General features: G+C 35.8%; 2 protein-coding genes across 7 annotated transcripts; one reads left to right on the forward strand and one right to left on the reverse strand.

The window, feature by feature from the left end:
* The first annotated feature begins 7,424 nt into the window (after positions 1-7,424).
* On the forward strand, positions 7,425-33,400 carry LOC136969404 (phagosome assembly factor 1-like). Its single transcript, XM_067263554.1, has 13 exons — positions 7,425-7,611; positions 7,868-7,950; positions 12,722-12,805; positions 12,908-12,951; positions 13,037-13,116; positions 13,959-14,038; positions 15,294-15,397; positions 15,467-15,579; positions 15,646-15,722; positions 15,791-15,931; positions 24,207-24,377; positions 24,444-24,572; positions 33,048-33,400. The coding sequence occupies exons 1-13, from the start codon at positions 7,548-7,550 to the stop codon at positions 33,117-33,119; spliced, it is 1,242 nt and encodes a 413-aa protein (XP_067119655.1). The 5' UTR covers positions 7,425-7,547; the 3' UTR covers positions 33,120-33,400.
* Positions 33,401-35,576: 2,176 nt separating this feature from the next.
* Positions 35,577-54,837, reverse strand: LOC136969403 (zinc finger protein 721-like). 6 transcript variants are annotated; one of them, XM_067263547.1, is made up of 3 exons: positions 53,600-54,837; positions 45,764-45,827; positions 35,577-40,232 (listed from the first exon to the last, which is right to left on the reverse strand). In XM_067263547.1, exon 3 carries the CDS (start codon positions 40,150-40,152, stop codon positions 35,578-35,580), a length of 4,575 nt encoding a protein of 1,524 aa, XP_067119648.1. In that variant the 5' UTR covers positions 40,153-40,232; positions 45,764-45,827; positions 53,600-54,837; the 3' UTR covers position 35,577. The 6 variants fall into 6 exon arrangements, with proteins under 6 accessions (XP_067119648.1, XP_067119649.1, XP_067119654.1 ...); XM_067263548.1 differs by having other exon boundaries at positions 53,596-54,837; XM_067263553.1 differs by having other exon boundaries at positions 35,577-39,916; positions 53,596-54,836.
* Between the last annotated feature and the right edge of the window lie 17,252 nt (positions 54,838-72,089).

Below are 72,089 nucleotides of genomic sequence, written 5' to 3' on the forward strand. Positions count from 1 at the left end.
TGAGCCCTGCCCTCAGAGGGTCCTCATTTGAAAGTCCACAATGGACTTGTTAGGATTAATTTCTACGGGCGATCGTAAGGTTTTGCGAGGAAGAAGACCTTACAATCCTTATTATGACAGCTTCGTCTGTAGGATTGGCTGTCCTTTATCACTACCAGAGACTATCGATCCGTTTGGGTACCCCTGCGATAAGGACAAAGGCAAGGTAGCAGAATTTAGGGTATTTAAGTGACGTAACACTTATTCTGCCGGTAGATAGGGCATTAATCAGCCCGATCAGCTAAGATTCGCGTGTAATTCGTAAACTAAAGAGGACCAGCGGCTGATAAGCCGAAAATTGAGTGCAAAAAGGGACGTTCACGCCCACTGTTTCTGCAAATCCAAACGAATGACAGAAGGATCAGATAAAGGAACTCACGTTCGGGCGATGACACACGCGACAAATGACGTTTGGATCCTTGCGAATTTTTTTTTCCACCTTTCCCTTTCGGGGGGGCGAGGATTTTCATTCTTTTTGACGTCCGTTTCCATTGTTATCAATTTGTTTTTGATACGCAGTCTAGCATTGTAACAGGGGACGAATCGGGGGACGTAATTACCGCGTTGGACGTCTTTGCAGGTCGCGCGACATGGGAAGACACGTGACCTCCCCGATGGCCAGAATAGAGACGTTAGCGGGAATCCTGTTAAGCCGTGACTTCCAGTCAAATTTGTCTGCCTCTGATTAGACGCGCCCTGTAGAGAAGATGGTGAATTAATCAGGCTATCTTGCCTTTTTTCATATACTCTGTATGAAATCTGTCATCTGCAACCTGCTCGTTAACTCCTGTCCTCTCTCCACGGGTCGCATCAGCTTTAAACTTTCAACCTGTGGTTCCCGGTACCGAGCTTTCTCCATGCTTCATTTGTCTGTTTAACGTCCTTGGACCGTGATACACTGTAACCTGTCTAAACGGGACTCGCATGATACCTGGTTTGGCAGGTTTTCCTTTTGGAGAGGTTTTACTGTACACCACACCTAAAATACCGGCTCATGCAGGTTATTTGACTTCATTTCACCTCTCAGACCCTGGCTGTACGGTGTAAATATTATAAATAAGTGAAAATGACGTGTATAAAACAAGACACAGAGGCCCTTCTTATGTAAACTTACTAAAGCATAAGCGAGTATGCATGAGTAACGTAATGAAGGGCCTCGTACTAGTTCAGTTACACTCTGAGCCCTATCTATGACCATTACATTTTAACAAAACATGGTCGTCATACGGAGGGGGCCCATTATCTCAAGGGGTCCTCGTCGTGAAATCTGAGAGCACAGAGTTTCTAGGGGAATATAATGAAAACTCGATTGAAAAATCAAAGTTTGTTAGGGGGCACTAATTCTCATGAAAAGCCCGAAGTTTAAAAATAGGGCCTAAATCTATAAAATTAAAATTTAGCTTTCGAATTTATAGTTAGAGTATGCACGCCGGATTTGGGCATAAGCTAAACAAGCTGCAGCTCAAGACCTTTCATTATAAGTCTATAGTTTGGGGCCTCATATTTTTACGTATATCATTATTATTTCGGGAAGAAAAGGGCCTGTTATTTAGTAGCACGAGCTCTGACAGTAGTAGCCTAAGTCAGATACTGTTGTCACAGTAAGATGGGTATTTGGTCATAAGCAGCAGTTTAGGGCCTCACGTTTCCACGTGTGTCACTGTTTGAGTAAGAAAGGGCCTGTTATACGTTATAGCTTAGGGCTACAAGCCTGACAGTAGTAACAAAAAGTTACAATTGTCGAATTTTGGCATAAACTAAACAATATTTTTCATTATGAGTCTATAGCTTAAGGCCTCACATTTTCACGTGTATCATTATTTGTAAAAGGAAAGGGCCCAGTTATATGTTATAGTTTGAGGTCCTGATCTAACAGTAAGTTACATATTATCTTAGAAGACCTTATTGTTCAATCACACTAGAAAATCGAGTCACGAACACTTATGTGTTTTAAGGCCCTTTATACACCAGAATAACAACTCTTCACCCCATTTTTTTTTCTTCGATATCTTTGTCTATTTTCATCACCCTTATGCCACAGATAATTGCAGGAGAATCACTGGACTATTTCCTCCCCTTTTCCAACACGGAATTAAAAATTAATCAAACCAAATTATTCTGTCACACCTTGTTAAAACAACAATAAAGGGCCCTTCGCTAGTCAAAAATACATTCTTTCATTTTCATCGCCAAACTGATTATTTTAATAGTTCTCATCCGCTTTGCATTTCCGCCCACCATAACCGTATAAAGGGGGGTGGAAAGGACAGTCTCTGACACTACTTTCTGGTGTTACACTTTGCTTTAATAATACTTTCTGGCAGAAGAAGAAAACACATCATAACTGTGTAGGGGAAGAGGACATCTTCTGGTGTTACTTAATATTTCTGCCTAACAGAAGGAAACACATCATAACTGTGTAAGGGGGAGAGGACATCTTCTGGTGTTACTTAATAATTCTGTCTAACAGAAGGAGAAAACCCGCCATAACCGTGTAGTGGGGGGTGTGAGAGGACATTCTGTGACACTTCTTTCTGGTGTTACTTATTCTGCTTTAATAATACTTTCTAACAGGAGCAGAAAACGGATATTGGATGACAAAGATAATGATTCAGGAGCTTAGATAAATGATCCCATCTGTCGTATAGTAAAAAATCACCCCCCGACTCGCAGCTGGCCCCTCCCTCCCCCCTTACACAGGACAGAAATAAAGAAAACCGCAACCCTTAGAGTGTCGCAAGCGCTCAGATATGCGACACGCCCCCTGTGACGTCAAATGCGACAGTGGGAGGAGCCTGGTACCCGTCTCATCATGGCAGATTGTCAACACGGGTCTACACTCGATCCCACTGCTTTCCATCTGTTTTCCAACTGAAGGTATTGTAAAAATCAACCTGTGTCAGCTGGCATGCGACCTCGTGTTATTCTCTCTGTCCAGATTTCGCCCGAAAAATCACGCACCCGCGGGATAATTATCGAGTGTTTTCGATTGTTTAGATGCAAAAAGTTACGTCTATACGGGGGGGATGGAGGGCCACGCCAAATTTCGGCTTCCTCCGCACACTACAACCGAAAATTACACAGTAGTATCACTTCATTGTCATCGAATTTTAGCTCAATGGGGGATTGTTTGACGTGTCAACTCGGGTGCTTTTTTGTCGACTAGCGACAAAGGAGTTTACTAAACTTTTTGACTACTTGTTTATCCAAAAGATCAACTTTCGAGTGCGTTTATGTGACGTAAAGATTAAAGGCCTTCCATTTATTAGTACAGGTGGTCTCTATAGAGCGTTGCACCTAATTATATGCTTCTGTATATCAAGCGTTTCACACACACAAATGATTAAAATGGTTGACAGTTTATGTACATTTTCCTCCCTTGAGCTCGTGCAGTACATTATCACTTACTTTAGGGCCCGTTTCGAAAAATCTATTACCTGTACTGTCTATTATACAGGCTGTAAACGGTAGATTATGTATAGTGTACAGACTGTATAGTATGATACACAGGCCATAATCTACCGTTTACAGTATAGTAAAGTCTGTCTAATAGTGTACTGTACACTGTATTTACGGTACAGTCTAAACTATAGTTGACTGTATACAGAATCTGTCCAATAGACTCTGTATAATAAAGTATATTATCGCTTTGTATAAGATCTATCTGTGTAAGGTGTACAGACGTCGTATACACGTAGTACATTACGTGATTAGTTTTACGTGTCAGCAGTGTCTTCAACAAATGTAGAAGAATAAATACCCACCTTATCACAACACAGTGTACAACTTATTGTGTTTTAAACATTTAATTAAGGTTAATTACAGTTTTTCTGACTGGAATGCAAGTACAGTACAATCACAGCCGAACCTCTGAACAACGGCCACTGAGGGGTACATAAAAACTGGTCGTTGTTTGAAGGTTATTTTCCATGCTTTATGACGAGAAACATTACTGGAAACTGGCCGTTGTTTGCAGGTTATTTTCCATGCCTTTTGCATGCTTTATAAGGAGAAACATTACTGCAAACTGGCCGTAGTTTGGAGGTTGTTTTGTATGCTTTATAAAGAGAAACGTTATTGCAAACTGGCCGTTGTTTGCAGGTTGTTTTGCATGCTTTATAAGGAGAAACGTTACTGCAAACTGGCCGTTGTTTGCAGGTTATTTTCCATGCTTTATAAAGAGAAACGTGACTGCAAACTGGCCGTAGTTTGGAGGTTATTATGCGTGCATTTAAGTTCCTTAAAATCTGGTCTTTTATAGGTGGCCGTCATTAGAGGTTCGACTGAAATTACAATTAGTTAAGTGCAAGAAAATACACACAATATTAATTCCCTCCTAACTTTTAGCCTCAATTTTCAACTATAACAAAATAAAAATTGAATTTTTCGATTGTTTACTGTTTTAGGAAACAAATTAACAAAGGCAGAAACTGGATAAGTGGGTCAAAATTTGCCAAAATTGAGTTGAGAGTCACATGACTTATTGCAGGTATCATTTAAGTCAGGAATTTAGGTCTTTCGTGTTGATGTTCTACGATAATCTAATTCGATTTTTCGAAAATACAATATTAAAGTAGCTTACTTTTTACCGAATTTTTGGCCCTCTAAAGGTGATTTCTTCGAAGTAAATTAACCTTCTTGGTCCTTAAGGCCTACAAAACTGTTTTGGGAGATTAAATCCCCAGAAAAACCGGATTAAAACTATTAAACACGTGCACTTTCTATCAAGGAGGTCAACAATTCGAAGGCTGCCACAGAGCCTTACAAACAATTGATAGTATTATTACATCTTAATGATTAATGCTGTAGACAGGCCTTAAACGCAGCTATTATTATAAATAAGCTTTGAATAAGCCTTAAGGCTCTACTAAGGCCTTTCAAGCTTCATAAATATTGTTCAACTGACTATTTATATTATACATAACATTATACAAAGCCTTACAAACGATCCATTTAAAGGCTTATATCAAAGAGCCTTGGATAATATATTTAACAGCCTTTCAAATCGTCTATATTATGAAGAGGCTTACAAATAAATAATGTTAAAAAGTCATAACATTACTATAAAGGGATAATATTATAGAAAGCCTTATATATGTATAATAATTAACATGCCTCAATAAGCCTTACAAATAACTTAGAAACCTTATAGATGGATATTATTACAAACCTAAATATAAGCTAATATAAAAAGCCTTACAAATAAATATATAGAAAGCCTTTATATAGGCCTTAAAAGTGGATATTACTGTTACAAATCCTGTAAATAAGCGTGATAAAGTGACCTTTTCAAGTGAATAATACGATAGACAGGCTTACAAATAAGCCTTGCAGTATTAAAAATATTTAGAAATTTACGTTTTCTTTTTAATTTGCAGGCTCAAAAGCGAGATAAAAGGCTAAACAGGTAAATTTTGTTTAATGTAAGTAAGCAAAATCCCCATTAATTTTGTTTTATTTTATGCGCCTAATTTACTGAAACTTTTTAAGTTCCTGTAAACAGACAGACAGACACATTCCCTTTTTACATTCCAATTGTCTATAGTAATGGCTTTATATTGTAAACAAACTTAAATAGTTCTACTTAATGAAACCTGTTCAAGACTGGTTTCTCTGATTGTTAAGTGTTGAATGATTCAAATATTATATAATTGAGTAGACAGATGCATTTAAACTACTTCCTGTGTCTTAATTTCGCACGTTTGCAAGCTAATTTCGCACAAATAAACACTATATTTAACACTGCAAGCTTCTGTTTATTAACACTGCAAATTAACATTACAAATTGTTGTTAGTAAACACAGATAATACGGTAAATTAACACTACGATAACACTGTGTAATGTTGCGATTAACACTACGATAAGACTGCAAATTAACACTGAGAGAACACTGCAATAACACTACGATACCACTGCAAATTTATGTCAATTAGCACAGTTAATACTCCGCTAGTACTGTGATAATACCACAGTTAACACTACGATAACACTGCAAAACCTATGTCAGTTAACAGATAATACTGCGTCAGTTCCAAATCTGTATCAAAGTCTGTTTTAAGGCCTTTCTTTTAGGTGTATGCCTTAAAGTTTGCATCCAAATTAAGGCTAAAATCGCTATTTTATATACAGTAACTGCACCTTTTGTTACGTGCCTGTTACCTGTAAGAGTGTGAACTGTGTTCCCGAATTCTATAAATTGGCTCCACATGTATAAAGTCACGGGTAGAGGGTGAATAAGAAAACGTTTATACAGTCGAACCTGTAACAAAGGACACTTCTAAACGTTTTCTTAAATGCATAAATAACGTCCAAACAACGGCCATTACTTAAATTGTGTTGTGTTGTATAAACGTTTATTATTTATTATTACTTTTGAATAGAAACTGTAAAAGAAAACGTTAATTTTAACGTTTTCAATCGATTTTGTACTGAAATCTGAGGATTTTACAAACAATTTTCAACGTTTTTTAAATAAAATCTACGCGAATATTTAAATTATTTCTGTACAAATTATATTTAAAAGCGTCGAAATTTATATAGAGATTGTACTATAAACGTTGAATTAAACGTTTTCTGTAGAGATTCTGCTTAAAAATAAGACAAAACAAGTGCAAAACGTACTTAAAATGCTTAAATTTTTACGTATATTTTTATTTAAAAACAAAAAAACGTTGAAGTGAAACGTTTACACAAACGTTTCTGAAATAGAATTTGCGTATAAAAACGTTAATTTTACTCTTTAAAGTGAAATCTACAACAATTTTACAACCGTTTTTCAGAGGAAACGTTCGTTTCAACGTTTTTCAAGCAAAATTTGCACAGAAAACGTGTATTTAATCGTTTTTAGACATGATTTTTTTAAGTAAAAAACGTTAAAATAAACGTTTTTTAGGTAGAATATTGATAGAAAACGCCTATTCCGACATTATTTTTGTACATAAAACGGTTATTCAACAGAATTTCTACAGGAAAAACGTTAATTTCAACGTTTCTAGCATTTAAAATTCGATCTATTATTAATTAGTTTCGACGTCACACCGGATTACACAACGACTCTAAACACGTCACACAGCGCTCTTCAACCATTTCGTTTCGAGTCTCGTGGCGCCATCTATTGTTCAGAAAAGTAACCAAAGAAACAATACTCAATTTCTGTCAGAATAAAAATACAAAAGAAATCTAATTAATTGTGACGTAAAACACAAAAACGTTTAAAATTTAAATACAATTTTTTCAAGCGAAAAAAATGAAACAAAGTGAAATTGACAATTTTACGAAAACCACGTGTTTATGCGTACCGTGTAAATACGTGTGAAATCGACAATTTTCGCAGCTGTTTCGAAGTGAAGTCGACTGCGACTTCTTTCATCATCATCCCCATCATCATCATCATCATCATCGGCGGCCGTCTGGCGGCGATTAACAGAAGCTTATGGCTGAGTACGGTCGACATATGATCCGATCTTGCAACTCTTTTTATCATTTAAATTATTATTGATCGTGAAATATGTTGGAATTAGAAGTGGTGCCAGAAAGATCGTTGAGTAACGAGTACTGGGAAGTGGTTTTAGGTTAGTACACAACACTAATTACTAACAGCAAACACAAAGATCGAACCCCCTTACGTCGTTCGATACATTAATCTCTTAAGAAAAAAAAATTAGGCATTAAATTAAACATTTGGCCGTAAACACGTGGTTTATTTAGTGTAATTGTGTTGTAAACAATGAAACTGAACAGTTTGCTGCTGATAAAAGTAGTGTGTGAAACGTCCTAACCCTCCCCCCCCCAAACAATAGCTTCTTAATGACTTAATGTTTATTATAGGGATGACGTTCAGCCATGTGGTGCAGAGCATACAACAACAGATCAATAGAATAAAAAATGTTCAAGTATTGTATAACGAGAAGGTGAGTACACGTGCTTTGTTTGTTTTTAGCCGGCTTGTCGGTCGGAATATACCGTTAGAACCTCCTTATTTTTCTCGAGAGACGGGATTTTCGGATACGGCGCGAGTGCCACTTCGAACGATGCGGTCGGGATCTTGTCTTAGCCGTAGACCGACCCTCCGAAGGAGTAAAAAGTGAAAGGAACGACGGTCTGCGAGTGAACCCTTACAAGATACGGCCACTCGAAATTGGTCTATCAAAAATTTTGGACCCTCAGAAGAGGGATGAAATGTAAAAGTGAAAACATCTGAAAGTGTTTCTCAAAATAATGGTAAAAATTGGCCATTTTCTGCTTTACTAGAGACGTACGAGTGAGGATTATATCTCGCATAGCGGTTTTACTCCCATGGGCACGATCTACGGCTCTAATAAGGTCTTAACTGGCTCGTTCCAAGCTGCATTTGTGCTGTGAAAATATTGTTAAGATGAGGATACGTAGCTTGCAATGAATAAATAGTAAGTGATAAGAAAATACATACTAAACTGCTGTTTGTTTTTAAGTAATATATGCAAATTTTAGCATATGAATTAATTAATTGATAAATTTTGACAAAAATTAAGCTAGTAACTATCAAATCTTGCTTGTTATCCACAGCAAGATTGTCTGGTCTAAGCGATGATGGGAAACAAAACTCCCAATTTGAGCTACTCTTAATAAATTAGGCTCAGTGGTGGCCGAATAGATAAAAACCGTCGAATACAGTAGTTGTTGCAGTTTTGCACCCCACTGTTTGTCTAGCCACAAGGAGTTTCCGGGTTTTTTCGTGTATGTAATGCTTAAATGGAGGTCAGTTTCCATAAAAAGACCTCCTGGGAGACATTCCTCCTTGAAACATTGCCAAAATATTTTGTTGTATTCCACAGACTAAATCGTGGGCAGATGGGACTCGTTTGAGCAGTGCGGGATGTATATAGACTGGCACGGGCACTCGTAAAGGGACCGGTCCTACCTCTGGAAATTTCTTGATGACTCTGTCTGCCCCGAAGTAAACCCATAACAAATTTAAGAGTCATATCGGGATGTTCTCACAAGGGTGAAGGATGTGGAACAAATCTAATTCTAGATTATCCTTGATAAATATGGAGACAGATCGCCAATAAGGACTTGAATGCAAATGCTATCGGTGACAATTACCTTATCGTACAGCCGTCCGAATAACGTGTCATTTCATTAGACCTGTAGAACGTGAACTTTGATGTAAAATATCTATTTCTGGAAGTATCTAGTATGGATGAGCATGGAGAATGTTATCTCATTCTTAATCATTGTCACAATTTACCAACAGTAAATTGTTACGGTGGATCAGATTTGGAGATGTCCTTTGCAATGATAAATACTGTCGTATCATACAATCATCTAGAATTTCAATAACAGCAATGGAACTGTGTGTTATGTACTTCCAATTTATGTTTCTCTAGTACTCTCCTCCATATGCCGACACTTCTCTCGTCATTTGGCAACAATACTTTACGTCTGGGTAGAAGTCATTCTGCCAACGTTGAAATGTGACTCTGTGAATGCCAAAGGTAGTCAATGGACTCATGGAATTCTGGATTACTCGGCCTACGGTCTGGATTTGTCCGAGGTCGACAGCATGAACGTAGGATATAGAGTGATATCATAAAGATTTATTTCATCTTGCAATATTGCTATGATTGTAATTTGCTTTCAGTTTTGTAATGTCTATTGTAAATGATTTTGGCCACATTCCTTTTGCTCATTTCATACCCTATCTCATACAGAATGTAATAAATATTAAGTTTATGCAGAAAAGTACAGTAAGGTCTCGTTTAAGGTGGGATTAATATACTGTATGTAGATTTGTGTTTTCGCAAATGGCAGTTGGTTAGGTTAACTCTCATATGCGCAAGGATTATTCTTAACATTAATGGACACATTGACTATTGATATGAAATTCGCTGCGGTGCAAAGGTAACGATATAAAAGTTAGAAGCTATTCTATACGGCAGAAAAAATTACCATGGTAATACGAAAGTAGAAGCTTCTGACACAAACACAGCATCATGACCTGTGTGTATTTTTCCTTAGTTTTATTATCATCTCCTCCTCCTCTAACATTAATTCCATGTAACATGGGTTTACTACTTTTTTCTGATTTGGCTTTGTTTTACTAGTAGATGCCCTTTTTGTTTTTTGACTCTCCTTTCTTTGGTCCAAACTTAGAACAGACTGAAACTGTCGGATGAGATGGAGGTTAGACGTGGAATCCAGAAACTGCATTGTTCTTGCTATCAAGGTCTTTCCTTGCTTAAGCTGTGTGTGCGTGTTTAACAAAGGAAGCTATTGTTTTCTCTCACTTTATCACCTATACCCATTATATCTAAATACTCTAATCAAACTACTATTACAGGAGCATTATCATTTAAACTATATGCATGTTAATCCATTTTTTCTTTACTCTTCTACATTGTGATATGTATATTCCATTTATTCTAGATTAAATACATTCCATGAAATGCCCCTTTTAATTGAAAGCTCTGTACAGTTTAACACATAAAATCGTTGGTAAAAATTTATAATATATATTTAATGCCACATAAGAATAGCTACATTGTCGCCATGATCTGTATCGAGGAAAACTGCGTTGATGTGGTTTTCCTTGATGAATGATAAACAAGTGAAATTATACAGTCTGTTAATGACTTAAAAACTTGAATGTTTCTTCCTGTAAGATTTAATTTTCCTTCCTTTCTCCTACTGTAAAAACTAGAAATCAAATAATAAATATGTGAAGAAGCAGAACATTATAGGCTAGGGGTGAACTTGACTTTGCCTGTTATAGACACACCCCACTGGTACCCACTGGTACCAGACTGGGTAAAGGATGATCAATAATAAGATATAATTCTTCGTCTTTAATCCGATCCATTTAGGGTGAGGTGAGAGCGTGACCAGCCCAAGAGTTTTTGGTCAGTTAAAGGGCATCTGTTAACTGATGCTGGCTATGGTGCCATAAATTTTTGCACCTAGGTGATTGCCTAGTGTGCTTATAGTTCAGGTTGGCCCTGTTTAACTCACCACATAATGTATATTGTGCTCTGCCAGTCGTAGAAAGTCACGTAGATCTCATCACAATTCAATTTTAATTACCTCTCTGGCCTCATTGTGTAAAATGCTTGTAGCTTCTACAAGTTACAAATTGCAAGCAAAATGTGTGGAGTAAAATGTTCTGTAGCAAGATATCAGCTAGTAATTTTTATGTAATGGAGCCCTGTCAGTGGGATACCTTACTCATTGACTTGTACCCATTTAAATTAATTAACCCCTCATCGCATTGTCTTTTACCGTCGATCCTATTCAATTTTACGACGCACGACTTTTCTTATTTCAAGTATTTATACCGCAAAATGCGACGAGAAGCCGATGGTAGGTAACTCATCTATGCAAGGATTACTGGTTTATTTATCACTTTTGTTTGATTAAAACAGTGCGAAACGCTAAAATTTATAATTGTAAATTGACCTCTTCTCAAATACACAATCGCTCATAAATTAGATTTTAAGTTTCTTCTCACAGTTTTGTTATTATCATACAATAACACGACACTTTTACATTAAACAATTGAGGTCAAACTGTAATTTACTACTCTGTAAAACGAGGTCGTCAAATTTAGGTTGGAAAGAACTCCGTTATTTTTAACAAGTCGGAATAGTTTGCGTGTATTAAATCTCGACGGCTCGGATAATTGACGATTTGTTTCTTTTAAAACTCGAAGGAGGGCCAAAATGATCAAATTTAATATATATTTAATGAAAAATGCCTTAAAATTTCTTTGTAGCGAAACATTTTATTTGCAGCTAATATTCTTGGCTACGTTAAAAGGCGTTCGTAGGGTTACGTTAAAAGAATGTGGAAAAACATTAGTTGCACGTGGAACGGAGAACTGAATGTTACGTTACTCTCGTAAAAAGAATCGTGTATATCGCTATCTGTCGGCATTACGGAAAATGATTTATTTTGCAAGTATTTTCGACAGTTTAAAACTGATCTCTTCACGCAGAATCTAGTGTCAAAATATAGCCAAATTTCTCGAAGACTCGACAAATATATAATGAAACAGAACCCGGACCCGGGTAGGGGAGAACCCGTGGGTACTCCCTGCTTTTGCGAGTAAATATTACCGTTGAAATAGAAATAGTTGTTCTCGGTAATTAGTAAAAGCACCTCTGTCAACTCCAGTATATTGTGGTTTTTCAGACCTGAAGATATAGAAACATGGCTATTAAAGCACTGATATGCAGGTCATTCGTATATCCATCTTCCCAATTTCTTGTAGATGAGATTTCCTTTCTTAAATTGGCTGTTTGCAGTGCTGGGTATTCTTTAGCCAAGTTCAAACATTTAGTTAATGCATCGTAACAATTGCCTGTGTACCCAAGTACTGTATGTGCGTTATGTAATTTATGGATGGCCCCGTGTGCACTCGGAGGGCTGTTTCGTCCCTGTTATTGATTCGTTCGAATTTGTAGCGAGGGATGACGTCGAATATGGATCAAGACCAGACCACTCATAGGAATTTTTAAAGAATTGACCCAGTCTGAAACTTGTGTTTTTCAGAACGGCAGGCTTTAGCTACCTAAATGTTGTCCGTCCAGGAATACTGGTTATAATCTCCCTTAACTACTCTGTACTGAGTTTTATATAGAAATATTAACTATAAATGCACTGTAGGGACGAGCTTACGACAAATACAAATATTTGTCCTTTCAGAATCCCCTGAAAGCCGATCTCGTAATTAAAATGTGTGAAGACGGCATTCAACTCCGATTCGATCCCGTATCTCAGCGGTTAAAGGTACGTACCTTGGCATTCTTATTAATTAATGTTGACTCGCAATTATGGGCCTAGAGTCTTAAAACACTAGTTTTTTGTAACAGAATGCTTGTTTCTCTGCAGATAATTGAAGTGAATAATCTGAACAAGGTTAAATTAAAATACTGGTAAGAATTAAACATATTTAAATTAATTCAACTCTTTTTTTGTCATTAGAGAATTATTAAATAATATGAATTTATTATTCTACAGTAGTATTGTGTTCTGTTCTCCAGAAATTCCACCGACAATTGAACAAATAGATCACACGTTTGGAGCTACCCATCCCGGCGGTAAATATTCCGTTTGCTGTTATTATTGATACGACAAATTCCGCGAGAACAATTAAACTTCGGCGTATTTAATCTTCCGTAGTTTCCATAATCTAGTTGCATCTCTTGTCAGAACGGACAAAAAATAAACACGAGAAAGTGCTATATTTAAAATCTACTTTACATTCATTACTTTACATGATCACGATAAATTACGAGGGGAGGAAAGCGGGGCAAATGCTACATAATTTCACTTGCCAATTGCGATCAACAGACGGGTTCGTTGCATGACAATGTTAGCAGAAAGAGTAAACACTAACCCGCGACTACATCATAGTAAATTATGGAACAAGTATTATTTTTTTGCAGTAAGTTACTTTTAGTTAGCGTAGGTTCTTGGGTGCCACATCAGCTAACTTGTCATATGACTTGTTTCGTGATGTCAAAATTGGTCGAGAGACTGTGCGGACTGCAAATTTGTGTAGCATTTGCCCCCCACTTTAGTTCTGCCAAAAGAACCGTTTATTAAGACCGCTCCCAAAGATTTTAAAAGTCCGCAGTCCTTTAAGAATAATATTTAGCATCCGTCGATTCAATTACTAATTTCATAAACACCGAACTAGTGGCTCCCTACCGGTGGTACATAGCTAGGGATATGCAAGAAGGATCAGTTGGTGCACAGCCTCCAACTTTTAGACTAAATTTTGACAATAATTAAGTAAAATGGTCTTGTATATAGCACTGAAATAATTAGGGAAATATTATTTTACAAATATATCAAATTTAAAGAGTAAGGAGAACTTTAAAATATGATTTTATATAGTTTTAATGATTTAAAATATTCTTTTTCGTGTTCTCTTTAGAATACGACGCTTCACATCAACTCTTCATCTTAAGCTTTCGCGGATTATCATTTTCTTTTCCGGTGGATCCCCGATTTCAGGTACGTTTAAATACATTCTTTGCTTTTTATTTATGATTAAGAGTTTTTTATAAAGCCAGTTCTTAGTTTAATCTACTATTAGTTATTAATAAGTTACTAAAGGACAATTACAATTAAATTTCACAGTAGTAAGGAAGGTCACTACGCGGTGTCTGGAAATTTATTGCGCTATGAGAAATTTGTAATGGTATTAAAGTTATATGCACTCCATTGCATACAAGATTCATCTGTAAGTCACGTGTCTTGCATTTCCACTTTGCGATAGATTGTGTTACTACTGATCGCATAACCTCCCATGGCATCCAGCCTGCTAAGTCTCTGGACTTCACTCCTCCAGACTTTGGTGTCTCTGGGGATATTTTCTATAGGAGAAACTGAATTTTTATGTAAACTTTACTTAAAACTTTTTTGCTGCACAGTAACTTTTCACACATCCCGTACTCTCACTTTACTCATTTTCAATATAACACAGTTCTAAGGCAGGTTATGAATACAAATGGTAAAGTTAAGACAGCATATCAGTGACTGGTTCACCAATTGTCTCTTTTGACCTATACAGTTCTATTTTTCTGCCTTATGTGCACGAAGAGGGCCTTTTTTACAGGTTTGTCGTGGGTTTGACCAGATCAACCCTTATTTGGGACAAACTGCCCATGAAAAATTCTTGATTATCCCCACAGGGATTTGATTCTGTGGCAGGCCAATACTTTTAGCACTTTGATTATCTGGCTGGGTAGAAAGGTAGCTATCAATATAGGGACTACATTGCATTATTTGATGGCTGGCTGGCACTCAGAGCCGTTCTAGTTTATAAATATAAGGGTGTGACTATACAGACGCGAGCGAGCGGGAATACGTGGCGAGAAGAGGCGAGATGCGATAAATATCAAACCCTGTCGGATATGTGGCATCCTGGGATTAAATCCATGTGAGAAACATCCCACACCTCCCAGTGTCCCATTATGGGCCTGGCCAAACTCACAATGGGTATGGAAAAAGGCTCTGTTAGTTCCACAAAAGAGGGAGAAAGCTGTTTGTCTCTTACAATATTTCACATGAAGTTTATTTTATGGTTGAATATGAAAGCAGGCATTATTGGATGGTGGCATCCCCCATTACGTTATTAAATTGAGGGTTGACAGTATATACAGAGCACAAATAAATTTATAATATCCAGTAATAGAAACTTAAATTAAGATGGAAACTAATGTACATACTAATTCATTATCTCTTCCTTTGAATATTTGAAAATTAGCCAAATTACACTCAGGGAATGGAGAGTTTCCATTTTCCACTTGGTACTTCACCCACCGTTGCAAAAATGTGTATTTACAGTGGGAACAACTTAGCTGAAACGAAGTAAGTTAGTTCGATTACGTAAATATCTCCAAGCTCGCTTGTTCTAAATAATTACAAATGTATTTTCAGGCCTCCGTCATTACCGTTATCAAACTTTTATAACCATTGCTACTTGGATAAATTGGAAGTGCTACGAGAAAAAAATAAAACGGTGGGCGTGAAACTTCATTTAATTTCAGAAGGTAAGAGACATTTAACTAACATAAAATTAACTTTTCTATATATTAATTATAGTGTTTTGTCTCTAGCGCTAGGCTCCAACAAATTACGCGAATTAAGGAAGCAGACCGTAACAAAGGTTTTAAGTCTAGGAGATACCGTTCAGGTGAGTATCGCGGATTACGACGTTAATAATACCGCAATTACTTTTACAAATAATTAGTTACTTAACAGGACGTCTGCTCAGCGATCGGATCGCCGAATAAAGTCTTTTATAAAGCAGACGATAAAATGAAGATCCACCTGCCGAATTCTCACAAATTAATAACTTACAGTTCGTCAGATTACTTCTACAATTTCTTTACGCTAGGAATGGTATGTTAATATTATAAAATTATATAGGATAGGCCGGTGCTTATCAACACCACGCATACTCGTGGCGTATGCAGTGTTGCTAAGCATCTTTATGTGTGTTTGTTGATTAAACTGAAAGATGATGGTACCATTCATTGTTTTACCAAGGTTAAATTGCAAGTAATGATGGGATTTTTGCACAATGCAGTTTCGTAAAACCTGAAAATTGTCATTACTTTAATCTAGTTTTATTTAGATACTATAAATTATAGCTCAGTCCAGTGTGAAATGGGATACAAACAAATAGGGATTTCTTTGTGTTAAGAAACATTGACTTAAACGATATTAAATTTACATCACAAGTTGTAAACTCAAGCCTATAAACGTAGGTGCTGATTTTGGGGTAACAATATACAGTTAAATATACAGGATGTATAGTAAAGTCCTTACAGACTGACATGTAAGTGAGGCACAACATACAACACACAGTAACAAATGAAGCATGAAGAGATAGGAAAACGAAAAATACCCAAGTTATTAATAAACACACGAACGAACATACAAGAAATACACATTTTACCATCCATGCTTGACACGCACATTGGCGTTCTACACTTTCTATTCCTACTATTCACGTATGCAGGACGTCTTTTCGTACTAAATCAGTCGCACTCTACTACTTTGTAGTCGAGTTTTTTCTGTATTTTGCATCATCTTTGAGACGGGTGAGCTAACTTCCGGATTTTACCACTGGTCCCGTCTCATAGCATATATAGTTATTGTAAAGTGACTGTTACATTTATATCTGTAGCTATCTGCATTCACGAGTCACATGGATGTATAAGGATTTTACTACTATGCACCCTGTTTACAAAATACAGTGGGTGATCGGTTAACAAACATAATCCGTTCCAAGACTTTGTTCATTAACCAGTTATCGATTTACCATAAGTTTTTATGGGAATTTGATTAGTTCATTCTTGAGACCCCAAAAAATAAAAAGTATATACTTCGTAGCCATACTTTTTACCCAAGCCTATTAACCTCAACCTGGTTTGGATGCCATTCTATTTTTCAGAAGAAAACATATCTTGCCGAGTTTCTTGGTGTTCTGTTATCAGATCTGTTTCAGGTTCCATTATGAGCTCTTCAATGTTCTTTATTTCTCAGATGTGACTTTTGTTACTTTTTTAACTGCTTGTGTCTTCTTGATTATACTGTATCTTCCTTAGATAAGATTGAACTGCAGTCTACTGTAGACCTGTTCAATACTGCCCAGCAATGTCAGACATCTGCCCACTCTCTCTACCTTTGCTATTTTACTCTCACCTTTCGAAAATAACCGATGCAAAACTTAACGAGTGCCCACCCGACAGTGTTGTGAATACTACAAAAGAATTGTTTCTGTCAGAAAAATAAAAGGTTGGAATTACCTGGGAGAATTTCAAATTTCGGAGGAACAATATCCGGTCAGTATATACTGGGTTGAGTGTCAACGTCGACGTCTCCCGCGCTCCGAAAAGTTTCAAATTGTTGCCTGAAGATAAGGGAAGACCAATTGGTATTCATTATTTTACGTTGCTTCTTCTTATGTTTGTTATCCGATTTCTTTGTTAACCGAACTGTTTGTTAATGGATCACCCACTGTATTCCATTTTATCTTAGCCAAATGGCCATTGACAGTATTGCGCATAATTACAATTTTGCTCATTTCCTCCATTGCATCACATACTGCCACAGTCATAGCTTTCTTCATCTACTTTAGTGATTCATCTTTGTATCATAAATTTCAAAAGCTAGACAGTGTGCATAACTGACAATACACAAAATAATTATTAAAAGACCATTTTCATAATTTTTTTTTCTTCCGCACACTTAAGATACGCTACAAAGTCACAGAGTCAACCTTTATCTTGAGGCTCTTCTTTACCTTGGTATGTAAAATTGTCTCTCAGGTATTGATATTGGATAAAAATCGGAGCCAAATCTATCGAGAGCTTCAAAATAAAGGCATACTCCCGTAGCATTCCCGAGCTGTGAAAAGTGACAAATTACAAAGATGCTCCTATAATTCTTTTTGAGTATTTCTTGTATTATGTGGAACTTTCTATCCTCAGATTTATTGTCAGTTATGTGTACTGCATGAGTTTAAACACTGATATATTTAATTGTGTTTGTATCACATATACCCACAGTAGCTAAATGCAGCTTGCCAGCCACACGTGGCTCTTCTAGATTCGTACTATGGCTTCCACATAAGGTATATATAAGCATATCACACAAAAATGAGAGTAGTTACACAGAGGGTGCTGTGAGAGAACCGTTGGGATATAAATAACATAGACGTAGTCTACGAGGTCATTTTTGTCTCGTGAAGTGTGACAATTCAATGCGAGTGTTGAATTGAGTCCACAGTACGGGGCTTATATGACAGACATTACTGAGTGGCAAAACGAGCTATCATTTTGAGTATGCCTGCAGACGCAAAGTGAATGAAGTCACTTAATTTGTTCATGTGTCGAAGTGTACTTAATATATTGAGGAATACAGGAAACAAGGAAATAGAAAGTGATTCTTTCAGTCATAAAATTATTAACTAGGACATCTTGCAACTTTGTCATATCGTGATAGAATTGAGGCTAGGGATTGCAATTGCTGGATCCCTCATCCAGCAATCCAGCTGGATCCAGCGCATTCTTCGGCCTGCTGGATCCGCAAATACTCAATTAACTTTCTAAATAATTGCGCAAAAGTCTACGTCGTCGCATTGCCGCTTTGCTAACTACTAGACTGCTACTAATTACTTACTCACTACTTTACTAACACTAATAATTAAATTACTTATAAATAAACTATACCTTAATCAATCCAGCAAAATTTAATAAAATAATAACATATTCGCTTTTAACGATCTTCCTCAGTTACAAAAAAATACAACATTAACTATAGAACATAAAATGTGTTTGGAATAAATATAAAAATAATAGTGCTTAATTACATCCCATTTTTTTAAAACAAGATACATAGATGTACTGCCAGGTCTGATAATTTTCGTATTGTATACCGACGTAATTCCACTGTTTTCAAACTTTTAAGAAACGATAAAAAGAAAGAGGATCGGAATTCAACAACGGGTATATATTCGGTGCCTTTACACAACCAACGTTTCAATTCCAAGCTTGTTTATGTGGGTGCAACGATGCGCAGTTTAAAACAAAGGCTCAAGAACACAAATATACAATCAGTAAGAACCTTGACAACACTGCGCTGGCATCATACGCAAGACAGAAGGATGTTAACGTCCAATGGGATCAAGCGGCAATTATAAAAACGACGACGAATAGGCAAACGGTCAAACATCTTTAGAGATTGGAAATCTGCAAGGCGCACATGACAACTGGTTGTATAAACCATAGAGATGCTGTTATTAACAGACAATGCTGGTTTTGTTGGATTTTATATACAGGGTGTTTTTTTTTTAAACTGACGGTACTCAGAGACATCTGTAGAGCAATCTAACAGCCGGACTGTCACCAAATTTGGGAGAGTGACTAAGGACGACATGGGAAAGAGATTCCGTGACAAAAAAAGTAGTACCCAAATTTGCCGGTTGGGTGGATTTGGCGCTGTTGTAGCAAAACAGCTAAGAATCTGCATGAAATCCAGCTGCAATTAACAAACACACGAATGAATAATCGGACAGCGGTTTCAGTGTAATAACGAAAGTTTAATTAATCAGCAAATAACCTTCTCCCTTCTTCAATGTGATCACCGTCCTGCTGCACAACTCATTGCATCCTGAACACCGTGTTCTCTATGGCCAACGTAACATGTCCGCAGGAATGTTCATCACAGTTTGAGAAATGTTGTCCTTCAAAGTCATCTAGTTTGGGACACTACCAAGATAGACCTTGGACTTTAAGTAACCCCACAGGAAAAAGTAACATGGGGTTAGATCCGAGGAGCGAGGCGGCCATGCAAGTGGAAAAAAGCGACCGATGACCCTTTCTTCAGTGAAGTGCTGGTAGCTTTTTCGCTACAACAGCGCCAAATCCTCCTCTACCGGCGAATTTAGATACTACTTTTTTCTTCGCGGAATCTTCCGCGAAGAAAAAACGTAGTACCTAAATTCTGTCTCTTTTCCATGTCATCCTTAGTCACTCTCCCAAATTTGGCAACAGTCCGGCTGTTAGATTGCTCTACAGACGTTTCTGAGTATCGTCAGTTAAAAAAAAACACCCTGTATATATTTTTTCCGCTATTTATTTTGTTTATTTATCTATATTTTGTCCGTTTGGGCGTTTTTCGTTAATTTTTATATTTATTCCGAACACATTTTATGTTCTATATTTAATGTTCTATTTTTTTTGTAACCGAGGAAGATCGTTAAAAACGATTGAAAACGTTATTATTTTATTAAATTTTGCTGGATTGATAAAGGTGTAGTTTATTTAACTTATTCTACTTCCAGTACATAGTTTTATATACTGTACTTATAAATAACTACAGACTAATATGTAGAGCCTATATATGAAAACTGGTAAGACTGATAGTCACTTAGCCACTGATTATCCGTCTTTACATTATTATAATATATTAATATAAATTAATCAGTAGAATTACCTTTGCTATTATTTAACTTAAAGATTACATTATAATTATAATCTAACTAAACATTTAAAGTTAATTATCTCTATCTCAAGTGTTAAACCGAACCAAAGTTAAGTTTACTACCTAAATGTGTAAGAAGTTTTACTGATTTATAGTGACCAGTCTAAATAATAAAAGCTTCTTAAGTATTTTTTTAAAATGTTTTATTTCTTATTATGTACAGGCACAATGAAGTGACATTTTTCTCAACACTAGGCTAGTTGAATCTTTTATTTAGTTAGTACGTTTTTTCCATACATCAACGTTTCGGGCATCAGCCCCTCTTCAGCTAACTAAATATATAAAATATTTTACAGGACACAAGTAAAAATCAGAAAACTCACATAAATTCTTGTAAACCATACCTCACCTCAGCATGGATATTACACACACAGTAGAAATTAGACGACGCTTAGGCTTTTAACATTCTCGATATCAGTTTTTTATCATAATTTTAACCCTACAGGTCTAAAACAGAACTTTTTCTACATTTACTTACTTAAATAAAATAAACTCTGTAAACCTTAAAAACCAAAAAACCTACGAATTCCAAAAGGATGTTTTACCACCTCATCTACCAATCTAACAATTCTCATATAGCGCTGTGTTCTGTAAGTTACACTATTGACAAACCAATCGGCAACCATTTGAAAAACATTAAGGAAATCACAAAAAATTTTTTTAAAAATTACAATAGATCACTATTTATCTTAAAATTTACTTTGCATATTTTCTTTTTATCTAATTTACATATGACAGCAATACAGAACATTGTTCATTAAATAATTTGTTTTTTACCATTCTATTATTATAAATTGTAATAATCAAATACATTTCATTATAATATTTTCAACCAATTGTTATGAATTTTAACACTGAAGTTTTTATTTATACAGCCTTGTTTTTATTTCGTAATATTTCAACACTTTCTTTAAATTTTCTATCATAAATCCGTTTTTCTTTATGTAAAATTTGTATATTGGACTGATTTATATTACAATTATTGATTACACAATGATCATAAAAAGCAGAATTAAGACGACTATATTTTAAATCGGATATGTGTTCTTTAACCCGTATTTTTAATGCTCTTTTTGTTTCACCTATATAAAAACTGTTATTCTTACAAGTACAGGGTATTTTATAGACAACATTTTTAATTTCATTTTTATCCTCTATGTTATTTGTTGAACACTGTTTCTTATTTAATCTGGTTATTAAATTTGTATAATTTGGTGCAAGCTGTATGTTATTTTTCCTAAGTTCTTTATTAATTTTTTCATGTACATATTTTATATATGGAAAGCTTAAGTATTTAATTTTCTTTTCTGCATCTGTTTTAGAAGAAAAAGAACCTTTATTATCTATATTTTTTTGCCAATTGTTAATTAATCTTGTAGGGTATCCATTCAAACTAAATTTCTTTTTTAGACCATTTATATATTTCTGATTTGTTTCTTGTTCACTGGTTCTACTAAGTATATTTGTATATTCCATATAAAAAATATTCTTTTTAATATGTAAAGGAATATTCGAACGATAATTCAATGTCTTGTTAACTGAACATTGTTTTCTAAAAGGTTCAAGTATCAATTTTCTACCTTTCCGTTTAATCATTACGTCTAAGTATGCTATGCTGTTATCGGTTTTTTCTTTTTCTATAGTAAACTTGATTTCATTATGGATACCATTAATTAATTTTTCTCTCTTGTCTATTGCTATTTCAGCTTCATTATATACTATTAGTATGTCATCTACATACCTTCTATAGAAATTTATACCTAAAATGCTTTTTATTTTCATGTCAATTTCGATCATTATTAATTCCGCTAGTTTCGGTCCTATAACTGACCCCATACTAATGCCGTCTTCTTGTGTGTAGTATTTATTATTTAATTCTAGATAGTTACTTTTATAGGCAAACTCAATCAGATCTATAATATAAGGTTCTACATTCATTTTATTTAACTGATTGTTAATCAATTTCCATGTAATTGACGGATACATTTCGACAACGTCAATACTGGCTAACTTAAATGTTTTGTTTATCTGAACTTTTTTTAGTTCCTGTAAAAAACCTTCCATATTTCTAATAGAATAAATTGAGTTTTCATAATCTCTAAGTTTTTCTTTTAAATATTTCTCTAAGTTATACAATACAGTGAATTTAAAGTCAACAATCGGTCGTACGTTTTCATTTTGTTTATGAGTTTTTAGTCGAATATTTAATCTAGGGGTTCTTCATTATCTTCAGATAGTACAAATATCTTTTCGTTTTTGGTAACCTTTTTTTGTTTGTATAATATGTTAATTCGTTTTTTTAATTCTTCGTATATTATTTCTTTTGGATTTATCGGTAATTCTCTAAAATGTTTCTTATTTATGATTTCTAATTTTTTCATTATTACCCAGTCTCTGGTTACAACTACAGTTTGTTTTGACTTATCTGCTTTTATTATATTAAGGTTATTGTCATTTAAATACTTGTGCAATTTTTCTATTTCAGCATTGTATTTGTAATAGTTTTTATCTCTGATTATTGTTCTATCCTTGTGTCTTATAATATGATGTTTTATAATGTTACTTAAATTGGTTTTCATTATCTCAGAGTCCACTTCAGTTAATCCTGCACAAGTTTTATCTAGAGTCGGTATTATATCTATTGTTCTCCAACTATTAGGACCATTAAAATCTAATCCTCTTTGCATAATTTCCAAAATACCTTCAGGGATCTTATAATTGGTTTTATTTAACACAAGGGACTTTTTCCACTCAGTTATTTCTTCAATAGATGGATATTTAAATTTTTCTATTAATTTTATGTTTTTAGCCATTTTATAGTTATTTTATTATCAATGTTTTATTTCATTAAAAAAACAAAACATAAATTGCAGGATAGATAGACAGATAACACTTTATTGCAGCAAAAATACATCCGCGCTGGATCCAGCTGGAATAATTTCAATCCAGCAAAACTCCAGCTGGATTGCAATCCCTAATTGAGGCAGAGCTGGAAAGAAAGAAGCAATCCCTGCATCTGTTAGGCATAGAAGAGTAATACCTGACAGATGCAGACAGGTGAACATTGCATTTGCCGCAACAAAAGAGGCTGTCTTTGCACCTGCCGTCACGGGAGACGAGATCCTTGTACCCTGCCAGGCACAAGAGATGTTTGCACTGGCCAGGCACTCAGGCAATCTTTGCACTGCTTGAATGCAATCAACATAACATGCAAAGTTTTATCAAAATCTGTCCATCAAACTTTGAAATGAACTCAATTCTGTAAGCCAGAGAGAAGACGTGCTTGCAACCCTGGGACATCACATGATATTGCTTTGTTGCACGCACTCGTTAGGGAGTTATATCTCGAAAACAAAGTCATAAACCTCCATTTTTTATTTTAGTTTTTGATTCTTCATAGTAATTAATGGAAAATTGCAAAGTTTTATAAAAATTGATCAAACAGATTTCGAGAACGAACACAATACTGTAAACCACATAGGAGAGGAATCGCTAATGCTTTGCTTCAATAAGCCCAAGTTTGCCCCCTCTTCCACCCATTTCCGTATAATCAATTCTGATTAGATTCTGATGTTAGATTTACGTTTAAAATTATAATGTGTAAATGCTTCTTTTTAATTTTCAGGACATATTGTTCGACGCGAGAATTCACCGAGTGAAGAAATTCATCCTTCACACAAATTATCCCGGTCATTACGATTTTAACATTTATCTTCGTTGCAATCTCAGCATTGATATCAATTGCACCAATAAAGAAAACAAAAGTGAAACTCTGACTATTACAACTTTCACCAAGGTGAGCCGGTTCTATTAGTAACTTTCGTTCACAATTACAGAATGATGTAACCTTCTTTGGTTCCAGTGGGATTCGGTGAAGCACAAACTCATTAAATTGTCCGTGTTACCGGTAGTTTTAAACAGAACGTCCACCAACACGACAAACCCCTTTGGTTCGACGTTCTCTTTCGGATTCGAAGATATGATTTTTGAGGTAATTTTATTATGATTCTACAAGCTTTCTTATATACGTTCATAAACAATAAATAATTTCTAGACGCTACATTTATCACATTCCAGTTTTACGTACGTGATACATAGTAGTCCCTATACATCATGTTCTTAAGTGACTAACTATACCTACAAGATGAGACCACCTGCAGTGTCCCGGCGGGAAAATTCAACGCACTCCTCTCTCATAAACAACTCGCAATATGAAAAAAGTCGATTACAGTCATATACATATTTGTATCAGGGATGGAGCTGCTTGTTGCTTATTGGAATAATACACTGTGTCTATGTCTAGCGTGCAGTTTCATTTTCCATGCTTTGTGATACGATTAGCGACATAGTATTTGGAATTGAATGCCGACGAATTACCATTTCAAGCTTTCTATTTGTGCGTGCAGAGTGTCGTTCTGTACTAACTCGGCCACACTTGACAACTTCGTAATAGACTTTTGCCTTATTGTGCTTTGTATTTGAGTAAGAGTGCTAACTTCTAAATTTTATCTCTAGAGTTGTGGCAAGCAGTGTCGTTTCGTCGCACGTAGTCACTTTACTATGAGTATACATCACGTTTGTAGCTGTAGCTAGCTGTGTTCGTCGGTGACGTAGATGTACGACAACTTTACATTCACCCCGTATACATAATTTCAAGTTCAGAAACTAAAACAATTCCGTTATCTGATTAATTCTGGATAGTTTTACATGTTACTGTCATTATGTAGGCATTTTGAAGTGTTGTAATTTGATAATATTTTCTGTCTTAATACTTTAAAGTGACATCTTGTTGAGGTTATTTGACCAATGTTTCTTGATGTGTTAAAGGAAAAAACTTTCTGTTATTGTTAGTTTGATGATCAGAAGTTGCCATGAATACTTATAAGGACTTAGTTACACAACTGAATTAATCAATGCACCTTTAAGTGGGTGAACTTCAAACAGAACAAACATTTTCAACTTGGTCAATGGGCAATTTTCAGGCGTGGATAGTTGAAATCGTTATTTAAACGTCACTGTTGAAGGTGCGTCAATTAATTCAGCCAAACTGATAATTTAAGTTTTCTTTTTTACACTTTTTCATGCAACATTCATTCAGTTTCATAGATTTAAATGATAAAAAATACACTCGACAAGCAAAAGAGCTATTAAAGTTCTAAGTTCTCGTCTTTAATTAGGCAAATAGCAACACCAACAAATTGAAGCTGTCGTGAGGTACAAACCTGTTCAATGAATGGTCCTACAAAATGAGTTTGGTTGTTATTCCCATTTTTTTCTTTGAATTCATTGCTTCCTTCGAAACAATTTAATATATATCTTTTAGTAAATTCAGCTCGTTAGTGAAATTTAAATTTAATTAGACTTATATTCCACAGTACGCTACAATGGCTATAAATTTATTTTTGGATGCAAAGTCCTTGGTAATGTAGTTTCGTACTTGATGTTTTGGTTTGTCGATGCCATTTGGAACTTCATCTATTGCTTCCGACGGGAGAAAAATTACGTATGCATTGTTAAAGATTTGGTTTGTGGTTCTTAAGTATGCAGATTCTTGTAGCTGTTTAGCACTAACTATGGGTTGATTTTACAGTCCAGTAGCTGTAAAATCGACTGCTCTTGCTAAACCAGTTGCAAGGGTAGATTGTGGAGTTGGTACCAAACGCCAAAGTTGAACATCATTCAACTTTGGCGTTTGGTACGAACAGCATGCTGACTACAGAGTTTGACTATAATGGGACAATGCTCTTGTCGATTCCAGTGACAGCTAGCAATCTCGAAACTTCACAAATTGCAATTGAATAGCTTTTTCACTGTTTTTCATACCACACCCAATATTTTGTACTTACCTGATAAAGCCATAAAGCACGGACCACCAGGAATAAATTCAATATGTGTGTTTAGTGTTTGTACATTTAATGTTCAAAGAATGCATCTGTATGTGCATTCGGTTAATTATTGCTCGGGAAGAGTGTATTTTACAATTTCGTGATCTGCTTTCATATGGCAATTCCATCTTGCATATTAGAACTGGTTCTCAAACTGGTATGGTGCACGGACCGCTGGTGATCCACCAACCGAACTAGTTGTGCAATTCTATGCCGTTCGGACAAAGAAAAGCACGTTTATACAGCTTTTCTTCATTAAAACTTTGAGGACGAATTGTCGAATTTCAAATTATGGAAAGCATGCTGTGTTATCCCATTCTATAAAATTCACGTAGTGGATTCTATAGACTCCTCGTGGCATGATATTGTTCATTATACTTTAACTATTTGTGACTTACACAAAAAATACTTTCATTTTAATAAGGTTAAGCTGTCGTCTCATCATTGATATTATTAAATAATTTTGAGGAATTTGGAATAGAAGATCAATGTAGAGCAGGACTCAGACCCGCAACTTCTGCTTACTTCACACATGCATTAGCAGTTATATTCTTTCAGTCTTTGCTTCCATATATTAATTTGAATCATATAATCTACAGGCTGATCAATTGCCATTGAAGATTTTTAGCTCTAAATTCTTTTTTAAATATACACAGCAGATATAAATCGACCACAAGTAAACAGTACGGGTATCCTCCGTATAACACGTAGTTGGGTTCCGAAAAAGTGCTGTGCTATACAAAGCAAAGGGATAAGTTCTAAAAGTTAATAAAAGTCTATTTTGAATACTTTCCAACTACCATCTGATCTCTTGTAACAGTCTGAAATGCCATCACACACCCTCATTTGTACTAAGGAATAATACAGGATACAAGGGGATAACAAACATTAATTATTTTATTGATTACATGTATAACATACAAAGCAGTGATGTAAACATTATGATTTGCTACGCTACACTTCAGGAATAAATTCGGATACCCGAGAGTGAGACCCTGGCTATAGGTAACAGTTTAGTTGACACCCCTTTAGTATTTTAGTAGAGTAGATACAATGTGTTACCCTCTCGTAACCATTGTATTGATTACTCGCATATCTACATTATATAATATATGGACAGCCCGTACGGTCTTACATTGGGGTTGGTGGTTGGGCTTAGAACAGTGATTCTCTACCTTTTTTCGTCACAGTACACTTTTAATAATTTAAAAATCTGATGGCATACACGGTTACTTCGGTAAGTACTGCAGGACAACTGGTGACGTCATAATAGTGGTTTTGAAACACAGTTTGTTATTTAGCACCTTGGTAATGCTGGTTGCAATTTCCAAACGTGCTCTAGGAAGGTAAAACTGATTAAACTACTTGTCTGATGTCACTTATTTATGGATATTTGCAGTGGTGGCACACTTCAAAAATCTCGCGGCACAGTGGTCGGGAATCACTGGCTCAGAAGGTTCGGTTAAACATTACAATTTATAATAATTTAGTTCTACGATAAGCATTTTTATTTCGTAATCTTCGGAGAATTGATAACAACTGTTCATTCTACAATATTACCGAGAGTCCGTCGAATGGATTAATATCGTAAAACGGCGATCCGCTGCATGTTTTCTAATGATTTTTCTATAATCTTTCGGATATTTGATGGCGTAAGTAAGTTCGCATACACAACAGACCTCAGGTGTAAAGTATTGTCGAGTTCTTTAAAAGAAATCTCTTAATTATTTATCTTTGTATTACTCGTTGCGCCAAATTGTAAATACGATATCTGTGGTGTGGCATGCAGATTATACATGCAACTATCTGATCAGAAAATAATGACTTAAGCATTTCATTTCGTAATATAATAGTTTGTAACTTGTATATAGACATTTTGTATTCTGTTTTAGTTGCATATTTGGAAATTAGTAGAGTGTTTGATTGAGATTATAATTTTTCTCATTTAAAATAATGGAAAATAGGCTCTCAGTTAACATAAGCATTATCCCATTCTTCGTCTATGCCGGTTGAAGTGAGTGGGCACGGAAGACGACATCTGGAATCTTATTACCTTAGAAGTAAACTTGATAATTTTAAGAATGTATTGAAGTTTCTTCTCTGATAGTGAATTAACTTGTATTATTTGACCCTCCTTTATCAAATATACACAGTTCTATCACAACTATTCTTTTGTATTCTATGTAAAATGAAATAAATACTAAAAAGTCAGAGTTACCGACATTTGTTTGTAAATCTTTTCTTCCCTTCTTGAGATTGAACAAAGGGGAGAAAGGGAAGCAACTTTATGTCGGACATTCTTTACGGAAATAAGTATCCTTCCAAGCTGTAGGTTGTTTGGGATGTTTGAAGTTAATGGCACTAGATCGAGGGCCAGGATTTAGTTCACCACTGGGGTGAACAAAATCCTGGCCCTTCGTATGCAAAAAAAACGTTTAATTACTAGTAACAAGTTAACGAAAATGAAGGTTTTTGGCCTTCACCAAGGCCTGCATCAAGTTTTTTAACAAATTGGAACGTTTGAACTATACTATTCGTAAAACAGTTTTAAATTTCGAATAACCTGAATCGAATTCAATGGTAGAACTATCAAAACTCGTAATTTTACGACCCTGCCCCATATATACATTTTATGATGTACAGATTGAATTAATATAGACTAACTTTGCCTGAACTTTTCATAAAGGTACCTCTGTGCACACGATATCGTATTGCAGTCTTTAAAATTAAAATATTTGCCGGTACAGCTGGCTTTGTATATCCTGCCCCTTCTCACACAGAAAAAACCCCCCAAATTTTTTTATTTCTTGATGTTTCAGGGTCCCGAGTCCCAAAATGTGAAAATCTCGGGGATTGTTTTATAACCAATCATCAAACTTTTCCCCTGTTATATATAACAGTCAGAAAGTAAAATAACCATCAGTGCCTGTTTTATTGGCATGCATGTAATTATGTATGCTCCAAACCTGAAAGTATTGGGTGTGTAAAAATTTTCTAGAAGTTGAACTTGCCAACCAGATGACCAACGCCTTTACCCAGGCAGAGAAGGGAGTTTTCGTGAATGGTTCATCCAACGTATTTGTCTTCATATCTTATTGTTCGGCCGCCCCATAATGGGGGCAAAATGAAATTCTGCTTTAATAGAGCTACCCCAATAAGTTAATATTGTATTATTTATCATATTTTCTAGAATAGTCACAGGGACCCGAGAGGATGTCCAGGCTCCGTCTGGACATCCCAGTCACACATGGATGCAGCCTGTTAAACTCTTCGGCATCTTCATTCTGACTGCATATCTGCGACAAAGTAACTCGTATTTAGCTAAAATACGTGTGCAATTGGGAGAAGGCTATTCAATAACATAGTTGCTACACACCCCAATCCCCTTCTCACAAGGTCAAATCTCACAAAAGGCAACACTACCACAGTTTAAATTACAGAATTGTTGAGCATCTCCAGATCAGTACAATGGATGATTTTTCCTTGGTTAAAATACCAAAAGGGAGAGTGATTGTCAAAAAATGCATGGCAGGGTCTCAAGAGCAAAGGCCATGCAGAGAAGTTTGGTAATTTAAATTGTGTTTGTATCTTTCTATTCTACCCTTCTTGCCAATGTAGGATTTGACTTCAGAAGGGAAGCAGGGATACATGGCAACTACTGTACTGTATGTACTGTACATCATGAAACAAGATATTCAGTGTTTTTGTCTACACCCCGTATAGAATGGCCCAAAGTCCCTATGTATAAAGTTGCGCCCTGCATGTATCAAAGAATATAAATGAACGAATACAGATCCGATACGGTAGTTGGTTTATTCCGCACTTCACAAGTGTTAGTTTACTTCGAGGTACTTTGAAAGAAAATTTCTTGATTCTGATGAACCCGACGACTCCGATATGACAATGCAACTTGATTTTCAGTTTTTATGGAGATGTGTGGCACATTTTATGTGGTCTTACCACCCAAAAGCAAAAGTCTCTATGCTTTTTTGCCGTTGGGTGGTGCATGGCATATTTTACGTGGCCATATCACTCTCCTTCAAAGAATAATTCTCATTAAAATTTGATAAAAGTGCTCTGTATTATGACTACTAAACAAAATCTGCTTATGTGCGTATGATTGATAGAGTATTTATGGTTTACAAGACCAAAAAATTGTTTAAAATTGCATTAGTTTGTAGCCCGATGGGCTTTGTCTGGCTTATGAATGTCATTACATATATAATATACATAAGAAAAAAATGGCATCTTCCTCATAGGTCTTTTGTCATGGCATGCTCTTATCTGTGAGGAGTTGTCTTTGTCAGAGTTTGTTGTGCAGTGATTCTGACACTTGCCAAAAGATTTCTGGGGGAAACAAATTGGGGCTACATGGCGCACACAATTCTGTCACCATTACCGAAATTCTGGATGGCAGCTGACTCCCTTCAGTATTATAAAATTATACAGGTAAGTATTTATGTAATTTGATAGAAAAGCCACGCTGCTTGAGGATATCTGTTTGCAATTCTTTGTTCTCTGTACCTGTTGGCCAATTCTGAGCTCACTCCAATGTCAAAATCCAGGTTTATTAGCTTACCTTCGCATTAATTTTTAATTAATTGATTTGTAATGATGGACTAATTAAGCTTATTCTTTATATTATGTTGGAATGAGCTCAAAGCCTACAGAGATGAATGAAGCCAATTTGGGGAAAATATTATACTTCAAATTTCAGCCTCCAGGATAAAAGTTGGCACTGCCATCCCCTTTAACGTTCATATTATCTATATTTTCTAACAAATTTTGGGTATGAAAGGAGTCACAAAAAGTATTCTTTGGTGGGCAAACAGTCACAATACTTGCTTTCTTGATCATGCATTACTTTTTAAACTCTTCTAATTGTCAATTCCACATTTGTAATAAGAAAAATGTGCAATGATTTTATTCAAACTTTTGAAATTTAAAGTAGGTAATACACATATTAAGGGAACGGCACATTTTATGCTCGCGTTTATTATGACCACACAAACAAGAGCAAGAAACGCAGTGTGTGAAACATCATCACCTCTTCTCGCCACATATTCTTGCTCGTTTGCATCTATATAGTCGTGCCCTAACTGCGTGAAGTATTGTAATTGAGGTTTTAATCTTACTTTGGATTCTCATTATTATTAACAGATGACAATACAAAAATACTTATCTGATTTACAATATTGTTTTTATGAAAATTCAATTAAGACATGCTTTGAATGGACACATATAATTGAGAAATAACCATCCAACTCTCCTGTCTTCCTGTGTGTAACGTTTACTACAGGGTGGGGCATATATACTGGACAGTTTTTATTTTATTTTACTGCAAGGTAATTCTAGTAACAGTATTATATTCTACCTGCATACTTCTTGGAGCTTGGCAGTCGGGGAGCACTGATCTGCAAGGAAGTGCATTGCTATGATAGAAGTACAGGGTGTGTTTTTTTAAACTGACGGTACTCAGAGACATCTGTACAGCAATCTAACAGCCAGATTTGAGAGAGTGACTAAGGACGACATGGGAAAGAGATTCCGCGAAGAAAAAAATAGTACCTGGATTTGGTGCTGTTGTAACGAAACAGCTAAGAATTTGTTGAAGGTTCACGGGGAACCGTTGCTGGTAGTTAGCAACGCCTGGGGAATGGCACGAGAATTGGAAATGATGCCTTCAATGGTATGGCAAGTTCTGCAAAAAGTTCTCAAGTTCTATCCGTACAAGATAAGCCACCTGCAAGAATTAAAACCAAACGACCATGCTACACGGTTGACATTTGCTCTGATATTTCTTGCTGTTTCACTGCAACAGTGCCAAATCCACCCTTACCGGTGAATTTGGGTACTACTTTTTTTCTTCATGGAATCTCTTTCCCACGTCGTCCTTAGTCACGCTCCCAAATCTGGTGACACTCCGGCTGTTAGATTGCTCTACAGATGTCTCTGAGTACCGTCAGTTTAAAAAAAAACACCCTGTATTTGGGTCTTTAACATGACTCCCCACTTTGAGAAATGTTGTGGGAAAAAAGGTTTATTGCGTGATTTGTGAGTCTGCAGAATACCCTCCACAAGGTTCTGTATCAAGGTGACTGGAAAATTGTAGTGGCCCTGTCTGTGGACAGTAACAGTATCTTAAACTCCGCTCCGTCAGGCATCTTTTGTCAGTATCATCTATGACAGACCACATGGGTGTAAAGATCTTCTAAAACTTGTCACATGTTTATGCCCCACCCTATGTAACACAGTGTAAGGATTTTGAGAGATATTTGTATGTATCTGGGTGCTCTCGTGCACACCAATGAAATTGCAAAAACTATAGTCCATTTGCTATAACTTTATTCATGCTTCTCCAAGAAATGGTACTATTCGTTTAAATTAACGGATGCTAATGCAGAAATATACATTATATAGAGTACAATGACGAGATGGCACTTTGTTTCTTCATTTCGTGCGCGAAGTTACAGCAAATGGATTACAAAAATTGCAAATTTGACTGTAGACTTTTAAAATGATCTCCTTTGTGATGTGTTAATAACGATAATCTTAATAACGATAATCTGTTCTTTTTATAGGTGATGCCGAACAATCACATCGCTTCGGTGACGTTGTATCAAAAGCCTATTTATTCCCAGGAGACGATATAAACATCTGTCTTAAAATTCGTTTCTTGTAAAAGAACTGTACAGTGAATATACAAAAAGGTTTTAATTTATGATACTTTTAATACGAGTTATGGATTTTGTACGTCGCATTTTTCCCGAGTGTAAATTCGCCGTTGTTGTGAAGTTTCAATGTTAATGCTTACTCATTTGCCGCCAACCGCCACGTTTGAGATAATTTTACCCATTAGCATATCGTGGCATCGAACGGACGGCTTCTGTACACCTCCGCGTGCCGACTAACAATAAAATTTCGTTGTACTCTTCTCTGTGTGCACATAAATTGGAAAAAAGAAAACAAACAGACTGACAATATAAAATATAACTTTATTTAAGATTCATATTTAACCAACGAACTGTGAGCACAGTTCTAGAGGAAGCCAAATTGTCTATTAAATATTAAATTAATATACATTGTATCCAATTTACCATAAAATTTAATTTAAATTAGTAATTCCTACACGTGGGAATACAAATTATGGGTTGAAAAATAAACTTCTTTCACTTTTTAACCACTCATTCTTTAATTCTGATAACACATGATTAACTTATACAACAAAAATACGCAGGTAAAGAACTAATAATTACGATAAATCGCTCTTTATTTTCCCCTATAAAATTCGTGACATTCTCGATAAATGTAAAACAAATAACCTCCATTCTTAGTTTTTAACATGTTTGTTTTAAAATTTCTGCTCGTGCATTCGACTTTAAAGCGCGATTTACACTGGACACGAGGGCGCGAAATGCAACAAAGTGAAGAGTGTTAAAAATTTTCTCATCAGCCAATGGGAGTACACTACAGCTAGGCACTTTTGCAAGTGCAAACTACAGTTCTCGACTCATAGCAGGGGGAAAAAAGATCCATATTGAAAATAATACTGGTATATAATTTCATTGCAATAAGCTTACACAACACAGTAAACAAAAAGAATGTTAATGTGGTAACTGCAGTGTATTTATAATATATATATATTGAATGTTTTAAAATGCTGCTTATTGGTAAAGGTGCAAAACTACAGCTCAAGACCATGCTTACCATGAGAATGAAATTCACTTTGCTCGCTCTCTTCACTTTCGCGCCCTTTGCGTCCAGTTTAACTATTGTCATTCAACAAAATATGCAGTATATTACATCTCTTTAAATAGATTTAGATAATTAAATCTCTATATCTGCATGGAAACCTCAGAAAGTATGTTGCCATCATTGTCCGACATCAGTTCGCTCCGGTTGCACCCGTCTTCTGCCGAAGAATCGGCAAACGCATCCCTGCCAATGCTGGAGGATGGGTCATCGCTTGCCGGTGCTCCCACTTCCATCTCGGACTCTCCGATCCGTTCACATCCCTCGCTTATCATGACGTCTGTTATCACCTGTTCACTAGCTTCATCTGTCCTCCATTCCAGTTCTACTTCATTGGCAATGTTTGTGGCAGTATTATCTTTGCTGGTATCAAAATAATAACTATTTAAATTTAACTGTAATTCTTCGTTATCCACTAGATCCGTATTAAAAGTATTATTATTGGTCCCTCCGTAGAGATTTCCTTGTACAGAACTAAGCGTGCCATCACACGCATTTATTGATTTATCTTCTTCCTCCACGACAAACTCTTCGTTCTTCTCCGACGCCAACACCATAGAGTTTGGTTCGTCGCATAAATCCGAACTTTCCACTAAATTATCATCGTCCTCTATTATACACAGCTCTTCGGCGTCGCCCATATTTTTGTATGATAAATTCCCATTTGTCTCATTAATGGTAGAAAGTTTAACATCACATTTATCACGAATTTCTTCATTGTTTAAGGCAGTGGTTACATTTTGCGAAATCGGTACAAATTCTTCTTTATCGCCTAGAACTTGTTCGATGTCGCTAGATTTCTCGTTCGAAAGACAATTGGGAATGAGATTTTCTGTATTGTTTGTTTCTTTGGTATCAAGTGAGGTTTGCTCTATAGGAACATTAAGCATTGAGACATTCTTCGGAGAAACTGGATTTGAATCGCAATCTCCGTTTGCATAGCGCCGCTGCATTTCCTCCTCGGGAGGGAAAAATCGTTTACTCTTAAACATGTCAGCCCCCCTGTCTCTGAACAGTATTTCTCGCTTGCCGTCAACCACACACCATATTTCTACATTCTCGTTTTTCGTAAATCCCTGTGGTTGCACGGGTATCTCTGTCTGAAAATGCACTTTGATATGATCCCTCATGAATAACGGTTGTGAAGAGAAGTAATCACAGTAAGGACATTTCATTCCTTCATTTGAATTATGATATTTTTGGTGATTTTGTACAGTTTCTTTGCGAGGATGATGATAAGGACAGCGATCACACACGTAAGGTTTATTATCGTTTTCTTCTAGGACTTTGACATTTTCAAATAACGGCAAGTTATCTGCAGAGAATGCTAATTCGGACGAAACAATGTTGACGTCTCGTTTACGATCTGCATAGGAACTTGGTGTGAACTACTTTGTGATTAAACAAGTTGGCTTGCAGCTGTACGGAATAATCACAGTGTTCGCACGTATACTTGTTACTCTGCCCGTGCAGTCGTAAATGCCTATGAAACCGATCAACTTTATTGAACATGGCAGGACACTTCGGACAACACATAAATCCCGGAACTTGTTTAGACTTTGGTTTTCTAGGCTGAATGGTATGAAGTTTATCGTGAGTCATTAAGTTAATTTTACTGTCAACGGCGTAATTGCAGTGAGAACAGCGGAAGAGTCCATTACTCTTGTGCAATGAGGTGTGATACTGCAATGTCGTGCTTTTAAAGAACATGGCAGGACAGAACGTACACCTGTGTAACTTGTATGGGCGTTTTGTAACCGTACCTGCCATGACGGCTTTCATCTCAGCCTCTTCGAGCAACATCATCTGGTTGGCCTCGCTGGTTCTGGCAACCGTACCTCCTTCCACTATATTGGCAACCACGGGTGGACCATGTGATATCTCTCGCTTTGCAATGTATTCAGGCGTGTGGACTAGGAGATGCTTGTGGAGGTGAGGTTTATGTTTAGCTCTGTAATCACAGTGTGGACATTGGTAAGGATACAAAGCACCATGGAACGTCTTGTGAATTTGCATATCTGCGCTTGTCTTAAACACAGCGGGACATTTCATACAAAAATAATTAAATATTTTCTTTTTCGCCGATTCGTTTGCGTTGGTTCTTATAAGCTCTACGTCACCATGACCATTAGGATTATTAACCACAGCGTCTGTGATATCCTTTCCATGAATCTTCATATGGGCACTTATAATACCTTGATTGTTACATTTGTAGTTGCAGAGTGGGCAGGAATATTTCGTTAGCTTTGATTTTAAATGCATCTTCTGGTGAATGCGAACATTTGCTCTTCGCTTATTCATCATCGGACAGTAACTGCACTTGTACATTCGGAAATACACGTCTCCTTTCTTTACGATAACTGGCTGAATTTGGTTTGATTGCTGGTTACCATCCACAATTTGGCTATTGTTTTCATCTACTTCCTGGCTGGAATGGACCAGTTTATTAGATTCGGGATCGATTCCAATCAGCGTGTACGACTTATTTATATTATGCACTTTCAAATGTTGAGACATGAGATGCTGATGAGTTGCCCAGTAGGAACACAGCTTACATTTATATTTGGCGGCTTTATTCGGACGATGAAACTGCTTATGGTACAGATACTGAGTTTTGTTTTCTGTTTGATAGGGGCACTGTTCACAGACGTGCTTCTTTTTACCTAAGAGTAAGCGTTTCTTTCTATTTGAAAGATTATTTAGATTTTCAAAAGTGAACGCTACATTATCAATATTTTCACTCTCATTCGCTTCCTTGTAAATATTCATGGAGCTATTTGTGCTATCTGCATTACTATTTTTGTTATCTTCAGCATTAGAAGTATCGTCGCTAGTTTTATGCAGTTCTAAATGAAGAATTAATGTCTTGCGGAACTTCACGTAATACGGACAGAACATGCATTTTAAGTTTGCACCGTCTCGCGGCCGATGCTGCTTCATGTGCACTTTCATGTGAGCTTCTTTCTGGCAGGAATAGGGACATATTTCGCATCGCAGAGATGCACCAATGGGTTTGGGTCGCGAGACAGTGTTTTCATTTATCCAGTGTTCTTTTTTGATGTCAGTTATTCCTATAATCCGTCCTTCCGTCGTGTATGTCACACGGCTTTCCAGAAGTTCCAAATCTCCGTTATGCGATAATCTGATATGGCGTAGGATGACATGTCTCCAATTTGTGGAGAAATCACAGATTTTACAATAAAACAGCTTTATTCCAGCATGCACCGCAAGATGACTGACTACAAATTTCTTCTCTTGGTGCTTGAGTGGACAATGTTTACAATAAAAGAATTTCCTGAATGCCTTTTGTCTCTGATCTGCCAGAACTGCAGCCGAATTAGCCTGATTGTTCTCTTCAAGTGAGAAAGGCAAGTCAGGAGTAACGACTATGTTTTCCGGTTCCGCTATTCCTGATGCCATGCTCTCGTCATCGTCGTCTTGAATTTTCCTTCTCTTACTTGGGCCTTCGAATGAGACAAAGTCCTGTTTTTCCGCCGTCCTCCCGTCCTTCCTTTCTTCGACTTCTACTAAATACTGTTTGTACTTATCGTAGTTTTTATTCCCCGTTTCGTCAGTGATCAACACAGTTGCGTCTGAATGGCTATTGTCTCTGATGGCTTTCATCTTTATGTGTTTGGTTATGTCCCATTGCCAATTAGAGCGATAACCGCAAATAGAACAGACAAAGGGTCTTTTATTAAAGTGCTGTACTATGTGGACGTGGAAACGAGATGCTGTTTTTGTCATAAAACCGCAATAAGTGCATTGGTACTTTTTAACTAATACTTTCGAAGGAGGCGCGACAAGCGGCGGGTCATATTCAAACTTCCTTTTAAGAGCTAAGCTTTCTCTAGTGCTGATTAACTTATGATTGATTTTTAAATAGTTACTCTTTGCCAGGAAGTCATCACACTTCTCTATTTTGTTAGCAATGGTCAAGTCTAAGGGACCGTCCTGATCCGAGGACATCAAGTCGCGAGTCATATCCACACTGGCCGAATGACGAGGAGCAGAGTCATTTTCATCTTGAGCAACTTTTATTTTATCGAGGCCAAGAAATTCAGGAGTTGGAATTCTCTGTTTGTGGAATTTTTCAAAGTGTCTGGTCAGATCACCCTTCCATCTACATTTGTAATTGCAGATGTTACACTCAAACGGTTTCTCACCCGAATGAACACGTTGATGCTTTATCATTTCAGAAGTCCACCTGGTCTTATATCCACATATGTTGCACGTCGGTTCCAGTCGAGTCTTCTTTTCCTGCATTCTCGAGAAGGAGCCAGACGTATCGTGTTGTCTCTCGACAGAACTTTCACTGCTCCTGGTTTTCCTCCGGGGTGTCAGCATGTCAACGACGACAGCAATGTTGTTTGCTTCCACGCTCTCTGAATGTTCTTCTTTTAAATGCTGGCCCACTGAGGAAAGTTGAGGAAATTGAGCATCGCATATAGGACAACAGTGCTTCTTAGTACTTTCGGAATTTCTTTTGTACTTGTACTCGTGCTTTGATAAATCGTCCCGTTCATCTTCATAAAAATCTTCAGAATAATTTATCTCCAAAGGTTTATCTTCACCGATATCAAAAGTATCTGCATTTTCAAAAGAATCACTATCGTCGTCAGCACTCGAATGAGACCCAGAATCATCCTGCATAACAAACTGTTCCATACTTAAATCTGAACTAGTTTCTAAGTTATATTTTCTGGATTTTGGATGAATAGAGTTCCCATGATGATAATCCAAATGTACCGTTAATGACTGCTTAGTATTAGTTGTGAAAGAACACTTGTTACATTCAAATTCGCCTTGTTCCATGTGATTTTTCATGTGCCGGTCCATATTCCACTTGTACGCGCTTTTGAAATCACAATATTCACATTTTAATTTCGGCAGTGCATGATATTTCAAATGCCTGGTGAAACGGCTTTTGTTATTAGTTCCGTATCCGCACTGCATGCAATGGTAGAATTTCTTCTTCTTGTGTGCTTCTTTCTCATGCTGAAGAAGGACAATATTATTCTGAGTCTGAAAAGGACACTCTGAACATTTTAATACTTTGACGACCGACTTCCGAGCTGTCGATTTCCTATGCAACGGCTTGCTTTTATTTGCCGATTCATCCTTAAACTCATAGTCATCTAGGTTTTTATTACTGGCTTTGGGAATGTTGGAATCAATTGGATCTTTCGGAGAAGAATTGTTAGCTGCATTAATAAATTCGTCCTCGTCCTCTTCCATAGATTTGTGATGTACGAGAGTGTAATGCCTCTGCAACTTTTGAACATGCCGAGAAGCATACACACAACTCTTACATTCATGAATTGTCATTCTTTCTCCATGAATGTCTCTTCTATGATACAAGTATTCCCTGGGGTCAATCGTCGTCAGGCCACACTCGTTGCAGACGTAACTTCTTCTTATCTTCAGGGGGCTGAGCTGACGAGTTCCCATTTCTAAGCTGTTGTCTTTAATGGCTAATTCGTCCGGAAGGCCTCTGTTAATGTGGCTCGTACCAGCCTCGTGATCTTTAGGAATGCTGCTGTTTCTGTTGACAAACAACTTCTCTTCATTCTGACCGCCGACTGCAGCTTCCTTGCTCTCAACACCGAGCCGGATTCTCTCGTTGGCGTACTTCTTCTTCAGCCACTCTATCTGATCCTGATGATTGTTGTCCTTGTGCTGTATGAGTTCTTCTACACTGGAAGCAAAAAAACCACAAATCTCACAAGCCGTCACTCTCCCAAGACCATGAATATCCCTTTTGTGCCTATATAAATTTGCCTGATAACAAGAAACGAAAGGGCACAGCGGGCACTTGAATGCCTGCGATGCGTGAGCGATAGTGGTGTGACGAGACAGCATGCGTCGGCTGACTGCAACATAATTACAACTCTCGCAAGGATATCTTCCTGAATTTGGCATAGTAATGAACATCGGAACATGCTTCGTAAACCAATCACAAAATCAACGACATGGTTGGCCGTTCAGATAAAATAAGGTAACATGCAACTTTTCTGCAAAAATAAAATGAAAAAAAAAAAAAAAAAACAAAAACAAAATAAAGAAATGTCAAGACAATATTCAGGCTATGTTTCAAAACACACATAACGTGCACAACATGCATTTTTGGGATAACTAGTGCAAGCGCGCACGACGATATTCATGGCCATTCTTAATAAAACATAGTAAAATCCCCTTTATCAAAGCATTGTCCTATAATTTGGAATAAAAACAAACAACAATAAAAAAAGCTACAGGACAAACACATTAAACAAGGACATATTTAACACAATTAGCAATGAATATTTAATATTTTGAGTGCTGCAAACAGAATCTAAAGCACGCAAAATGTTAAACATTCGACAATTGGCCACAGGAATTTCAAATTTGAATCACTTAAAACTGTTTCGAAAGTCAGTTTATTTGACGAGACGTGGCAATGCAACATGTGGATAATCCTCCAAGAACATGGCAATGCGACACACGGGCAATCTGCCTACAGAGGACATCTCCTAAGAGGACTTTCTAACAGAAATTTGTCTGTATTTAGATGTTACAGACAAAGAAAACCAGAAAGCCCTACTTGACCAGCCTGTTGATTAGGTGCAGGAACTAACATTTGGCACGTTCGGTTGTTTTATTCACTCCGCACACTTCGAAAGTCTCTCCGAAGATCAACAAGAAGGTTCAAGATTCCAGAATAATGCAACATACTTCAGAAACATTAAGTAATAATAATTTTGAAACTCCTATGGCCAAAGCTACTGTATGCTCAGTCAAAATACAGGGTAGCCCAAAAGCCAGTTAACCAAGATATAACTATTATACCTCAGTTTACTGACGGTCTACCTTGTATGTAGCGAACAATCTCCCATTATAGCCAAGGCTACGGAGATTATTCTTCCATCCCAAGCAAACAAGAAATACACTTAAAATTATTTGTAGCCACTAAATATAAACAATTTAAGTAAATTACACACGAATAGGTGATTAAATCATTTTAAAGCATAGAAGGATGTCCAACAGACTTTCTTCCCAACTTGGCGATAACTTAATGTAATTCATCAATCGAGATCACTTTTTGTAGCCTTAAAATACACCTCTGAAGATTTATGGTGACAATTTATCCAACGAATGCAACTTAACTAGAATTTTGGAGGGTTCGGAGACGTTTCACGTTTCATAGTTATAACTGTATAACTAAGGAACCTGCACGGAGAATTTGATTTTAAGGTGGGTTCGCACTTTAGCTTAAGACTGATTCTGCATTGCATTTCTGCAGCAACCACTGCCGATATCTGTCAATGTCTCAAGAAGTTAAATGTCTGTCGACGAGTCGGTCCGACAGGCTGGCAAGAACCGGAAGAGTTTTCAAACAACCAATTACACGTTGGCTTCCTATTTTCATTGTAAAGACTAAGGTGCGTTGCAAAAACATAAGGACACCCCAATTTTTTTTGTAACCCACCTTACTTCTCACGATTCTCTCTCGGGAATAAAGACGGACAATGTCATTCATCACTTTGAGAAAGCACACCGCCAATTTTTGTCGGCTAAATAGTGAACACCATTGACTATTTTTGTTGTAGACATTCGAGTTGGTTGGCGGTATCGATCGACCCAAGCGTGAACCCACCTTTTCCCAGACATTCTTCTTTCTCACCCTTTCTGCCCCTACGGTAACCTTTTAAAATGAAGTCATAAATGTGCAGCCTGCTAATAATTCAGATTTACTTAAATTATTTATATACAATCATTACAATTAATAATATTCTGGTAAATACAGTAGACCCCCCCTATAACACGGTAGATAAGTTCCGTGTTATATGAATCCGTGTTGTATTTAAGTGACTCGTACAACACGGAACTTATCTACCGTGTTATAGGGGGAGGGTCTACTGTATACAAAATCATTAAGTTGGATGCATGACTTAGAGTTCTGTAGTGTTTTAATACAGATTAGGTAAACAAGATGCTAGCTTAACCAGTTTGCTGCCAATTCGTTACTTGTCAGGTTTTTAACGGACAACTAAATGGTCACGTGGCGCAAAGCAGGCCTACGGGTAATAGGGGAGTTCTCCAATGAAATAGTATTTTGTGGAATGCAGATTAGATGTAGTGAAAGCTAGAAGGCTACAACACTGTTGAGGAGACATTAGATGACAACATGCAGGTCACGTGGGAGAAAGCATCCATTATCCTACCAGCTACAAGAGAAATCTTTCCGGATAGAAGAATTATACCAGATTAAGATTAATAAAGAGGCAGGACGCTCTACAGCTTCATCCATTCTGGTAATATATTTGTTAACTGGTCAACTAACGAGTTAATAATTTAAGCACATACTTGAACAGGCAGGCAGTGCCAGCAGTGGACAGAATTGCATTGGTGTACACCCCTCGGTGACATTGTAGCAACGGATCGAGCAGAATTTAGAGCAAAAGTATTCAGACAAGGCATTTTTATAGTGCGAGTAATACGAGTAATATTTACGAAGAATTAGTGGTAGTAAGTTATTTATTACTAGAAGAGGATGCCGTAAATTAAATAAGTCTAGAGAAATTAAAATTGCATCTGCCACAATAAAAGAATTGGGCACAAACGACAGCTCTCGAAAAGAAAGGAAATTTATTTCAAGGAGTGAGACGCAGGAGGTTTAGTCTTTTGACAGCTAGGCGTCCGGGTTACTATCCGTTTTGGTTCGAGGGGAGGCAGAAATGTTGCCCTCTCGAACACGTGTGACAGATTTCTGTTTGCTCTGTCCACCCATCAAGTTTGCGCGAGTCTGTAACTTATAATACAAACAAAGTTTTTCCTTTGTCTGCTCTACCCACCCAAGTATGAGTTTAACTCTATCCTTTTCTAGCTCATAAGCACGTCCGACATCTTTTAAGATTATAAGTTCTTCAGATATGAAAAAATTAATAATTTATCAATTTATTCTGAAGTAAAGATAAACAACAGCACTTTTTAATCTTATTTTCCCTAATAATCTGCAGTTTATTTAATCTGAAATGAAGTTTTAAAAATATTATTGCATATCTTGCCAGTTATTCTACTCAGGAATTTAATTTCCAAATCAATTTACGAATATAAAGATAAGATTTTAATTTAATTAAAACATTTTTCCACTTATTTTCCATATTTCTTTAATTTTGAAGAGTGATAAGAAACATCGAACTTGAAAAATAAAGATGTATTATCTAGTACCGCTTGAAATTCACCCTCCGATATTAAATCTATAGACTTTGACACATCTTTATATTGCGACGTTATCAAAAAGATAATTCTTAACTTCACATATTCTTTGTCGGAGTCTAGACAAGCCTCAAAATATCGTTTCTATTGACGCAAGTATCTCGAAAGTCTTTCGGTTCATGTATTTTTAGAATTAAATTTTTATTCGGCAAGAAGATGAATGATTTGGTATAAAATATATGCCGCGACTTTGTCAAAAATTGAAATTTAAACAATCTAACTAACAGCCATTATCGAAACAATTTAATTTGATAAGAAATATCTAGTGTTTGAGAGATCTGTAATGTTGCGAGTAATGCGCAATTGGATATTATTACGTGGCAGCAGCAATAATAGAATTCCGTCACGTAAACTTCCCACGGTTTCGGTTATGCACGCCAAAAATTTCTCCGATAATCGGTTTTGCCTGCAGACTGCCGTACGCAAGAAAATTTTACAGACACTTCGTCTGGCGAAAGTCCATTTTTGAATGTCTTATCATATCCCGTAACCATATTTTTCAGTGAATCAATGATATAAGGTAATCTGCCGCGAGGGATATCTCCCAGAAGGACTTTTACTGGAAACTGGGCCCTAATTGGGTGTTAATTCAAGAGTTAACGAACGCACTTATTCTGCACTCGGTTTCTAAGAAATTGCCGTTGTGACACTAAACACAATATAACTGCCACAATAGTGTGTAATAGAAGATTAATTTGTGTCTTTATGATACTAACTTGCCTATATAATTGTGTTTCAATGCGATTCTTAAAGTGACGATAGTGTTTATATGGGAGGAAGTACTTTACCGCTCGACATACCTTCACCGTTACATTTGGCTACTTCTACGCCGGTTCAAATTTTATCTATCATTAATTTCGTGTACACTTTACGTTTGTAATATTATTTAGTTTGTATCTCTAAACTTGACCGGGGATTAAATTTTGAGTAGAGACAACTCCAAATTTAAAGGAGAATGATCATTTGCTTTTAATGGAAGAGCAGATATCATAATTAATGATAGAATGACTTCAGAAAATATCAAAATATGTCATTTGAACATCTTAATCTATCTGGACTGCCGATTAGAGAAAATGAGTGGATATTTCAGCAAGACAATGCTTCCTGTCATGTATCTAAATCCACCAAAAATTGGTTTAAACAACAAAAAATAGATGTAACTAGCAACGAGCCCGGCATTGTCTGGGCAAATGACAACAGCAAAGATTAAGATTATTAGATTATTTTATACTTCTAACCCTCTATTATGTATATAACAAATACTCAGACTGTTGCAGAAAGGGTTGAAGTAATTCGACCAAAAGAAGTCGTCGACTTCCGCCCGGAAGAAAAGATGGTCGGCTACTACTAACTAATACCATTCTACTATTAACATTTAAAAAATAATCCGCGTTAGATACGTTGAGACGGCCCCGCACGTAATCAAAGTTGCTAATCTTAACATCCAAAAGACTTCGTATGACCTGTTTAAATAAAAATATCTTGTATCTGACTATCATCCGCCTCTCCGTCCTTCCTTCATCTGAAGAAAAGTTGATGCTTGACCATTTGACAACAATACACAACCACTGACGAACTGACACTTGAAATTTATGATAGTTGGGATAAAATAAACGTACACAAACTATAACACCTGTCAGAAACAATGCCCAAGAGGAGATTTACAAGCTAATTCAAAACAAAAGAAATTCGCACGTCTGCGCATGTCGGGCGGGACCTGCTTCGGCAGAATGACACTCGATTCCACTGAATAATACACTCCGTCCAGGGAATTCCTTAACCAGTTGCGTTTGTCACCCACGATATACAATACATACGCATTACGCGCCAGTTACAGGTTTCAGTGTGTGTATAATAACGAGTTTATTAATTGTTAAATTGGTATAAATAAACATTGTGTGAAGTTATACACAAATTTCAAGTGCGTGTATGATTTCTTTACAGATCTTATACACCTTACTACACACTTAGTAGTAAAAATTTAATATTTTGAAGCCATGTACATAACTGTGAAGCTTCTACGGTTCCTTTAAAATTTGTATTACGCAACTGTAGTACATTAACTGAAGACATCTTAAATGTAAATAAGGCATAAGTGAGTCTACTCTTGCTTATAAACAAATGCAAAGTTTACGATTTGTGCTCAATCTACATAATTTCCTCTCGCTAAAGTTCACGCATCCAGCTTAGCAGAAAATTCTTGCAGCACAGTAAGTGTCGTGTAATTTAATTTTTTAAAGTTACAAAGGAAAAACGTAAATTAATTTGCAAACCGCAAGCTACTTACTCGGTGATCCAGAAACGCATTCGTATATCCAAACGAGTCCGTTTGCTCTGCGCATCCTAAATTGCTGAAATAAAATTATCAATATGAATTTTTATTAAATTACTTTTTAATTTGCATAATTATTGAAAAAATAAATGTAATTTAATTTTAAAAAATGCAGAAAAAACAAACATTCATAGAAAATAAAGTAATGCAATTAGAGGTTACTAAATGTTGCATATATGGATTGGAAGGTTGCCAGTTTCTACTTAAAGGAAACTCGACGTGTCGAGTGTCGCGTTTCTTTTAAGCACGGCTGCCACAGTGGACGTGCATAGTTTGTACCGGGCAGATGCGATATGGAAACAATCGAGTACTAATGCAGGATCCTCCAAAACATGCTTCATCGAACTCTGAATCACAGCCTGCAGAATGTTCTCTTATCTGTCCATCATGCACTCTTCCTCTGGTACAAGGCAAATTCAAACCAACTCGCGGAAACTTCTGGTGTCATTTCGCAATGTCCCGACGTGACGGAGCACAATGACACTCGTAAACTCACCAGAACTACCTCTGAACATACTTCCGTTTGACACACCACTCTACCCATTGCACTAAATATTTTAAATTTTGTGACATTCCACGTATTTCACCCTGTATATTCAATGAGACGATCGAATACTTAATGATAATTTGGATGATCAAAGGGTCTACCAGTAGGACCCACAACTTGGCAGTAGAACTACAAGCAAGTTTCCTTATTTTGAATACTGATTAATAAGAAAAAAGTATGATTAAACACTCCAAATTGCATCCGAATACATTACGTGCACATGATTTGTTCCTTTGCCTCAAACCCAAACATCAATAAACTATTATACTCAATCTTATGATCAAGAAAACTTACAATCTAATTCAAATTGCCTTTCTTGCAGTGGAAACTTTGGCATGTTACAACTACTTGTCTTGCATGTGACAAAGATAAATGAGGGAGTGTCCTTGAGACTTCTTCCCTCTAGATAATAATTTTCCTGTTTGTGACATGTACAACTGTTAGCTGACATTTTGTTAACATTTATTAATATGAGTACAGTATAACGCAGCAAGTTACATTACAAAAAAACACTTTGTTATGCAAATCCGCGCTGTACAAAACAGGGTGTTAGGTTCTTAAAGTTAGCAGAAGTATACTATTCCTTTCCGTCACTAAGAAAAATATGTTTATTAAAGCAATCAATTTATTTCCAATTGATAAAATCAACTAACAATCACGATTAAAAGTACCGTATTACACGTTAATATTAATTTTATTTAAACGAGGGCATTTTCTTTTTACAAAGTATCATTATCAGCCGAGTTTATTTGTTGGTCTCAGTCAGAAATAGCAGCAACGTCTTTATTTTCCTTATTTTTTATCATAAAAATATGTTATTCGTCGAAAATTTGTTCTAGGGGACCTTCGTTCGATTGAGCACCCAGCGATTTTTCTCCAGAATTTGTATTCGAATACTAAGTCGTGCGAGTCGGGAACAGTTTGCAAAATAGCGGCGACATTTTGGTAGAGTACGCATCATTTTCTTCCAGTTAAGTTTGCCACAAAAGCAATTTTTTAGTCAAACGTTTCATACATTCTCAGGACATTTAAAGCAAGAGATTCATGTTTAATTGCATTTGAATAGATGCAACACCATGTAATTTGTAAATTTATTTCATCCTGTTTGTTTAATACTAATTGCGTTCTTAAGATTTTCATACAATTATGACAATCAGAAGAATCGAGGCATGTTACGTTACGCAAATATGACCTCCGGCAATTATGTAAATGCAATGCGTACGTGGAATCATCTGTTGCGGCAAGCTTATGATGCAAATTACACTAACTAAACGAAACAAATCAATGCATTATTACGTAGATAATCATAATACATACAAGTTTACAAGTTTGTTAGGATCCAAAAACTATGCACTATATTCACTCCCAAATGTTGATTTATATAAAACCTATTTATATGCATTCTGGCATCTTGGATTTATGCCAACACAAGTTAAGCTACTAGCGAAATGAAAGTTTATCTAAACACAGGATACGCAACTTAAGAAGGAGGTTTCGACAATCCAGAAGTACATTGATGCACGTACAGAAAAAAGTCTCTTACAAGTATGTAAGAAACAACATCTTTTCAATTTTCCAAAGTAAGGGCAATAATAATAATAGTGAGGTTGAAGCCGAAGATTTAAACACGAAAATGTGTATGTCAGACGTTCGTCGTCGCTTTCCCGTAAGCATAGAAGTTTGACAATGGTGTTTGGAAAGTCAGTGGAATCGTGCTCGACATTCCAAACACCGTTGTCAAACTTCTAGGCTTACAGGAAAGCGGCGCCGAATGTCCGACATACAGATTTTTGCCTTTAAAACTTTGGCCTCAACCTTGCTAATGTATACGAGGATCATACAATAGGAAGATGCAGTTTCCAGTTTAATGTACTACAAGCAGAGAGTTCTTAAGCAATGTCTTGTGCCATATCCCAATTCTTCATAAGCTTCTCTATAATGTGGTCGAACTAGGTAACGCTAGCAGCACCACGAGTTTTTTGTTTTTCTTATCTCTTTCACCATTAGGAAGGACATTTTATCACTATGCTGCAACTGAAGTAACAAATGTCCTTACCAAATAAAGACGGGTGGTAAAGATTATCGTCTTTCTATTACAGAAGAATGACATTCTGCGTGTTCCCTACTAGCAAAATCAAAGCGTGAATCTTGTACATTATTTTACCACCTTTTAATTATTTTTACTTGGAATTATGGCAATTAAATATTTAAACTGTGTAACAGAAGCTTTCTATTGCATTATTCACCTATTCCAGTGGATCACAACATAATACTTAAAAAACAATTATAAAATGCTAATTGTTTTTCTACTTTATACTATTATATTTTCTTCGTATACAGAAGCAGATATCCAACACCGTTTCATTTTTAAGGCTTGTTCGTGCACGCTTTTTATGTCAGTTAGATGCCATTTTTAAACTTGTTTCAAATCTACAAAGACGACGTGAAATTGACACAGAAGCATGCAATTTCCAGGCAGAACGAGCAGCACTCGGTAAGCTAACTGCTCGAGATTGCGGAATCGCTGCCTCGCTCTACCCCGATCTAAACACAGTTAAGGAGCTTTTGACTAGTACAACAATCTTAAGAATGTATCAAGGAAAGAAATTCCAATTATTGTGGCACCACTATATTCATTTTCAAAGTGACAGTGACAAATTGTAGTGTGATACATGTTTACATTTGTCAAAGGCATAAAACAGGAACAGATAACCGAAAGCTTACAATACATTCATAAAGAAGTTAAATGACTGCTTACCTAGTCAGTCATAAAATAACACTGATATTTACTATAAAACAATGATAACTATGAATCAACAGTGGCTCAACTATGACTCACAAGCCAATCCTCATTGTGCCTCCCACATACTTATACAATTTCTTTTTATAAACTTGGTACTTACACATACATAATATTTTTGTAAGTTTTCAGCTATAATATAATGTAATATACATAGAAATTTTAAGCGTAACTTGCAACTTAATCTGAAACAGGCAACCGAAAGCTTAACCGAAGTTTAGTGTACATTCATAAGGTCGAAGGAGTTAAATGATTATTTAATAATTGAAGGAGTAAAGTATTGGGGAAAGATATATTAGGTATAGTTAAAATACTACAAAAAGATGATGCGGCTCTTGTGTATTTTTGATGGACAGCGTACGATTCCTATCGTGACAAGGTCTAGTCACCATGAAATACGCACTACAAATTAACAGCAAACAAGAAATAAAACAGAAATCTTGTTAACACAAGTACTTAAGGTGATTTTGTTTGAATATTTATCAAAAAAGATGTACTTAGACTCAACCCAATTTGTTAGAAATGAGTTAAATGTTGCTTTAACAGTTAAATTACTAAAGAAATAACAACAGAATTGGAGATTCTAATAAAAGAAACTACACACAAATTTGTTACGTCAGAATAGTGACGTCATTCTTAAGCTTCTTTTATAATACAGAAGCCGGTGTGGTGTCGTCTTAACATATTGGCACGCTGTGCAGTAGCCCTTTGCTAATTTATGCACAGACCAGAATTTAACACTAATTTTCTGATCACATGCCAGTTGCATAGGCAGGATCAGTGAAATGCTTTGTCCAGGAGCCTATCATGCTGTTAAGATGGCCCCCAGTAATGGCATATACTAATCTGATGAAACAAATGTACCTTCAAAAACACATTTTACTATCCTTTATTTAAACAATCTTTTAATGACTTTTCTATAGAATTCACAAATTTTAAACAGCTGGGGCTAAAAATATGGTTCGGGAATCAAATTAAAGCGCTTATCCCATAGATGATGCCACCGAAGAGAGATTTGAGAAAGGCGCAATGGTTCGGGTATGGCGAAGAGACAAAGATACAATGTTAAGTCTATGGAACAAACATATTGAGGTCCCGCTCTTTGTTAACTTTTGTATGAGCAATATTTTTGTTTTGTACTTTTATTATTGTAAATACCGAGATCAATAGATGTACATTTTAGTTAATAAGACTACTATTTTTATCGCCATCTCCCAACTCTACCTCGCCAATTCACCCATAAGCCCGAGGAATGCCAGGCACACGCAGCTTGTTCCGTATATACTAAAAGTGGGCCTATTTGAATCATTTATGTGTCAAATACATTTATATTTTGCACGAAAATGATAGAAATAGGCCACACCACCAATCTAAAACAAGAATGATTTGGAACTAGTTATAAGATGATAACATACAAGACTTAGTAGTTCCTAACAGAACAAATGCTACAATAGCTTCTACTACAGCAATAAAACAGCTTCCTATACAATCAGTGCTCTTAAGATATATAAATTTACTAATATAGTTGTAAAAAATTCCATACATGAGCAACTGCTGTAACTTTTTCAAAGGGGGCAAAGGGACATACACCTACCATTATAATTATTGCTTAAATCAGGCTAATAGTGTGAATATTGGGTAATTTACCATACCATGGAGCGAGGCAAAGAATAGAATTTTCCGACACTTTTTAGGGAATTAATTATTTGGTTTCGCATTTCAAATCTCCCCGCCTCGATTATAAGGCCTAATCCAATGGGGCAAATGACCCAGCACACTCTACATGCCATATTTTATTTTGGTCATCTTGGCTTAGTATTATAATTAAAACTGATTCCAGGGCAGTCTACTTCATATTTAAGAAAAACCAAGCCTTAGTTTGCTTAATGATGGTTTACCAGAACTAATTACTTTAATGTTTATCAAATTGGGGTCCACAGATCAATTCCAAAAGGTCAAATATTCTGAAAACACATTTATTTTCCCACAAATATAATGAAAGAATCACAAGTATTGTTATGGAATAATTATTTTCAATACAATTAGTGTATACATTTAATTCTAGCTGCTAATTCATGTTTACACTTATGCATACCTGAATACACACAAAACTTTAGATTTGAATACAGGGTGTTGCATAAATTTGACTCCATAGGAGTTACATTGATGTTTGTTTATTCTTTTACACACAAAACATGACACTGAGTAAGAAGGAATGAATTAGTTCTCTCTCTAGTGAGGCTCCTCAATGTAAATTTACCAAAGAGTTTAAAAGGCTACGTCCCGAGTGCCGTATGAGACTGGCGAGAAGTCTGGATACGGCGGGTTAAACTTTTCGGCAACCTCACACTGAAGAACCACACCATAAGTAACTCAAATTTGTTCCTCCTTGCTCAACATCTGTAAAAGAATAAACAAATATTAAACAGAGCTAGACTTAGGGACAGCCTGTATGCATGTATATAGAGATCCACAAACATGTTTTGACTTAAAAAGATCAATAAATCCCAATGGTTTGTTTGGGAATGCTGAATTAGATTATGAGCAGGTCACTTGTGATATTAAGAAGTCACTCGATGCACTTAGTAACCTCGTATAAACATAATTGCTGCTGATACTTAACTATAAACTAATACTATAAGAAAAAACAAATAATATTCACACTTTAAAAGTTAAAATATATGCAATAACTGCAAAATACGTCTAGCTATGTTACGTATGTTACAGAAGGGCAATTTATGGTTTTTCATTGTAAATGATTGTACAAATACGAAAGTTTAGCAACTAGATTCTTAATTTTAAATCAAAGTTTTGATTAAACAATACATTTACAGGTAAAAATGCAGTTAGACATCTGAAAAACCTGAAAACTTGTTCTTGATCTTTAATAACAAATCTGCACTTTCAAACTAAAGTAACGACTATCCTACATCAAGGACGACTTTTAAATTAACGAAAGCAACCATCTTATGCAATACACAGTACAAATGAATAATGTTACTTGGCAGAAAACACGAGACAAAACAGAAATCTTAACACAAATGCTTATTTTCCACAATATTTATCAAAAAAATGAATAAATGGGTGCCTTAAATGCTTTCGTTTATGCATTTATTGGTCATTTTCTGTCCCATTTCTGAAATCAAATTACTTCATCAATGTCTGCTTAAATCTAGAATGTTAGCCTAATTCTCCCTTTCGGCCATTTTGGATTTGTTAGATAAACATTATGTATGACCTAGCAATTAATTAAACATGCATAATAGGATCTATTTATCTGTCTCGTAGTCATTTGTTTTTCACAAACTGATTGAGTATGCTTATATATAACAGAGCCCTATAGTTAAATGCCAACTTTGCACGACCCATAACTTTCAAACACTCGTGGCATTTACACATCATCCCATCTATAGATTACAATTGCCATAAATAAAATGCAAGTAACTTTGATCGTGAAACACTTATAAAACACGAAAGTAGAGCTTCAAATCTTTGCTCTTTTGTACCTAAATTAAGGAATTTAAACACAAAAAAGCCGAATTTAATAAATAAACATGCTGTTTTTACAATATTTAACAACGGTATTGCTAATATGCTCCTATAAATTGACTATAATTACCATAAACAGCCAACAAACATGGAAAATGTTCCTTTAACAGGTACAAATTCATTGAATGTCTAATTCTTATTACAAGCCTGGAAAATCTTTAGAACAGTTGGAAAATTGATCAACACAAATTTAAACATCTTATTTTCACATCTGTTGCGTCATTTGCCGCACGCACGCTTTGACGCAGCCTAAAAACCATTACTCGTACTTATCGGTATGCAAAATTTGCACAGACAACAGTAGACACTGTCTACGGTTTTCCAATTAACCAAATAGTTTGGGGTTTTCATAACCTCCATTTTAAAACTCAAAACGGATCCGCGCGCAGCATTCGGCTCCGTCGCAACTTACGGCACGCGGTTTTGTTTCCCTTACCATAAGCAGGCGAAGGTTCCGAACGCACCGTTCGTAAAAGAAAAGCTATCCTGCAAAGAGTCATAACAGAAACAGGAAATGACTCTTCCATATCAGAAACAATTACAACATGTACATTACTAGAATCACTCCATTAAAAATTGCTGATAAATTTTAAGGAAAATAATTTTTAAATAATATTTTAAAATGTAATTAACATTAAAATAATAATTACTTTTCTTGTGGTATCAGTTAGGTACAAGTCAGGTTACTTACATGTAACAATTACAGAAAGTTGGGTGGTGAAAATCATACAGAAACAGCAAAAAATGTTAGGTATTAACAGCAGTGGAATGAAGAAATCAAGATGGAGTCGACCTCAACAACGCCTATCTGTACCACACTAGAAACACCCAACAGTGGAAAGACACAGGAAAAAAATAATAGTAATAATGTAGATAACATCACGTTCGTACCTACCACGAATCAAGTAACACTGTATCAGTAACAGTATCCTGGATAAGAGAACGTAAAAATAACTTCTTCACTGTCCTGTATACGTTCTCGTGTCTTCGGGTAAACTGTTCAGTTCTGTAATGGAGTAGTTTCTACAGGATCATCAACTTCCTATGTGGTGCGCCATTTTGTTAGTTCCACAGAAGAAACAATCGAAGGCCTCGAAACACATTTATAACACTGCTGTAACTATTCTTACTTAAGTAACGACACACTACAGTTGTACCTTTATCGTGGTATTTGTCGTTACCATCGAGCGAGGGGTTAGATACAGGCACGAGTCACGTGACGGACCATTCCTCTTGCGTTTTCACCCACGTGGATGTTGGGTTGGTGCATTTGCTGGTTCCACTTTCTTTCTTTGTTTTGCTACCCCCCGTTTCGTGTTCCGCCCGCGTGCGAGGGGGCTCGAAGAAGCGCGCGAGATAAAAACGTAAATCACCACCCTCAATTTGCCACGCAGCAATAGCAAACAACGGAAGTGCTTAGATACCGGCGCGCGTTTTTTCGCAACCCCCCTCGCAGCGCTGGTGTAACACTAGAGAGATTTTCTGCTCGGGTTTTGCAAAATTACCGTCGGTTACGTTGCAAAGATATCCCTTTAAGGATGTGCCGTTTCCGTATAGAAGATACGCGAAACAGTCGGACGGAGGGGGCGCATGCTCTATTGCTTTTCCTTTCCTACCCCCCCAAAGACTCGCGCGCTGTACATGTACACCGAAGAGCGAAGAACGGCGAAGAGATGTCGTACACTAAATTTGTTACAGCCAGCTGCACGAACGACTAAGCTTGGTCCTAACAAGATACTAAAACGTCATCGGAAACAACCCCCGAACGTCCAAAATGCTGGAAAGAAGTTTACAGCGGTGTAGACGTAGATGACGCAGCTGCACGTTTGCTGACGTGGTACCCGAAGGAAGATATTAGAGTTGACAATATGACACGTTCTGAAGGTCAGAAATCGCATGGTTTAGTGCCGATAGAGCGAACAGACAAGAAGAACCGTGTCCCCCTCTTTTATTTTTAAAGTTCCTATAGCAGAAAATCATCCCCCTCCCCCTGCAGCTGGAACACTGGTCTCTTTTACAGAAGTAGAACGTTGTGTGTGTGTGTGTGTAGACGACTACCGCTTCCCTCACAGATCAGTCACGTGACTGCGGTAACTAAACAGCACTCGGGACATAGATAAAAATGTGTGTTTTCCGGGGTGATTTTTGGCTCTCGTCTTCTTAAAACGCGAATTATTTTTTTTGTGTGTGCGCGTGCGGAAAATCTGTCCTTGCAGATGAGGTGCACAAACGAGGGAAAAAACTCAATAATCGGAATATCTACAAATGAAGATTAAGAGGGCATCTGAAGGGGGGGGGGAAGTCTAGCATTGTTGTGTCTCTTGATTGATTGTTTCGTTTGTGTGTTACTACTGTTGCTAACTGGTAATTTCTATTCACTTGACAGTGTACCACTTGTTCGTTTTCGACCACTTCTCCTGTTTCGTTAACGCTCTTATACGGTAGCATAAACCTTTTATACCGTTCACCGCAACAGTATATTGCATAATACGACTTAATTTGCGTATATTGCATACGTCACTGTAAATAGGGCATAAATATTATACACTAGCATCCCGTTTATTATTATTGTTATTGTAATAAATTTACACTTTTATAAGTTTTTTTTACGCAACAAGTGTTTAATTATACATAAATTCACATTGTAACTTTCTATACGTATCTTATCACCTATAACCTTTACAACTCGTATTTACTCTAGTTTATACGCTATAAATTGAATATTTATTTTTACAATTCATCTACTTCTTGCATTTTTTTTTTTTTTTTTAATTTCTCGCTACTCTACACACTTTTATACTTATACACACATTTATTATCTGGTATACATTCGTATTTTTCTATATTTCCGTACACTTGTACACACATTTATCAATTTCTATTCACTTCTACATATTTTAGTACAATTTCCATTAACGTCTCTGTACATATCTACATATATGTAATTATACATTTCAATTTTCCGTATCTTTGTACACATCTATTTTGATCGAACATTTTAACGTACATTTATGTATACGTGAAAAATGCGTATAAGAATGGTTAACCAAGAGTATAGATATGTGCTGTACAAACACCTGCTTTTTGTATAATATATTTCTTGGTTATACTCTTGTATAAACGTTTTTATACACATTTTACACGCATCTTTTTTGTACAGTACGTCTCTAACCGTTGATTAAACAGTTTCTACGCCCCTTGTACACACGTTTTCTGCTAAATTCTACATACTACTCGACGTGTTTTTTAATATTCTTGGCATTGTTTTCATTTATACCAACACATCTATCATTGTGTTTCTTCAGTGGTGTGACTTACCTGTAGCTCACTTCATTAATTCTCTTTACACGTTTACTTTATTTCTAGTGTCTTCACGTATCGGGTGACTTTCTTATCACAGGTTTTATTAATATCGACATAAAACCTCGATAATTTCTTCTCAAAAAGCGATAAATTAACGACTTTCCTCGATAATTTCCAACATTTCTTCTGTGATTAATTATTAACAACACGCGTTTGCCTGTTTGTTTGTCTGCTCTTTTCCTTATTTCCAAAGTGTTTTTTTTTCCTTTTGTTTCCTCCTGCAAATTTTTTGGTAAGACTTTCCTCGATTTCCTGCAGTTTTCTGCCGCCAAATCCTATCGTTTATTTATTTGTCTAATTTAAAAATTGTTTTAAGATAAAGAACGTTGTTGAAAATTCCCTAATTCACCGTGAATCAGGCCGAACAAACGGTAAAGATACGTGACGAAACTTGTAACCTGTCTAAAAATTGTTTTCTGAATCATTGTTTTCGGTTTCAGTTGCAAGGGAAGAATGATTTGTGTGAAAGAGCGATCGTGAAACAGATAAGAAAAAAACAGAATCGATTGTGACTATATCCACTGAATTTTTCTATATATATATATATATATTTTTTATTTGATTTCCCCCCTCCTCACTCAATGCTACAGCTGCAACAAACTGCTGCTGCAGACACAGAAAATAAATAATAATTATTAATTAAATTACATAAATGCGCAAATATTCAACCGGTTATAAAACCAAATTTTTAGGGAATTTAATTATTAAAAATTAATTAAAATTACGCGTAAATTTCTATACTTAACACGTGTCGTTTAAAAATTAAATCGATTTCTGTAACCGATTAATTTTTCAAATTTTCGAACACGTGGTTTGTAATTGATTAAAAATTGTTCAAAAATCGAACACGTGGTTTGTAATTGATTAAAAATTGTTCAAAAATCGAACACGTGGTTTGTAATTGATTAAAAATTGTTCAAAAATCGAACACGTGGTTTGTAATTGATTAAAAATTGTTCAAAAATCGAACACGTGGTTTGTAATTGATTAAAAATTGTTCAAAAATCGAACACGTGGTTTGTAATTGATTAAAAATTGTTCAAAAATCGAACACGTGGTTTGTAATTGATTAAAAATTGTTCAAAAATCGAACACGTGGTTTGTAATTGATTAATACTTTTCTAATCGATTACAGTCCACGTGTTAAATTTATGTCAATTTCTTTAATAGACTTTAATATAAAAAGTCGAACACGTGGGTTAAAAAAAATAATCGTTTTCAACAATGAATCGGTTTATTTTACTGTTACGTATTTTTAAACCGTTTACGTGCAAGTTAAAGGGATTAATTTGTAAAATAATATAAAATACGCGCTTTTAAGTGAATTATTTTAAGAAATAACGTTGCGGAATCGTTTTCTACCGTTCTTTTACCCATTTATTCTACAAATTCCAAGCGATTTATTCGTTAAAATCGCTTAATATAGTCACGACTTTGTGGTGTTTATTTTTTGTCTTCCTCGATTTCTCGACGTGTTTTCTTCCTTTACTCCATTGCCACTTGTTCTACTGGAAACGTAGGTGCAGTCTACATCTACCAACCTCTTCCTGGCAATAAAAGAAGTGCACGATGTAGTTGTAAAAGAGGCTGATAGCAGGAAACGAACGTCTAGAGCCCCTAAGCTGAACACTAAGCTACTATTTAGATCCAAGGGTCGATGTTGAAATGGTAGTCTGCTTTTGAAAAAGTACCATCGCTTCCTTTTAAGAAAAGCACTTTATAGTGTCCCGGAATTCGTAACAATTCTCGCTCCTTGACGATAACACGACGACGTCTACACTACACTAATTTTTTTTTCATTTTTAAATCAATTTATCTCGTCTAGAGGAGGATATACAACCAATAATTGTCAATAACACGAGGAAAGATTATATTCTCTTCTTCGCAAACACAGCCCCTACCAAAGATGGAGTTTTATTTGAACTCAACTAGAAAAATAAATACCTCTAGTGCAGTTTATCGACGATAATACTAACATTATCTTATCAAACTACACAAAGACTGTGTCCTATTTTTTTTTTTTATAGGTCTATTGTAAACATCTTCGTAGTTTATATAGAAACAAGAGGTTATTGTTTTTCGGTTGGGACGTGTATTTTTAAAGATATCGACTCCCTTGTTTCGGAGTGACCATAATTCTGCCCGTTAATAATCACCAGAAGAGATAAGAGTTAAGGAAGAAAATGTACGACACGGTCCAGTCCTTGGTTCTGTTCTTTCAAGGACTAGTGAACTAGGAAACAATGGCAATTATCCAGAAACGGATCAGAGTTCAAAATTAAATATGACGCCCTTACTTTCGCTTTCGCTAACGGATGTACGGTATCTTCTTCCTTGCTTTTTTTTTTTTTTTAACGTTTTCTAAGTGTAGCTCGTGTGTTTCTTATGGAAACGTTTGCTAGTCTTGGTGTCTACTGTGTTCCCCAATTGTCTGTAGCTAATAAAAGTACGTGTGCTAAATATACGAAGCGGTGTCTTCGTTTGTAATGCAGTAATACACCTCGGTATTGCGCTACTTCATCAAAATGGCGTCAAACGGAGATGGCGGCCGTGTCGTTCTGTGCGTTACGTACGAATTGACATCGAGGAGACAAAATGGCGGCGGCTTTTGACTGACTTCTATTGTTAACGTTACTAATTTAACTAGATTTCTTTGTATGTTACTTCGCTGATTATGTCTCGTGTCCTGTTACTCTAAATTTAACAATAACGGGAGAAGGGAGATTATTAAAGATTGGTTACGCTCGTAATATTTGTCTCGTAAAAACTACCATTTGTTTAAAAAGGTGGGCGTCGTGGAAGTTATCTTCGTTACTTCGATATCGTCACGCTGGTTACGTTCGAGTGTACAGTAATTTGAAGGTTAACCCGACAACGACACCTTTTTTCTCCTTATTAACAGGAGAAAATATGCCATTTATATCTTAAAAGGACACCGACTTTTTACAATTATTGCATGGTTTTTTCCCCTTTTAAAGCGAATTTCTTGTCATTTTCTATTGTCTGTAACACCGGAACCGCTTGCTTCTATCGTTTTTCAACCTGCTGGACGCGGACATCGTCATCATCTTGTGTAGAATAGACCAATTTTTATTAATTAGAAACGCCTATTGAGGCGTTTAAAGTAACCTAATTTCAAAGACACGCGACTCATCATTATCATCATCATGACGTATCTCTACCTAAAATTCCCTTTGTCATCATCTATAAAGCTTCGAATGACACTAGAGGTTTCGAATTTTGTAATAAAAGACGAAACTCGAGAGATTTTCTTCACAATATTATTATAAAACTTGACAAACAGTCTTACGAAAGGTGACGATGATAATGATGATGCAATTTAAACGTCTATTTAGCAATAACTACAAGAAAACATCCTCCCCCCAAAAATTAAATTTAAGTTAATCCTGAACAAACAGACACCCGAACTGTCTTCTAAAACGTGTAACATAAAACATTCAACGTAAGAGGCAGGTTTGATATGTGACACATTTATGCAAAATACGAGATTTTCCCCCCTCTATTCAGGTATTCCGGATGGGGAAATTTCAGGTACTGGATGTGACAGGGATTAATTGAACGCCTTTATATAGCAACGACATTATCAGTTAAGGAATCTGTAATAGTAAGAGACGAGCCTGATAACAATAACACCATACTGTATTGAAAAGTGATATATTGCAAGTGTCTTTCTGCAGCAGGAATAAAATATTACACAGATTCCACCCCCCCAGAAAGAGTTCTTTCACGTCTCTTCGTTAACACTTTCCCCCCTGTTTTTGTGTGGAGACACAAGCACGAGACTATTCTCTCGTTATCTAAAGCAGTCTGTAAACAATAAGGGGGTAGAGGATGATTTTACTGTGCAGCTCGAATTAATATCTAAAAGACCGAATGCTCAGCGGTGTGTAGTGTGACCTGGAATCAATCAGTCGACTGTGAAAGGAGTTATTTTTGGAAGGAGTAATGTGGTAAACCTGACTCCTAATGAGAAAACGTCGCAAGAACATCGAAAGTAAGCGGGAAAATATACGAGGAATTTGTCACATTTCTGGTTCTGCAACAATAGAACTTACACACAGACGTGCAGGAAAACTCGATTTAAAAAAAGAATATATATATATATATATGTTTGAACAGGAGGCATTTTTCCTGTTTCTCTACAAATTGCTGCCGTGTTTTACAGCGTACAGATTAATTACACCAGTCACCCCCCTCCGATATGTAAATACTTAAAAATTTTATGCTGAATTAACGATAATTCGCGCCTAATCGCTAAAGTTTCGAGTGCGATTATCAAATTTGCTGGACTGATAACTCGTGTTTACTGCGCTAATTGTGCTGATGCATCTTGTTGTATTCGATGACGACACAGTTAAGGGCCTTCTCCTCTTGTGTTTTAAAAAAGTTGGAGGTAGAAGTTTGTTTTTCTGAAGAAAATTGGCCAAAGTCTCTTTTGGAAACTATTCTTGGCTTGGCTATATCTACTGATCGACGTTGGCAGGGGGTTTATTAAAGGAAACATGGCTTATTTTTTAATTGACAGATATAAAATTCACTTTTCTGACCAAAAAAAAGTTGGTGTAAGTATCCCTGTCTCTTCTGGCTTCGACCTCCTGCTGCGAGAGCTTAAGAGGGGGGACGTCCTCTACAGTTTGTAGCGTAGAAAACTCCAGTTAAGTAAGTCCATCCTTTAAGTAAAAGCCCTGATGTCTACTGATTTTCCCCCATAAATCACGTGATAAATAGAATACTTAATAAAAATAATTTATTTTTTAAATTTCGCTCGAAATGAACATTTTAAAAGGAATTTAAAGTTAAAAAAACAAAGAAAGCGAAATTCTATTTATTGGAGGAAAATTCGCTCAAAAGATGGCAGCACGATATGCTGCGATGTACGCGAAATATAGTGCTGCCATCTACTGAATGTATAAATGACTAAATTGTTTATAATGAAGGTCAATTGTTTAATTTATTTATTAACGAACATCTAATATATGAATTAAGTGTTAATTATAAAATATACTAAAATTGGTTTTCGGTGTTATATATATATTTTAAAAGCTATTTTGTACTTATTATTGCCTTATTGTCCTTATTTTTATTCTTAATATATTTGTCAACTTAGACAGTCCTATTAATAATTAATGTCTAAGTTGACAATGATATTAAGCTATTTAGTACTCTTCTCTTTGCCAGCACTACGAGAATAGCATATTCAAACCACGATGGGCCTGCATAAAAAACTCGGCATGGATTTACGCAAGCCCAAAATAATGCATACTGGTGATTAGAGGCGTAGAAGAAAGTGTCATAATTAGAGCAAACCATCCGTGTAGAGTTTTGAGGTTCCGATATGTACTCGAACCCAGGGTCCTCAGAGTGGAGTGAAGTCTGTTAGAGTGGCAGATTGAAGCATTTACTTCATTCTCCAGTTTATTAGGGTGGTTTATCGGAAATGTGAATAAACTAATTTATTATTTTATTCTTTAGTGATAACCAGAGAAGAACTAATCACACATGGAACAAATCAGTAATTGAAATTAAACCTATCCAAGTGCATCCTCGAAAAATCTGCAGTTCAATTTCTCGGCTGCATGATCACATCGTAAGGGTACAGCCTGACGGCCGGATGGCCGAGTGGTAAAGGTGGCAGCCTACCGCTCTGGGGGACCCGGGATCGAATCCGAACGGGTCGAATAATCCCCAGGAATTTTTCGGGGGGTGGTCCGTTCGGATATGTCGGGCCCCGTCCCTCACCACCCGGTCGCCCCATTGTGGGCCTGGCCGAACCCATAATGGGCCTACTAAAAGAGGCCCTCTTAGTGCCCACAGGGCGGAAAGAGTTAAAAAAAAAAAGGGGTACAGCCTCTGCCATCAAAAACAAAGGCCATCAACGATTTTCCTCAACCAAAAATTGTCGCTGAGCTCGTTGCTTCTTAGCCATGCTCAATTTTTATAGACGTTTTTGCCAAACGCAGCCCAAACTTAGGCCTCACTACTCGAATTTCTCGAGAATTCCAAGAAAAATGATAAATGCATCATCTCCTGCAACAAACCTGCCCTAAAGTCCTTTAATCAATGTAAAGCACATCTCTCAAATTCAACGACCCTAGCATACCATTCGTCACACGACAATCTCTCTTTAATGGTAGACACATCTAATGTCGCCATCGGCGCTGTACTCCACGCCCACACTGCTAAAAGAACTCGGCCACTAGCCTTCTTTTCGCGGAAGCTAACGCCTACCGAAATAAAGAACAGTACTTATAAAAAGGAGCTGCTAGCTATATACCCTGCGATCAAACACTTTTTCCATACCATCGAAGATCGAAACTTCGTCATATTTACAGACCATCGTCCTTTCACCTTCGCGTTTTGCCAAAACCGGAAACTTGAGCCCCACGTCAGCTGCGACATCTCGGTTACATTGCGCAGTTCAGCACCAACATCCGGCACGTCACTGGCTCGAACAACATTGTGGCAGACACCCTATGTCGGATCAACGAGATTGAATTTTCCGTGACAGATTTTACCGCCTTAGCGGAAGCTCAAGCAAACGACGATGAACTAACCGCGCTTCTCACAGACGATAAAATATCACTCACGCAATATAATTTTACGGCATGTAAATGTTTATAACTCGAACATACTCTACGAACAAAGTAAAATTTTCTTATGTCAGTCTTACATTTTAAAGAAATGTATATCGTTTGATAGAATAAAAAGTACACAAAATTCGCATTTTTTATAGAAACATCGCTGCGGTAGCGTTGTGCTCGGACTGTGTATTTATGTAAAGTAAATTATGTGCTTTTATTTTTGGAAATGTGTCAATACTTCTATATGCCTGAACGAAGTCAGCATATTTAACAGAGAAAGCTAAACTTTTTGTAATGTTATTGACGTAAACGTTACATTTCCAAAAGTAAACTGTTTGTCAGAAACTTGTGAGAGAAGTGCCTTCATTTCAGTTCTCGGTTGACCTGACAGACAATAGGAAAATATGGGAATTCTTATTTTCTCTCTCTATTGAATAATACATATATTTAAACAAATATAAAATGTGACACGAGACAATCGTCTATTGTAAGGTTTACAGAACTTAACTATATATTCGTGAAGGTTGGTAAATAAGGCTTGCTTATTGTGAAGCAGCAACCAAATTGTTCATAAAAGTTAACAATTTACATTTTGTTTAGTAAGATTATCTTCTGTAATCGTCAGTTCCATTAAAGATGTAAGTACGTAGAAAGTTTCATTTTTCTAAACATATAATTACGTAAATCATGAATTAGGCTACAATATTCGTTACAGTTACAAAAACTATACAAATTCTTTTTGATTAAATCGGTATAAGAATATAATTACAGTAAGTCCTCTACTTACGACCTTAATCCGTTCGCAAGTCGAAAAGTTCGTAACTCGAAAAGACGATGTTTGGCGCAAAAACTCAAATACAACGTTGTTTTTACAATTATGTAATGTTTAGGCTGCTTAAATAATATTGAATTAAGATTGTTAAAGGGAAGTATAAATTCAAATCAATCACATGTACAGTACATTATTTATTAAAATTACTCATTTAAAACAACTACAAATGTACATATGTATGTACTGTAAATGTTTTATCGTAAAACTTCAAAAATAAATTTGACTATACATAAAAAATAACCAACTGCACTTTAACCCGCCATCTGTCGGCTTTGTTCGTAACTTCGAAAGTTCGTAAGTCAAATGTTCGTAACTAGAAGACTGCCTGTATAATCCAATATTCCAAATTGAAGTCGTGTTGGTTCGTTTATTCGTATTCATCAAGATTTAAATGATTGAAGAATTATTTCCATTTGCAGTGTTAAGTGCAGGCGAAGTACATTTAGATTCCTTTTCCATTACACCACTCAAATCGAGTAAAGTATTAATGTGTACCTAGGTTGTCCAAAATGGCGGTACTTCCGAAACCTCGATAGCATTTGCGATTAGAAAAGCAAATTTTTAATTTTCGTGGGCCCGAAGAACCTAACCTAACCTAACTTATTCAATTTCCTAATAAAGTACCAATAATTTGATAATTTATTAAAATAGGTTTTTTTTTTTTTTTTTTTGGTTAGAACGTGCGTCCTCGAGCCCACGAAAATTAATAATTTACATTTGTAATCGCAAACGCTATCGAGATTCCGGAAGTGCCGCCATTTTGGACTAACATTGTACACATTAACCACCTCTTCAATCTCATAGCTATCGCTCGAACAAGTATCGTGATTATGTTTCCGTGTGATAAATTTATCTATCATTTCTAGGAGTACAAAATTAATTATTAAACTATAATCAAGTAATGTAAAATATATTTATGTTAAAACTAAAGTAATATATTTCGGAAGTTAGTTTTAATATAAAAATTATAGCGACCACTTGTTTTAAAAACTTTCTGTTTCTGAAACGAAATATGTCGGGTCCACCCGTCAAGGTCAGCATGCCGCTATCCTAGATATATCGGAAATAACACGGGACAGGAATTAATTAAAAAGTACAACAAATGTGTGAAAGTAATGTGTAGTTTTGTTTATATTTGCTACTGTGCAGAAAAGGCTTCTTTGTTTGAAAATCTTTTTTAGATAACTTTTTAGTGAGCTATAATTTAGAAGAATTAAAAATACAAATAAAAAAATATGTTGTGAAAAAATTTTTTGTAACAGAAAATCACGCCAGGGGGCGGGAGAATAAAAAAGAAAAAAGAAAGAGGGCACTAGTTGCTTTTTTTTTAGAAATAGAGAAAAGATGGTGGCGCAATCGTCGAAATAGTTATAATTAAATTTTATTCAGTTTTTATCATTGCCGTACGAATACGATTGTACACTTTCCGATTTGCGAGTAAATCTGCAGAACACTCGGAAAATGCTTACTGAACACCGGTTGGGAACCGCTGCTGTAAACGATCGTGTCCTCTATGTTCGTCTAGTACAATCGCGTCATATAATTCTGTATAACTACGAAACTAAAAAATTCAAATTGAATTGATTACCAAAATTAGAATTATTTATACGTAATTGGAATATTTTTAATACACGAACAAAATAAAAAAAAATTAATAACGAGTTTAATTTTTCTGCTATAGAGAGGTTTCATGTCGACATCACGAGTGACGTCATGAGCATGCGCAATTGTCCAGCGCCATCTTTGTGACTGTTTGTGACTTGTTTACGTTTTGTGTGTGTTCGCGTGCGCTTTAACTGGAGTTCTTGTGTTGTTTTTTTTCGTCGCGAATATCACTATGGTGATTTGTTGTGTAATTGGGTGTAATGCTAGTTCACTCAAGAACAAAGGAACATCATTTTTTTAAAATTCCCGGCATTATTTGTCATCGAGGATCCCAAACTGAGGAGCTTTCACGACGAAGGCAAACTGCATGGCTCTCGAGAATTAACCGGAAAAATTTCGTTATGAATAAAGTGAATATCAATACAAGTGTTTGTCAGAAACATTTCATTTCAATATTTACGTTAATAAACACTAAGTTATATTTTAAAACCTAAAAGAGTTTAGTGATTTGCTTATATTAATTTAGTTAGGTATAGTGCATTTATAAACGAATAACTAATGTAATTTCAGGATTTAGCTAGTGCAAACTTATAAACATTACACGTTAAAACTAAAAGCAAGTAGGCTTATTATATGCTAGTTTCAACTAGAAAATAAAAGTACTGAACAATTTGAATAAAAAAATTTCCACAGCTGTTTTTAATTAAACTTTTACTTTCAGACAAAAATTCTTAGTTAAGAAATACGTAAAAACACGAGTTTAAACAAACAAAAGAAAACATATCTTTCCAGGCAATATTACTTCGCTGTTATTCATTACTTTTACTTTTATATCAGGAGAAACCCAGCCACTTGTTAAATAGTTATGGGCCTCTAAAGATTTATAAGCTTTCATTTGTGACGGTGTAGAAATTTGTTGTCAAAACCAAATAGTTTATAATGTCACCAAATTTTACTTTCGGCCACAACTTTTGATCTACGACGAAGTCTGATAAACTGGCTTCGTATGGATCGCCTTGAAATAACGAAATTTTCTCTTCGTACAGAGCTGCATCTCGTCCTGTTAGACCGCTAGAATAGCCCACAAGAAAAGAATCTTTTTTAACTTAATCCATGATAATAGAACTGCAGTATTTTTGTACGTTTAAACTAAAAAACGACGTCGAATAACAGACCACATGCAAGCTAAGCGAGCGAAAACTACCACAAAAATGGCGAATGGGCGGAGCAAACGTGTGTTTTATCACGTGACATGCGACCTTGAAACCTCTCTATATTTAAAAATGTGTGTGTGTGTGGCGCCATCTGTTCTAATATTTTATCATTAAAGTATTTTTATATCTTTAATTATTAAAAAATGGAAGAAAGCTTAATTTTGAGGGCAAGAATCGGTTTCTCGAAAAATTGTAAATGCTAGAAACCGATAAAATCATCATCGTCATCCGAATGTTTTAAAAAATCCAGATAAAACACTACAATAATTTTTAAATAAAACTGTAACGTAGATATAAAAAGTTTTTATTTTGACTTGTAATTTTAATTGTATAAATAAATGTCAAAATAATTTTGAAGTGATAATAAAGCATTTGCTACACATGAAAATGTCTCAAGCTGTCATAAATGACATCGATTATTGTCACTAATGCAGCTTAAAATAAATGTAATCGCATCGCATATTTTAAGTGTACGGCGATTAGTAAATTACAAAAACATTAAGCAAACAAATATTTCATTTAAGTCTTTATTCAATTTTATAAGTGCACTCCATCTACAATTATATAGGACTACTTCCTAAACAATTTCAATACCTCGAATACTCACAAACGTTTAAGACGTACTAAAATACTTTACTTTAACTGAATTTGCATTATAAAGATTATAATATATGATGATGCATAAGTCAGTAAATTATAAACGATACACATGTCGTTTCTACAGAAGTATTCAGAATAACATTAGGCATTTAGTGAAGTAACATAAATATTGTGTTTATAGTTGAATTAATATCTTTTGTGAATTTTTAAACTTAATGCTTCATGTCGTGAAATCAGCTAATTAAATTCTGTGTACTACTAATCTGTGCTTTTAATCTCATCACTGTTTTCTGTAATTCGACGTGATAAATTCACATTTTAAACATACTGTTGGCCATTGAAATTGTAATACCATGAAGGCAGCACGCGACAGAAACTCGGCACGAAACGTACAATGTGCTGGGTGCTCTGTATCTCTGTCAATATAATCATGGCTTCCTTTCATTATACTGTATATTTACTAGAAACGCGATTTTGCTGTTTGCTTTTTTTCCTGATGCGGCAATTTTAATGGTCAGCAATGTACTTTTATCTACTAACATAACTGCTCTAAAAGTTTCTATGTCACGATGAGAAGTTTTGAGAAACCGAATATCCAACCGCTCAAAAATTCTAGAAATATAATTTTCATTAAGTTTGCCTGATGTCTACTCGAACAATAAGCAAACACTTTGTGTGATTTTGAACGTTCACAATAAATATAATGCATTTTTATAATAAGAAATTTACAGTAAATCAACAACGTATAAAATGACAACATATGTAATTTACTTGTACAATAATAATTGTTTCTAATACTAAGTAGTAAATTTAAATGCATTCAAATATAGCCTACTTAACAGTGACAATTTATAGCACGTGGTTAATTGAAAACATACGCAATACATATAACGCTAAACTACAAGTGATAACACTGAAAATCTACAAACATAAACAATACTCTATAACAGAATCCATAAGTTTGAAATATAGAAGACGAGCAATTCCAGTAAATAGAACAGAAAAGTTACTATAGAGTGCATCTATTTTTACATCTGCATTATATTAAAACATAGTCAGGTATACACCAGAATACAGAGGAAGTTGCTATTTAATTTTCTACAACACATCTGGCATGCATGGTTCCGTACAATATTATTTTACGACATGTAAATGTTTGCAACTCGAACATACTCTACGAACAAAGCAAAATTTTCTTATGTCAGTCTTACATTTTAAAGAAATGTATATCGTTCGATAGAATAAAAAGTACACAAAATTCGTATTTTTTACAGAAACATCGCTGCGGTAGTGTCGTGCTCGGACTGTGTATTTATGTAAAGTAAATTATGTGTTTCTATTTTGAAACATGTGTTAATACAGGAGAGCATCGATTATCCGACTCAATTGGGGACTGGGGTTGATCGGATAACTGAAAAGTCGGATAACCGAAAAGTATGAAAAAATACATTATTAGTATAGTGTATTAGGCCTGGTTTAAATACTACTATCCCTTTCATGAACAGCCAGTGCTGCCAGCTAAAACATGCAAAAATTTAACGAAAATAATATTAAAGTAACGAAGGCATAACCAAATATTGGAGCGCCACATCACTTTTTTTTTTTTTTTTTTTTTTTTTTAACTCTTTCCGCCCTGTGGGCACTAAGAGGGCCTCTTTTTGCAAGCCATTATGGGTTCGGCCTGGCCCACAATGGGGCGATCGAATGGTGAGGGACGGGGCCCGACATATCCGGACGGACCACCCCCGAAAAATTCCTGGGGATTTTTCGACCCGTCGTGATTCGAACTCGGGTCCCTCAGAGCGGTAGGCTGCCACCTTCACCGCTCGGCCATTCGGCCTAGCGCCACATCACTAGCAGACATTTGAATTTGCCGACTAGGACGCGGTCGGTTAATCAAGGGTCGGATAATCGATGCTCTACTGTACTTCTATATGCATGAACAAAGTCAGCATATTTAACAGAGAAAGATAAACTTTTTGTAATGTTATTGACGTAAACGCAAGTTGTCGCCGTAAAATTCCTTAAATTGTAAAAGTGGCGAGAGGAACGGGAAGAAGGGCGAGAGACCGGATACGTAGTAGTCTCTGACACCTAGGAAGCCCGTGAGGTGTAGAGAGAGTGTTCTCCTCTTAGGAATTCTTCTGAGAAGGGTTAGGGCAGAAACCGGACGGCCACACGGTTGAGCCAACTCCGAAAACCGACCGAAGTTTTCCCCAGAATTTAATAGTCTCCAACAAACAAGCTGTATGTGAGATACAACACTTTTGTTGCATCGTGTGTGTAATGTTGTCAAACTTGTACATCCTGTAAATATTTCTTTTGAAAATAAACTGTAAATATTCACTGGACTGAGTGTGGAGGTGTACTTTTCTACGAACCAACGTAAGAGCATTCTCGGGTCGTAAGAACTAACCCGAGATGGATCATCGTAAAGATCGTAACGGATTACGTAAGGATCTTCACTATAATATAATACAAATTACTTTTTGTGAAATCGTCACAACGCCAGGATTCAACTTTCAATCAGTGTTTATTGTTAAAACAATCACATCATTTTCGGTCCAAACCGTATATATTAATCGGCTTCTCTGGCCTAAATTTCCATATTTGATTTAAGCATATTAGTACTGTCTGGAATCAAATTACAGCTAAGTGAATAATTCTTTATAATATATAATTTAATTTTATTATACTATATTTATTATACTTCGTACAATATAATAAACAAATAAAATCAGAAGATACAATATCTTTTATTATATATTTATATAATATAATTTAATCAGTTATATAGTATCAGTTAATTACACGTGTAGTAAAGTATTTATTTTAAGTGGTCAAATGTTTGCCAATAAACCAATATCGAAAGTTATAATACTTAAACTACCAGATATCGTTTTCAATATTGACATCAAACCTTCTACTTAAATTAATGAAAGTTGTGTTACGAAAGCATTCAACTTCATTCTAAACGCAGTTGTCTTGTTTATATAATTTCAGTTTGTATAAAGTGGTATGATGGGATAAACCTACACAACACATAAGCAGTCTCGCAACAGAGTATGGTCCTTCAAGAGTTTTCTATCAGAAACTGGCATTTAAGTTGACATTTGACATGTAAAAATTTTAGAAAAATAAGCGTGCGCCGTTGGTCAGGTGCGAACTCCTGAGCAACAAGCAATGTTTGGTGGTTTTTACCACTCGGCGTGTTACTTGCCGATTTCAATATTCAATAATTTAATTATTGCACCTACCTACATTCCTGCGAACTTTTCTAATTAGGGGATAAATTGAATTTTTTTACATATTTGAAATTGAAAGTTCTGTATTCTCAAGTATGTATTCTACTGATCAGCGATATAGATGTCTAGGATTCCTTCTTCGCCCTTTTTTCAATACCATGAAAGTATTTGGAATAGATCCGGTGGCTCCGTGTCCATGTATGGCAGAAGATAAAGCTGTTATACCCGAAAAAATTTTCAAAGTATATTGTGATCTGGTCGAAGCATTCTTGTGGTTTCTGTGTCTAAGTTACGCAATTAATTTGCCCAATATCGACGTTTACTGTATACGATTTTATTTGTATTTCAAAGAGTTCTCATACGTATGGACTGTGGTATTGATTATACTTACATCCTACTTAGCAGTACAGTACAGTATTATAAAAAGAAAGAAAATATCTGTTCATGTGGTAAAAAGTAGCTACAAGCAAGAATATCAATTGATACAACGAATGGAAATTTATTTCTTTTCCTGCATTTTTGTGTTACTTTTAATATTTATATGTTGCACCAGCACAGCTCCGATGATAATGAGCGAGCTAAGAAAGCAAGGTAGAAGCGTATCCGAAAGATTCGTATGCACCATGTATCTCACAATTGCAGATTTTTACATATTTGGACAATTTGCAATATTAGTTGCCGTGAGTACGTGTTCAGGTATAGTTTTATTTAACCGGTTAATTAAATTATCCGAAAAATTTGAAGGAATGAAGATAAACGATTTAGCTCTAAAGTATAAATTACAAAGATTTTTCGAAAAGCAAGTCGAAATTTGGCAATTCATAAAGGAATTTAATGAAATTTTTAAAGATCTTTTACCATTAATGTATGGTTTCTGCATGCATATATGCTGTATCATTTTATACATTGCCATATTTGTGAAAACAGTTCCAGAAATAAAGTTATCTTTCAGTCTTGGAGCTCTTCTTCTTCTATCAGCAGTACTTGTGTGCTGTTGGATATTATCGCATTTTCCGTCATTGGTAAGTTTCAAATTATATGACGTAAACTAGTTGAATTGTCTATAAATTCCGGGCTTAGGCTCACCTGTGCCAAATGAACTGAACCTACTAAACACAAAGTTAGTCACGTAAAGGAATCGAATGAAACTGCACGTCGCCTGCGATTGGTCAAATCTTTATCGAACCTGCTTAGTGATTTTTATTCAGTTGGCCACAGGTGAGCTTAATATAATTTAAAAAATTATAATGAAAATTATTTTTTGTTTCAGTTGTACGACAACTTTGCGTCTATCTACAGACTTTCTCCTGCGGATTTGCCATTGGAATTTAAACTGAAGGTAAAGTTAACTTTGATTATAACAACATTTATATTAACTTTTTCAGCCTTATTCTTTAATCCCTAATAGCACATAAAAGTTTTCTAAAAGTCATATTTTTTATATTAAATAATTATTTCCACTCAAATGCGAATCTAACATTAAAAAAATTCTCCGGGAAATAACTACCGTGAAAAAACACCGCCAAAAAGTGTTTTTACAGAAAAACTATATAAAAATAATCGTTAAAAATGTTTTATTTGATAAACGTAGTTGCTGGGAGTGTTCTTCTTTCATTTCACAAGGCGTGAAATTTTACACGTGCAGTCTACATTGTTTACAAACCGGTTGATCTACAGAACAGCTGTTGTCAGCCTTTTCTGGTAGTTCTCATGTATCTTTCAGGGTAATATCGGTCTAAAGTTGGAGAAAATCTAACTTACCGCATCTGTTCAAATATAACACAATATTTCCGATTTTTATGCTATTAAATATACAACGGACGAAAAAAAGTTATTCGAAAACCTCTGTTTATTTGTTTGCGGCAATGCGAAACGCAGTCGATCTGATACAGAAGGAAGCTTCTTCGAAAAACTTTCATGGTAA

This window comes from Centruroides vittatus, unplaced genomic scaffold (assembly GCF_030686945.1).
Source record: "Centruroides vittatus isolate TY-2023 unplaced genomic scaffold, ASM3068694v2 contig_178, whole genome shotgun sequence".
In the NCBI taxonomy this organism is placed as follows: Eukaryota; Metazoa; Arthropoda; class Arachnida; order Scorpiones; family Buthidae; genus Centruroides; species Centruroides vittatus.

Coding starts and splice junctions, on each gene's coding strand:
- LOC136969404 (XM_067263554.1), top strand. CDS start 7,548: ATGTTGGAATTAGAAGTGGTGCCAGAAAGATCGTTGAGTAACGAGTAC. Junction 13,117..13,958: donor TGGAGCTACCCATCCCGGCG/GTAAATATTCCG, acceptor TGTTCTCTTTAG/AATACGACGCTTCACATCAA. Junction 15,580..15,645: donor ACTTCATTTAATTTCAGAAG/GTAAGAGACATT, acceptor TTTTGTCTCTAG/CGCTAGGCTCCAACAAATTA.
- LOC136969403 (XM_067263547.1), bottom strand. CDS start 40,152: ATGTTCATTACTATGCCAAATTCAGGAAGATATCCTTGCGAGAGTTGT.